The sequence below is a fragment of the Manacus vitellinus genome, unplaced genomic scaffold (genome assembly GCF_001715985.3).
Source record: "Manacus vitellinus isolate BGI_N305 unplaced genomic scaffold, ASM171598v3 scaffold_71_pilon, whole genome shotgun sequence".
Lineage (NCBI taxonomy): Eukaryota > Metazoa > Chordata > Aves > Passeriformes > Pipridae > Manacus > Manacus vitellinus.
The window spans coordinates 397,720-469,808 of NW_021940761.1; the positions used below are offsets into that span (position 1 = coordinate 397,720).

At 40.4% G+C, this 72,089-nt stretch overlaps 1 protein-coding gene across 1 annotated transcript; it reads right to left on the minus strand.

The window, feature by feature from the left end:
* Window positions 1-16,938: 16,938 nt before the first annotated feature.
* Window positions 16,939-54,702, minus strand: ZNF804A (zinc finger protein 804A; the record flags this gene model as incomplete). Its single annotated transcript, XM_029964429.1, has 4 exons — window positions 16,939-21,052; window positions 23,435-23,565; window positions 53,000-53,143; window positions 54,691-54,702. Coding segments are annotated over 4 exons (3,579 nt in total), but the record flags the coding sequence as incomplete, so codon positions are not given.
* Between the last annotated feature and the right edge of the window lie 17,387 nt (window positions 54,703-72,089).

Below are 72,089 nucleotides of genomic sequence, written 5' to 3' on the forward strand. Positions count from 1 at the left end.
GCCCATCTTAGGTATAAGCACAGCTTATCACACCTTTACCCCCTCTTGTTACAGGTGCTGCTCTGTGGTTCTTCACTGAATTGTTTACAAGGAATTGTTCCTTTAATTAAGCTTATAAATTTACAGTTATAAAATTTAACAACTGATATTAAGAACAAGATGTTCTCTTTGCATTAATACGTGCTTTGCCATATATAAAGTTGTATTTATAAAAACATAGCTGTCTTGAGTGATTAAACCACACAAGTACTCATTTCTAGACATAAAAAAACCTAAATCTGCCATTTTAAATTTTTGAAACACATGCATGTTATGCATCAGTCAGAGAATGTACTATCAGTGTGGATACTCCTAAATACTAATCCACTGCAAAGTCATTTTGCTGTAGTAAGCATTTGAAAGCAGAGAAATTAAAGCTGATGTGAAAATAACTCAGCAGGAAGATTAGTACACTAAAGCCAGCATGGAAGACATGATAGTCCATGAAGACATATGGTAAATAATGGTATTCTATATGCCAGATAATCAGTATTTCTGGAAAAAAGTTGCAGAAGGCCCAGCACTGCAGCAGCAAAATGCTTAACACAGGAAATTGGTAGTTTGTGTCCTGGCTGTTACTGATAGAGAGGTTTTATCCTTCTGTGTTGGCCACTGTGTGTGTCTTCAAAGCTCTGTGATTCTGAAAGTCCCCCTCTCTTTCTGGAGTTACATTCACTTCTGGCATTTGGCCTGATTTCAGCCATTTAATATTGGCTCACTTTGCAGCTCTGAGAGGTGTGTTTCCTTCCAGAGCAATGGTTTCTTCTGCCTAAGTTTCCTGGATACTTCGTCATGCCTTTCTTGACTTTAAATTAAAAAAAAAAAGAGTACTCTTTAAACACAACCAACCCTCGTTTTTCTACTCCAACAGTCAGATATGGAAGTGAGCCAAGAGGCCCTCACACCCACCAGCTTCTGTACATCAGAAGCAATGAAATTATTTTCCCTCTTTTCCTGCATCTTACCTCAGTGGCCTCTCTAATGACCATTTTGCTTCAGGTTGTGTCTGAACACCAACCCTTCACCTGTCCATCTCACCACCTCTTTCAACCTGGATAATTTTTCTTAAGCCTGTTCTGGCCAGAGAGAATATATTTAGTGCATAACTATAGACACATCAAAATAAGCCGCCGAAGGTTTCCAAGTTTCTTTCCACAATGCAGACCAACATGCAAGGAGAAAATACTTCATCTTAATCCTTTTAATCATAGAATCACTGAGGTTGGAAAAAAGCTCTAAGATCATTGAGTCCCAGCTATGTTCAGCACTGCACCACGTCCCCAAGTGCCACATCCACAGGCATTGTGCACTTCCAAGGGGAGGATCAGTGGGGAGAGTGAAAGCCTGGAGAGGCTGTCCCACATTTACACAGATATTCTGGCACTTTGCTAGGAGAGGGACAAAGGGGAAACTGCTCTGGGAAACAGAGGGGAGACAGAGCTAATGGATTTTCCAGTAACCTGCACATTTCCTTGATAAGGACCTGTGGGAACCACTGCTCCAGAGGTCTGGAGAGAATCCCATTGCACGCTGCCTGCTCAGCAATCTCTCTCTTAGATATTTGTGCTGCAGAGCAGCATTTGCAAGTTCAGGAAAAAGTCTAAGTGTATTAGTTTGGCACTAAAATGAAAAGGCTGAATACAATTACCTCCTCTAGGAAACTAATAAATGTGCAAACTAAAATAAAAACCAGGAATACATTACTGGGCTAAGATAAATCTGTTAATTCCAGTTTCTTTGCCTACGTTGTTCATCAATGGGAAATGTGAATAACATTGCACGTGTATTCTTTTATTTCTACACAGAAATATTTTTAAAGAGAAATCTGACTGAAAACCACGGAGCTACTGCTCAGACTTAATCTGGGAACAGTACTTTGGAATATATTGTAAGGCTACAAACAAACTGTGTTCTTATGGCTGCTGGCAGAGCAGTCAGTAGATCAATGCCTGGCAAATCAATAAGATAATCTAATGGGACCACGAGAAAAACTTGAAACTTGAGCTGCTGAACCAAAGTGAGAACAGCTCTGCCACTGTAACTGAAATGTGTCTTAAATTACCTGGAGGAACAAAAGGGTTTTGAAAACCTTTGACCCATTCCGTTTGATAGAATACAACTTAACTGTAAAATAATCAATAGAACTAATAATTCCCTTAACATCTACGAGTGAAAAGGTTTCACTTGATGTGGTGAATAAATATGTAGCATAATTGCAGTTTGTCAAAAACAAATCAACTCTTGATGAAATCTACAGGGATTAGAAAATATCACTCGCCAAAAAGGAACTCACACTATTATAAGCAAAGCATAAATAAAAATGGGATCCACCCAAACAGTGCATCCAGAGAAAACTGGATTAAGTTATTGGTAAATACATAAAAAAGTAAAAATTGTCACATTTTATGCCCGGCCATGCACCTTTAGATACAGCCACCTGTCATTCCTCTGCTTCAAAATTTCACAACTGATTTTTTGTACCAGTGGCAAAAGGTGAAGGAAAATGCAAACAGAGTTGCCTAAAACCTTCCTTAATTTGGAAAATAATCTGGGATTTGAACACCACTCCCCAAATCTGGATTTTAATTTTTTTTGTGAGGTTGCAGGACGGGGGTTGGTGCAAATGCTGACTTATCTCTGCTCCAAGCATGAGACTGGGCTGTCCCTTGGAATCCCACTTCTGTTTGGGCTGATTTTTAGCAGTGTGCCTTGACTGAAATCATGAGGATCTGATGGTCTTCCACGCAGGTCAGACATGGCTCTGTCCACCTGAGTCCTCAAAACCTAGAAGGATGGGTGTTCTAACACCTCCCTGGGTAACTTCTCCCACTACCACATGAATTAAAAAAAAACAAACCTTCTCCCAGCCCAGAAAAAAACCCACAAACTCCACAAATCCCAAACCCAAAAACCCAAACAAAAAAACCCCACATCTATATGCAGAGCTTCAAGCTTCAATAGAAGTATTCATTATACATCAATATATTTTTATAACTAAAATTAAAATTAATAGCAAATGTGCTAAATAAAATACATATTTAAAATGACATAACATTTCAAAAAATGGATTTAATCTCCCCTCATGCATGTTTAATTAAGGCTTTAAATTATACCACCCTGCACTGTTGAGAAATGGGTTTTTTACATTATTGAGCAACGGTTTCACATCGTGCCAAAGGTAAAAGCAAGATCGGAGCAGTGGGGCTTTTCTCATTGGTTCTGGAATGTTTGTGTTCATTGATTGATATCCATCATATGATACTTGGTTATAAGAAATATATAGATATAGATATGGTATATTTACCAGTGTTTCTAATACATTCCCAAATCCACTAGAACTATTTTATCAATGTCAAACCTTAACAGTTTATACTGACCCAGTATTAGCTACAGCACATTACAATTCACACCATCACATAGTTCATGACCTGGCTTTTCAACCAACAAAGGGGTTTTTCTCTAATTCTTAATAACAAGACTCTCCATTCAAATAATGTAGAAGAAGGTGGGACATAAGCACAACAAGCCTGAAATCAGTCATCCTGGTTAGTTGGCTTATTCTTCCTAATTGGAAAATGAAATATTACACTACTTTGGATGCTATTATACTAGGAAACAAGTCAGGCATATATGTGCAATTTGCTCTATAGTATTTCATATATATATTCTTCTGAGGCAGTCGTGCTGATTTTAGCTGAAAGTTTTTGTAATTTTTTTTTTCAATGATGACTCTTCAATTGAAAGCGATGTGAAAATGTGGATCTAAATACAAACCCATACACATATTTTATCTGATTTAACATTCCATTATCACCACATAAGTCCAACAGCAGGTAAAGCCCTGTCGTTATAGGTCACCAGATATCTAGAGAGGTCAGTAATTTGACATATAAACTATAAGACATTTACTGCAGATGCCCATCACTGGATGTATTGACAGTGAGCAGCACTAAAATTCAAAAGCAGCTTTGGTGATTTCATGAGAGGATTTTTAAAGTAAAGTGCTGCTTAGACAGAACAGAATTATCACACTGTACAGACCCCAAATATCTCGGGGGACACACAAGAAATGTTGCACAAAATGTTCTTTACTCATATATAAAGTGTACTTACCTGAACAGGCTCGGTACAGAGCTCTGTTATACTGCAGCCATGCCCAGCTCTTTGGCACTGGGTGAATGCACTGTCTGGGTGTTATTTCAGCTGGGAGTTTTTCATCTTTATTCTGCAGCTGGTATTGTCTCTGTACTATGAATTTCACGATGTGAAGCTGAGTTTAAGTGGAGTCATTTAAACGAAGTTGTGCTCCTGGCTACATATTCTTTAAAGGGATGGGATTTCGCCTCATATGCTGCTATGATCAGTGGTTGCTCTCCTGGTGGGTTCTCCATGGCATTGCAGGCATAAAAGAATTGCACACTACTGTAAGTGGAGGGGGGGGAGAATAAAAAATAAACCTCAAAAGTTCAAACAGCAACAAAGACATGAACAGCACACTACTGTAGAAATAAACCCCTGTAGCACATGAAACCTGAACACAGCATCAGCAAGGCTGTAGAAACAACAAGAAGGGAGGGGAGAAATGAGACTATCCACTCCATTCATAGACCAAATGCCATTTTATGGCAAGAGAAAGTGGCCACCTAATCTGCCTCTTTTTGTCAGTACCCATTGATTAGTTAGAGATCACGCACTCGTAAGGTTGGGTTTTTTAAGATACCACATCCTCTATTTCCAGAGCTCACAATTTCAACTGTGAACATCTGAATAATAGGCAATGTGAGTAAATAACAGGGTTAGGATCTACCCTCCAGTAAGAAACATTTCCAGTTAGTGGCTTCTCTATTTGTAATTGAAAACCATTGATTTAAGCATTCGAAATGAAAACGTTTGCTTACAGTGTAGTCTCTTTGCAGATCAGAGTTATATTCACAACAGCTGTGATTATGATCACTCTTCTAAACCCTCAAAAAACAATTAAGGTTGCTGCAAGGGAAAGCATTCACAGCAACAGAGCAGAACTGATGAAGAGCAGAAGGCAATGGGCATGAAAAGCCTGTTCAGATCTCATCAGCTCTGTAGCACACACAGGCTGACAAGGAGCCGTATCTATCCTGTAGAGCAGGTTGTAGCAGAAAAGATAACAATGCCTATCCCCTCTGAGCTACACATCTACACACAGCTGGAAATATACTTGCCTTTTCCCTCCAGGTTTTTTCCCCTCAGGGTTTTATAACTTTTCTGGAGAAAGCTTATTTCCGAATATCTGCCTTGTTGTCCATCAAAGTGACGTCAAAAGATATTTAGTTAGACTCAAATACACTGCTTTCTGTTTATAAGCTTCCTTGTTTCTAGCATTCCTATGGCAACATACTCCATACTGTCACACAACACCCACCTGGGACAGAAAGATAAAGGGAAATTATATATCACACAATGGAGTGTACTTTCACATTCTTTCAATGTGTCCTGATAGAAAGGCATTTACAGTTTTGGTTGTTATTTTTCAGTCTGGAAGAAATCTGTACACAGCAGTGACCTGTCGCACACACACAGAAAATCACTGGTCATCATGCTCACTGTAACAAGAAAGACTTCTTTGAAAATGTGCAATTAATTCAATGACTTTCTTATTTTGTGCTATATCAGAGAACAATTTGAGGGGAAAAAAAATTGTGTGACGTATCAAAACTGAGCACCTGATTATTTGTAAGATCCAGTTGTTTATAAAACCCAAAATATTGCCTGTTCATGAGCAAAATCTAACACGGTATCTCTGAAAAATCTGTTGTCAGCCTGTCCTTTCCTACACAGCACCTACAAAAACACCCACTGAAAATGAGCTATAGGTCACTAACTTCAAGCAACCATAAGCTTAACCATAAATAAATCAAGATTCAAGCCTGTTTATTTCATTATATGCCAGTGAAAGAATCCACTCTGTTTATGAATTCTGCCAGTCTAGTAACAGTAAGGCAGTTCCTCTTGGTTGTTTTGTTGGTTTTTTTTCTCATTGTCTTGCTAATTAGTATTTGGGACAAATGGATAAATTGTCATAATTTGTAATCTCAACAAGCAAAAGCCCAGACGTAAATTAAGAACTGGATTTTACATGTCTGATTTCTCATTAAAATGCAGATACCTATCATATGTACCCAGGGATCTGCTGTTGTTTGATTTCACTGTTTCTTCCAGGTTGTTTTCCCACAACTGTTTTTCTTGATCCTTGTAGAAAAAAAAATTGGCCCGACTGCAAGACATGGTGAGATATCCATATACAGAAAAGAGAGTTATTTATGGGTACTGAGAGTGGAACAGGCTCTTACTTTAAGGAACTGTAAAAAATGGTCTTTAAAGTCTTCAGAATACCTATTAGATCAAAATCAAGCACTTCCTATAATAAGTGCACAGCCAAAATGATGGCTGAATCATTTACACACTAACTGAAACACTAGAGAAATATATGGTCCTGGATTATTCCTCAAGTCCTGGGAAATGAGGAGCACTTTCTCACGTGCATCATTTCCCCTGAACGCACTTTATTACTCAGAGTGAGAGGAAACGAGGACCCAGGTTCCGAAAAATTGATTTAAAGCTGGATTAGTGGCACTGCTGAACGCTGTCACTCCAAACCTCTGCAACGTTTATGGACCCTGGCCAGCGTTTATGGTCTCTTTACAATCTGGGATCAAATGGAGCTGCTGCAGAATGCCTCCCTCTTCCTTCAATTCATGGGGGTGTTCTCTGCATTCCTTTCAGAAATTATTTCAGTTTTAGCGAAAAAATACGCTAAGGATTTACGGAGTAATTTTTTTTTCCTAAAATAATTTCTGAAATGAAAAGAGTGAGTTCGGTAGCATTAAAAATATTGTACCTTTCTCTCTTCCTAGCTGACAACTTCATGAAACTTAGAATAAAACATATTTCATCTGCTGATGAACTGTATTAGAAGATAAGTGTATCCACTACATTAGAAGGCAACTGCAATTGTCCCAGTCTTCTAAACGAAGCAGAGGGAAATTATTTCCAAGTCACACGTCACGTTTGTGACTAAGATAAAAATCACATCCACGACCCTTCCTTTTTGTCTTCAAGTACATTCTGCTCCTCATAAAATAATAAACACTTCAGGATCCTGCATGTGTTCTAGTGTGAATATCCAGGGCTGTCTGACAGTAACAGAAATTCCTTCCCAACCCTAAAACATACACAGAATGCCACAGACAGCAAGCCCCAGATGTATGCCAATGGTGAGCAGGAAAGGTTTCCTTTCTCTTCCTCTGCATTTTGCAATGCAAAACATATCCCCAGAAAGAAAGGTGTGTTTTTAATCTTCCTTTTTGACAGCTCAGGTACCAACCGAGAGCTTTAAAACACATTAATCTGACAAGAAGCATCACAAGACACAGAATTGAGAGGAAACTAGAATTGTGTTTAAACTCTCAAAGAAGCAAAGGTTCTTTTTTTTTTTCTTTCTCCTCAAAAAATACCTATTGGGATAAATAGTCATTTTCTTATTGTATAACAGAGGAAGTATATTAAAATTTCTGGATGACATGAAAGAAAAAATGTATTATTGAATGTAAAATTAATTCCCTTTGACAAATAACAAGAGAAAGCCAGCTCTCAAAATTTTCTCTGCCTGCAAAAGGAGGATGAATGTGCAAATCGTGGCACCGACTTCAAAAGAAAAACAATATAGCCTGCAATTCTAAAATTACCAAATTCAGTTACTCTAAGATGGTATGGTGAACACACTCACTTGGTATGGTGAGATTTTCTGGGAAAATAATTGGATGAGATCCAAACACAATATATACCAAGCAAATATGTTATGCTTGGTACAATAAAACTACAAGGAAGTGACTGAGTCCATGAAGCTGATGATCCACGTGGTAGGTTTTTGGAAAGAGAAAATTCAAAATTACACTTGTACAGGCCCAAAAAGCACACCCAGAACCATTTAATGGCTCCAGAAAGTCCCATAAGACTCAAAATGCTGCCAAACGTAGGCCCAGTTGAATATCCTGATTCAAAATCCAGACCTTGGCTTGAGATTTCTGAGTTAAACTTCACAGAACCAAAAACTTACTGACAGAGACTAGTTCAGGCTAGAAAAACATACTCAGAGCAGCTCAACCAGATACAGATGATGTAACTGAGAATACACAGAGTTCAAGCCAAACCATTACCAACTTATTACTGCTTAAATAGAGCACTGACAAGGTAAATGTGGTTGTTGTACCGAGTCTGCCGTTATTACCCATTCCCAAGCAGGGAATAAATTCCATCTTATATTTGATTTTAAAACACATTAAAATAAGCTCCTTAAATTAGCTAACAGAGGGTACAGACAATTATCTGCATATAGTGAAGGTTGAGTCTGTAAGGTCCTGTGTCTCCCCCTCACTATTTTTCCCACCTCTGCAATGCATCACTGACATCTCCAGTCCCTGTTTTTCCTCAGTGGCAGATCCTGTCCTCTGCTCCCAAATCCCAGAAGCCACTCTGCATCCTGTCACCGAGTATTCCCAGATTCTTTCCCACCTAAAACCCAAGCTCAGATGACTACCACCACAAAACTGAATTCTGCCTCCCTATAAATTGAGGCCAAGATAATAACATTAAAATTCTACTTGACTGCTTACCTGCACCAGGGCCGGTCCTGAAGGCTATTGAGAATTCCTGATAATGTGAGTACTTGGCACTATGGCTTTAGGATAAAATATAGACCTATTTTGCACATTATTTAAATTACCTTACATTTTTTATTTCCACTGTTATTAAACTGTAATGAATTTATTTGTTTATGGAAGTGTGCGCTGCATGTCTAGTACTGTTCTGTAATAGCTGGATTTAAAGCCAGACTCTGATTTCTATCCTAGACATCATTAAACAATTTATTTTCTGTGATAGGGGAATGTGCTCTTGGGCAAGAGCTCTCCATTAATATGAATTATTAACAATATGTATATACATGCATTATGGATTTCAAAGATGAAAAGAAAGCTCACCAGTTATTCTATGGAGCTTTCTCCTTCTGCAAGGCCAGTGAATTTCAAACAGCTGTCTGCTGAACGGCCACAGACAGGGAATCCCTCATGACCACTAGGATTTTGCTCTCCCATCGCTAGAATTATATAAAATGCTTGAGAAAAAAACCCAAAAAATCTCTGGTTGGCAATATCTGCTTATCCCTCCACTCCTTCCCATTGCAAGGTAATGTCGTAAAGCAGCTGACAGCTCCCCAAATACCAATGCTCCCCGGAGAGGGGTCTCAGCACCGTCATCAAAATGCGCGGAGTTTCACTTAAAAATATCTTCCAAAGAAAGATATTTCTGTAACTGCAGCATTTGAGACAAACTGTGGCACATTTAGCTGCTCCTGCTGACGCATCTGCTCGCGATGGATGTGTTGAATTGCATCCATCAGCCGAGAGGGGCTTCACAGCCCTGCATGATAATGAAAAACAACGGGGAGCAGAGGCTTTGGTGCTGCCCATCACACTGCCACACCACAGCAGAGAGGGGCCAAAATCAAATCTCAAACCAAACCTCTCAGACACGCAGCTGCAGTGGTCTCCACTCATGTTTCTCTGCAACTCTGCTCCGTGAAAAACACTCTAATAGTGGTTTTTTTGTTTTGTTTTGTTTTGTTTTGTTGTTTTTTTTTACTTTCCAGGTAATTAGTCCCTGAGCTATTGCAGGATTTTCAGACATCCTGCTGCTCATGCTGTTGCCCCACAGCGCTGGGTCAGGAAATCCCATCGCTTGCTGTCCTGGGGTTAAAAAAGAAGAAGCACCCTGCAAAGAGAACTGGAAAAAAGGAGGTAGGGGGGTTCTAGAGTTAATTATCACTAATCTCCACAGGCTTAAATAGAGTTTATTAAAACTGTCTTTAAAAACCCTTGCAGCAGTGCCCCCCTTCCACCTGGCCTCATATCTCTGCGTTGCTGGCCAGCTCAATGAATATTGCCAGGCTCAGTCCCCCCACCCCCTTTCTTTTCCCTCCAAAAGTACCTGCGTGTTTTCCCCTAAAACCACTTTCTCCTCTTGTTCAAGACATTCTTCAGAGTAGCAATTACTGCTCCCCTTGTGCATTCTGCCCCACATCCTACACAGCACTGCTTCCCCTAACAGCCTGCTGTCCAGAATTCAGCCCCCCGTGACCCAGGACTCATTTGCACCGATGCTGTCTATCTAAGGATATTTTATATTGCATGTAAAATATTATTATTATTATTATTATTATTATTATTATTATTGCTCTTACTCTTCATTATCAGTTTCTTACCTTTGAGCATTCCCTCGTGATGGCTTTGTGATTGACATTCTGCATCTCATCCCAACGCTTAGCTTCTCTTTAATCTGCTTTTTACAACTTTAATAGCATTTTGCCTTTTTTATTAGCCAATAACACATTTATGACCCGCACCACTTTGTGGAAACTAAACCACGAAATACCCTGTTATCCTAGATTAGGCTTCCTCTTATGGCTCCAAGCCAGACCTAGTCCCACCACAGGAACAGAGTCCTGACTGACCTCTGCTATGGGTGGGAAACTGGAGGAAACCCAGCTGGAGACCTGAGTCTTTCTGGTAACTAAACCCAAAGCAGGGGGGCAGCTGCTGGGCATGAGGAGCAATGCACCTGCACCCCACAAGCCATACGAGCTCCCAGACACTGCTGCTGCCCCAGAGGCCTTGTGCCCACCCATGCAGACCCTGCAGAGCAAAAGGAACGTGCTCCACCCTCTTCTACCAAACTGCCTGCTCAAATGGGAATGCAATGATCACCTTCCCCAGGACACAAGTGTAATCCACTTCCTTGCCCACCCAGTCACTGGCTGGTTTTGTATGTGAGCTCTCACTGCCAAAAGCCTGCAATGCAGAGAACTCAGCAGGGTTTGAGCTGATGGGCACCCGGGGAGACAGCAAAGCACCTTGCTTTTTAAATGCCTTATTCACTTAAACCACTTTGCCCTAGTGCCTCTACGCTTCTTTTAGACCAGCTGTAATCCATTCTGAAGCAGAAAAGAACTGAAAAATAAATGCCCAGTGATGTGACACTCTCCACTTACAGGAACACCTCTGCTGGGAAGCACGTGGTTAACCCTCCAACATTTTCCTCTGCACCCAGTTCTTAAACTGGTGGTAATGGAAAAAAGACCTTCCTTTTCATTTCTTCTGCTCCTAGAGAATGACAAGTTAACAGAAGGTGAGCAAACAGTGAAGCTGTAGGTGGTGGCAGGGAGAGCAATGAGCTTATTTTGCACACTGAAGGTTCATTCTAGTGAATAATTTCTCCAGAGAGAAAAGGGACTTTATTAAGAGCAAACTGAATGCAGATCTTCTCTTACTATCTCACCTTTTTTTTTTTTTCTTTGACACTGATGGATTGACAGATCAGCTAGAAAAGGGCGTACCAAGGTAAACAGCACTGGTAATTTCAGTGGTAAAATGATACAAAACAGAATCAGACAATAAAAAGCAGGTGAAGTAAGTTCCTGCAACTTCCCTCCACCCTAGAGAGGAAAAGATGGGTTCATTATACTGTAATCACTTTTTTTCCCCCCTATTATTCTGTGTCAATATTCCTCCCTGGAATGTTTTTTTCCCTTCTGCTACGAACATTTCAAACAAGCTATTCTTACCACGAAATAATGACAGGCACAAAAATCACACCTGGAAAAAGAGAATCCTGAACCAGCACCAGCAGGAGCACACCAGCACACACATGCACACCTGAACACGTACAGACACTAAAATGCAAGTAAACTTCTATTTCCAACTACAATTCCACAAGTAAAATTATTAATTAGGCACTGGCCAATTCAGGTTTCCTCCTTTCAGCACATTACACAGTTGATTGCTCCCTCTTTGTTTCAACAGGCATTACTAACATGAGAAAGGAGACTGGATTTTACTGTCATTTTTGCCAGCACTCCAGTGACACACAAGTCATTTATGGAAGACTCTGTTACACGCCAGAAGGTTTTGGGTCAAATTACCAAGGCTGTTAAATCTAAGCTATGTGGCAAGAAGAAATTTGGACCTGAGTCCAAATTTATTACTTTGGGTTTCACCTTCTCTATATTCACAGTAGTGCAAACATACTAATTTAAATGAATATCTATTTGATTTCTTATGATCCAAAAAGAAGACCTTGACTTTTTGAGGTAGAGCTTCCTATATTTTAGCTTAATTCTTCCTCCGGGTTTCACTGGCCTAAATCAAAGTACGACTGAACTAGAAATGCAAGATGTTTCTTTATAACATGTAGGATTTTGAATGTCCAACACTTACTTCCTGTTTCTCATCCATGAGAAAGGTACACAGATCCTACCTAGCTGACATAAACCCACATATTTTCAGAAGTATTTTCCCGTTTGCCGCTTCTTTTGAGGAAAAAAAATATAATTTCCATTTTAAAATCTCATTCATATCAAACAAACACCACTGCTTATTTAACAGTAACCATCTTTAATTCTCATCGGTAATACTATTATATTCACTGTGGATTCACATTTGAACTTGCTTAATTATTATGGTTTTCTCTACATGGATTTGCACATTTTGATCTTACCCCAGCAAAAATAAAGACTACTGATACATTGTTTTACCTTATATTGTATTAATGTAGTCCTACTCACTGAAACTTCTAAATGAGCATGTACAGGTAGAAAATCCAATATTTTCACTAATTGATTTTTTTTCTTTGGTATCAGAAGAGAAGGCGCAGGTACGTGTTTCCAAACACTGACAATACAGAGCAGAGATTTGAAAGATATACCTTTATGGTCATTAATTACATAAACACCTTTACAACAAAGGAGGTAGACGACTGATTGAAAATGGATTAATTTTTCTTTACTGGATTGTGCTCCTCATCATACCTTATGAAATTATTATTCAACTGAAAGCAGGAAATATTAGGCAGTTTTAATAAATAAAGAGCACTAACACCCCAGGCCAAAATAAATCCTCAGTAATACTAATAGCAAAGCTTCCTTAAACTCCACTGGTTTCAGAAGTGCACTAACAAGTCAAAATTTAGACCCAGGGTAGAAATTCTCCAAATCTTTTATAAAATACATAAAATAAAACAGAAGCTTGAATTAAAAATAGGATGTCTCATAATTCTTAAAGTTGGTTCACTAATTATTGCAGTTGAAAGTAATAAAAAAGCCTGGTTCATTTTCATAAATAGATAAATTCCAATAGACTCTGATAATCTGAGTCACAGAGAAACAGAAAAAGAGAAAACTTTACAGTGTTCCTGAAGTAAAGAGGAGAAGGGGGCACAGAAAATAATATACAAAAATATGCCTGCTGCAAATATTAAATCAAAGTGATCTATAAAATAATATACACATGTAGATAGTAAGCCACATTAATTTAAAAATATTAAATGATCTTTATACAGTACAAATGTCTTTACTTTCAATAAAGAGAGTTATTATAGCACTGTAATATTTTACAACTGGTAGGCATATTGCATAAATATGTGCACTGCTACATATATACAAGCCTTTAGGCAATGTACAGTAAGGGAGACCAGAAAATGAATGTATGGAGTTTGGAACATGCAGACTACAAGCACCATGGCAAAATACCCAGTGGATTAAAATTTACCAGCTCAGTTATAAACAAATAACTGTTTTCAAAATACATTCACATGGTCATAACGTATTGCCTCAGTCTGGAAAAGTTAACAAAACCCTTGGCATTGCAACATGAGCCATTTTCGGGGGGTTACAAACCAATGAGATCCCACCAAAGCCAGAAGCTGTACAGTGATTTACCCTAATGGAGAGTTTGCACAAATATACTTAAAGATGTGTTTTAAATGTAGCAAATAATGTAAACGTTGTCATAATGCCAAACGTGTGCTTGGAGGAAAACGCAGTTACAGAAAATGAACTTGTCAGAAAGATCACAGCCATATGTTGCATAAGCAGCACATTATCATGTACAGTAATATATTAAAGAAAAATGGATGTCCCAGTGGTCCTTTAAAGCCTCGTTTGAATACCACATCCAAATGACTGTTTTACAACGGTAAAAGTTTATGTGCTAATAAAAAGTTAACACTGAAGGTAAAGAAGACTTTGCTTTGTAATGATTTCACTGCTGTTTGACTGTACCAAAAGATAAACACATTCTCACTCCAAAACACTCCATACAACGTGTTTCTTTCACCAAAATTTGCAACTGAAGTAAAGAGGAGAAGGGGGCACAGAAAATAATATACAAAAATATGCCTGCTGCAGATATTAAATCAAAGTGATCTATAAAATAATATACACATGTAGATAGTAAGCCATGTTAATTTAAAATTATGGCAATAGCCCCTTGCTCACTCCTGCAAAACCTGAACTCTGGTGATTTCTCCCCAGCAGCTGACAGCTTGTGTAGATTCCAGCTTAAGAAGGAAATGAAATAATCTGATTCTTTCCATGTATTGGCAGCATTCCAAAAATTCTACGTACTTACAGACAGGAGAGACAGACAAGAGTCCAGTTACTCCAAAGTGCCCAGACCAACGTGATACAGGGACGTTCCTTCACGCCCCAAAGCTCCTCTAGACCATTATTGTTACCTGAGAAATGGAGGGGCCCAGGAAGGTCAGGCTGGGCAGATTGCAACTTTCCAAGGACCAAACTAAAGATACTCTTCTCATCTCAGTGGAACAGGTTAACTTTTCAGGTAATTCTCCGCAGAGCTGGTCCAGGAAATCACTTAACAAAATCTATAACCTCGTTTAGGTTCAGGTCTGAAGGTCTAATTCTTGCCATTTGTGAGCCCAGTAATTCTAAAAATTGGCAAACTGGCCTGGAGCATAGACACCCTAGATCTGTGAAAATTTGTAAATTCAAAATTAAATGTCTTAGATTTAAAACAAGTTTGGTCGAATTTTTCAGAAGGATAAAAATTCAATTATTTAGCATTTGCAATAGTTTTTGCTTATAAATCCGACTACCAATTTATGGAACAAAAATACACAATCTCAAATACCAGATAAAATACATAAAAGAAGAACTATCCTTACATAACTTACTAGAAGTTATATATTTAATAATAAAACAGAAACTCAAAAGAATATTTTATTAGGCAATTTAATTTAGTGTGTTCAATTTTAAACTTTACTTGTGATTTATTTTTATACTGGTTTTGCTTTTACATATGAAGTCACACATACAAACAGTTCTAGCATTAAAGGTAATATCATATTAGAAAATTGTTACATTTTATGGTTATTAGTCTTTTATTTTAAGTAGTTTATACACTATTGAACAGCAATTACAGTAGATAATAAAGAATTGTGAAATGTCTTAAAACTGTTTAACAACTGAATATAGAAAAAAATAATTTATATTGTAAGAAAAAAAAAGTAGAATTCGAAGCTGTTGGAACATTTTGTTGAAAAAATGTGGACCTCCAAGTTAATAGATGGGATTTTTCAGAGAACATTGAAACTGAAAATTTTAAATTGGTGATTTTTTTAATCTCCTGCCAGAACGTGCAATCACATTTGTCCTATGTGGATTCTTTGTTTTAAGGGTACTGCTATAAAATGAGGTGGATTTTGTCTTTGATGGGACACCAGAACCCAGGGGACTGTCTGTGCTGGCTCCCACAGAGGAGGCAGAAATGCAGAAGCCAGCACAAGTCAACCAAAGCAACAGAGAGGGCAGCCAGTACATCCCCTCCCAGAGTTTCCAGCAGAGATTCCCATGCCCAGCACTGCTCAGCATGGGAGGCAGTGGACACACACACGTCATGTAGGCAAACTCTTGAAATAAAGCAGTATAAAGTCACTTATTTCTACATTTTTCAGATACCACATAAATAGAAATGGGCGTTCACCTGAAATTAGAACTAGAGAAAATAGACTTTCTTTATGGCACTGCAGGATGCTCAGCCACACCTCACCCCATGCTGCAGCCTCAGGCAGGGCATCCGAGCTGCTCTCCAGGACCTGACTGCTCTTTCTTACCAACTTTTTGCTTTTTAATGTAATTTAGCCCTTTGCAACTGCACAACATGGAAAACTTGAATAGCTGACTCTTGTGATCTTAGTGGTAAGATGGTTTTTGCTATAGTTTTAATGTAATATTGTGCTAAAACGTGCATTATTGATACAGGTAAGTTCTAAAGCTCTAGATGGAGAAAATATATGTTTTAGGATATAGTATTACTTTCCAAATGGTTAACATCTGTAGCTATTAATATGCAATGTATATTAATAATACTTTGAATTTACTATTCCTTCAGTTCAGCTTTACATGATTTTATTACACTATATAAAAAGGTGAAAAGAAGTAATTTATTGGGAGGCCCTTTTGTTATGGAGGGCCTACTACTAGCACTAACCATCATGCTGCAAATCCTTAGGTTCACTCACATGGTAACACTTCATTTTAACTCAAAGAGATGACTCTACCTCCGAATGACTCCTGCTTTTATTCCTGACCATCACAGGCGTAGGTCTGATATATCTCATGCCAAAGCAAATGAGAAGATTTCACTGGCTAAAGCTGGGTGGGGTTCAACAGCAATAAAAAGGCTGCAGAGGTAGGGAGAAGTCTCTGTAGTACAGTTAGAAATACTGGCAGTATATTATTACTTTAATTAGTCTCTACTCTGTGTTATTCTATTTCTTTAGCGAAATGCTGCAGGAGAGAGAGGGGCGAAGTGAGGTAAGAATTTATATCAAACCCTGGTGGGTTTCCCATACAAAGCTCTTCCTGGTCCCTCCTCCACACACTGCACAGGCAGCAAGGCCCTCCCTGGCACAGATCCACCCCCGAGGGCCATGTGCCATCACACAGAGCACCTGGGTGCAACCAACACCTCCCCTCCTTGCTGCTACAAGCAACGTCCTCTTGAAGTCAAACTGACATCAATATCACCCTTTTTATTTTCCCCCTTCCGCTACCCATGTTACATTTGTTACATCGTCTGTTTGTGGTTTAGTATAAAAGGGATTAGCTCCACCAGTCAGCAATCTGTGCACATACCACAAGTAGGCAAAATTTGTCATGGTGACATCAAACCACTAACACAAACACATCTATTACCCTTTCTCTGGCTCGGTAAGACAGCTGCCCTCAAGGTACTGGCCTCTGAACCTCCCTGATAAATCACTGACGTGTGGGAAACCTGATTATCCCAACATAACAGGGGTAAAAGATGCCATTCAGCTGCAGAAGGACATGGAAGAACAACATCCATGAGGCTTGTAATGAAAGATTTTTGATATACTTAAGTAGTTAACAAAAATTTATTGCAAGAGATAGTTTGTCACTAGATTTACAGTTTCAGAGAACATAGTACAAAACATAGTGCATCAGCTTTGTCTAAACATTAAATAGGTGCAAATACACAAAGATAAAAAACGAAAGGTGAATACTTTACAACATAAGTTATAGAACTATAAATATATTTTATATACATTATACATATTCTAAGACATGATTTTCACTTATATATATATATATATAGTTCATAATTAGTATCAGACTATTCAGTGCTTTAGTTATAGTACAGGTCTGAACTTGCCATGAATGTTTGCATCATAATACTTACAGTAAATGCTTCCCAAGGAACGAGGCATTTTAACCAGTTTAGTTCACAGAACCGTTTTGCAAAGCTGAGGGGACCGTGGAAACATCGGGACCGTTTAGCCGAAGGGTCCTTCCCCCATCCCATCCCTGTCCTAAAAGAGAGGCTGGAGGGGGATGACAGCCGGGTGCGGGGACAGCAGGGATGGGAAGACGGTGTGTGGCAGCGGGGGGAACGCCAGCTGGGTGGGGTGCAGGACCGAGGGCGGCAGCAGCGGCAAGTGCGGCGGGGCCACGAAGGCAGCGTGGCCGCCCGGGCAAAGCCGCGGTCCCACCGGCAGATGAGGTAAAGGCGCTCTGGAAAGAGCCGGGACCTGCGAGAGGAACTGCTGGTGGGGCTGGAGAACCTTGAGCGTGCCGGCGGCGGCGTGCTGCTGCAGGATGGTGTGGTGGATGGTGGTGACCGAGGTAGAACACAGCGGCGGCTGCAGGGGCAGGGGCTGCAGCGGGGAGCTCGGGGGCTGCATCGCCGCGGGGGGGAAGGCGAACTTCACTTTGTTGGCCAGCACGCCCTGTGGCACGATCTGCTGATACGCCTCGGACGGCAGCTCTTTGAATTTTTCGTGGTTGTCGGGAGGGAATATCAGTGTCTGATCGGGCAGGGGGAAGGGGGCTATTAACTGCTCCGTAGTCAAAAAGGTATGACTGTTCACATGTGCTTCTTTGAATGGCAAGGGTGGCGGGCTGCTAAATATGCCAGGATTACACTGTACCCATTCACTGGTCACCTCACCCATTTTCTCGTGCGGTAGAGACTCGGCCAACTCATAATGGCAAAGATAGGATTTAGGAGGAGCCGGTTCCAAATGTCTGCTGGAGAGGGGAACTTTGTAACGAGCTTGGTTTTCGTGACTGGTGATGTTTTCTTTTTTCTTTTCATCTTGCAGAACATCCTGTGTGCCAGCAGCTGCCGGAGCACTGTGCTCAGGAACAGAAGCAGCAGAGCCCGTGATGACATCAGAAAATGTATCCGGCGTGCTCTCCATCGCTGCACTCGCCGTCAGTTTATCGTTTTCCAGCACGTGTGAACCATCACCTTCTACAGGTGACTTGCTTTCCTCCAGCTCCATTGTTTCATCTGTATCTTTTGCACCATCAGCTTTGGGATCTGCGTTAGTTTCCTCTAGATTGTCTTGAGCCAATAAGTCCCCCAAAATATTTAACGTAGAACTTGCAGAAGTTTCTTTGGCAGGTCCAGAGGTCTCGCTTCTCGCATTCCTGTCAAGGAAAACATGATGGATTCTAGTTTTCCTTCTCTTGTGTTTCCCTTTCGCTTTGTGATATGTAACTAAAGTAGACATTTGCCTTAGATATTCCTCTGCTGATAATGCCTGTCCACAGGAGCTCTCATCTGATGAAGAGGAGTAGGTGTGCTGCCTCCGCTTGCGGTGGCACTTTTCAGGTTCCTCGGTCAGAACACTGTAACCTCGCTTTACGGACTGGTTTTGACTCGGACCCTTCTCCCCACAGCATTGTCCTGAACATTTATGCTCTGGGCTACAGCTTGACCTCCTGACTTTCCAGCTACAACATGTTTTAGAGTGCCTCAGGCTGTGCTTCCTGGAACTTGGAGCCAGCTGCTTTGCCTGCCTCCGAGAGCTTGCTCTGCTCTTTCTGTGCAGCCGTTTACAACCATGGTGTTGGCCACTGTTTTTTGCACTCCAAAAGTCACACCAGCCTCTGTCCCAGTGTACGTGATCTGATGCAGACACGACTCTCTTATGCCCATTTTCAATGCCAAGTTTTGGATGTGACTGCTGTATCTCACCTGTAGCCAACCAGATATTCCCTGCATCGTGTCTGCACTTCTCTGCATTATTCTGGAGGTGCTGATATTTATTTTCATCTCTGTAAGTAATTTCTTTCTCAGGTACTGGAGACATCTCCATTTCTGCTGCTGTTGTGTCCCCACAGTGATGATGATGACAACGACATAATTTTCTTCTCCTTTTCCTTTTTCTGCTTTTGTGAAGCCATTTTTCATGGCTTTCTTTAATCCAGACTTTGTTATATTTCTCATCCATCACAGTGTTTTGTCGTAAGTGGTTTTTAGATATGTGATACTTTTCTATTTTTCTAATTCTGAATGAGTCATCCAAGGACACTTTGTTTTGATTTTTTGCAAGGTCACAATTTCTGAAAAGGGAAACATCATTTATAAGGGGTATTGTATAGTTGCACACATTTTTATTCACTTCTGCTTCATAATCACCACACTCTGAAGTAGGTTTATTTGTAAAATCCGAGACTAAGATATGGTCAGATTCAGTTTTATGGTGCAAATGAGGTATGTTTGGTTGATGTTTGAGCTTTTCTTGACTGTCACTTGCTCTGGATGACTTAAAATCAAAATATAAAGGATTACAGCTGTAAGAAATCGATGGGTCTGTACTTGTGTAAATTAACATTTCTGATGGCCACTGAAGAATATTTGATCCATATTTGCTAAGAACAGGAACAAAGGGTTGACATGGTCTCTTGTGCACGTCTGGTTTGGGTTTTGGGGCTCCACTACCACCTTCTTCAGATGGTGATGAAACTACTGCATCTGCCCCCGGATCCTTTATTTCCGTTTCAGCTGCGGATGGATCGCTCTTCCCGTCTTTGTCGTTTTCCTCCACAATGTCCTGCAGAGATAAACAATCCTCCACACCCTCCTGCACAAGAGGCCTGTTTGCCTGCAGCTCAGACCCACTGCTGTCCAGGGGCAGGACCTGAGCGCTGTCCACAGCCTCGGGCAGAGTTTGCTCCGGTAAGTCAGCTCCAATTACATCCATAGCACAGCCCCCCGGGTCTGAGGACACAGGCTGCTTGGAGTGGGACAGAGCAGGAGCTAAGGAGGGACTCTCCAGCACCCTGCTCTCCTCACTGGCCAGCTCTTTTGCATCCTGAGCTTCAGGAGCTTCTGCTGTGTCTGTGCACTTTTCCACCAGTGGGTGAAAACAGTTTTGTTTCTCCTCAGGGCATACGACTATTTCTGCTGCTGAAGGAGGCTGAAGGTTACATGTTCCTGGGATAAACCTACTCCTCCTGCTAAATCCGTGCTCCATAGAAGTTTCGTCATTATATTCATAGAAAACAGCAGCTGAAGACTCCAGTTTCACTGCTGCTTTCTTAGGAAAAGCAAAGGAGAACCCGACTCTGTGTCCTTGAGCTCCTTGAACCTGATCTCCACATTTGCTGGCATCGGATTTATTACCACACACATCCCCAGGAGTGGAAGGAACAACAGAAGCAACGTCTTTACAGTTCTGTGCATCGTGCATTAATGTACAGCTGGAATCCTGCTGGTTGGCAGAATCCATGGCAGCACTTTTTGGGATATCACTGCAGTCATCTTGCACAGTCACTGTAGTGGATTTGAACATAGGGCCGCTTCCAGGAGCACTAGGAAGGAAAACAAAACTCTTTTGAGTCAAAACCTTTCAGAGAACTGCTGACAGAAACGTGGTATTACACTGGTATCTAAGAGAGTTTTTTAAGGAAAGACAAGGAATCTGTGGATATGTGGATTTAGAATGTTTGAAAAAAACACCATCTTTTATAATAAGATCAGTTGACCAGTATTAGAGGGGGGGGAAAAAAAAAGAGTAAATATTATGCTCCCAGCTCCCTCATGTGTTACCAGCTGAAGGACTCATATTCCTACGAAGTAGTTAACTTTTCCTAGACACACTGGCTGGCCAAATAAGAGACTGCATATCTCCCAAGAAATCTTGCTTCTCCTCCCAGTAGACCAGCATGGTTACAACACTATTACTACAAATAGTGGAGGTTTTACATTCCTTAGTGCTACAAAATATATTAAAACAGAGAGCACCTCATGGAGCACTTTCCTCTTAGTCATCATTCCAGTGACTGCTGCTCTGCCCACAGGCAATCCCCCAGCAGCTCCCATCCTATTTGTGTTCACAGACCAAACCATCGCCATCTCAGCAATTTCTTTGATGGAAAAATAAAACTGGGGAGAGTATTTCAGCTGACAGGAGTGAATTAAGTGATTCATCCCTCTTGAGAAAAAATTTATCACTGTCTGCTTCTGTTCTCCATTTCTTTTCCTCTTCCCATCTGTTCTATTTGACTTAATAGGAAGGAAAGAGGAAAGCAAAAAATGTTTAACTGCCAGTTTTCCAGGATCCACAGGAACTGCTAAACACTAGGAGTAATGGACCTATGTTAAAACAATTTGTTTGTTAGAACCAAATTATTCTGTGTTACAGTGCAGAGCAATATTAGATGATGAGTCACTGGGAAAATCCTGCAAGTGTCATTTAGGACCCCAAAAAGTGCTGAGATAAAGAATTATGACCCAACTGGGTCTAGAAAGTAAAGCAGAAGTTTTACAAGAGATGAATTCCTCATGAGAATTCCTGCCTTGCCCAGTTCTTCATAAATTTAAAATATATATTAAAAACTCCACACAAACCCTTCCTTTAAAAGAATAAAATGGTGACTTCTACAAAACCAACCTAGAAAATACCAGCTTAAAAAAAAATCTTCTGTGTCTGTCTGTATCACACTTCTAAGGATGCAAAGCAGTAGTAAACAGCAATTATTAGGTAGAAAAATAAAGCTCAGACAGAAGTTCTCCTTCAGGAACTAGAAAAAAGATATTTAAAAAAAAAAAAATCCAGAAACAACAAAAGTTTGCAAAATCTGTGCTTCACTAGCATGGAAAAAGGGAAACAGTAAGGTTTTTTTTCCTCTTTCTCCTGAAATATGCTAAATTCAGATTCTGGAGCGTGTTTAAGGGGAATAATATCTAATATACTCAAGTATTAAATTTGGACAGTTAAAATACTGATAGAGGAGGAAGAGTCTCTCCATGAGCTATCATAAAAAGATTAAAACATTATGCGTCACGCTGCTCGTGCCAAATAGACCTCACAACGTTCACATCCTCTCCACCTGCTCAGACAGACTCTGTTCCAGCAGGCTGCCCACCATCCAAACTAGGGGGAAAGAGGCTATTTCTGAACAAGAGTTGCAACTTGGTTGGACTTCTCTGTTGGTTCGTCTGGTGGGACGAGGACTGAATAAAAAGAAAACATTTTCACTTGAACATCTACCTTTTTTTTAATCCTTTTTTTCCCCCAGAGAGATTACACTGTGATGAGTACATGTATTTTCAGTGGCTTATCGGTGTCAGAACTGTGTCCTATTTGAGCATTCAGTCACAACCAGCAAGCTCAATATTCATTTCTACAGCATGTTTGGATGCAACAGTAAAATGTATGAGTAGCAAGGAGTCACTTTTGCAGAGGGAGGTAAACACTCTGTTGAGCTGGGGAAAAAAGGAGCACTTACCTTTTAATATATAAAATCCAGTTATTGAAATTTAAAGCTACATTTCTGGATGCTTTCCCCGGCAAGCATTTTGAAACCTAAATCATAGAGATCTGTTACATCCTAGAGAGACAGACTGTGTTCCTCACCTCATCAATGAAGTAGTGCCAGCCTGCAAATGCATGACCTAGTTCACTCAGCTTTCAACCAATGTGCCTGGTTTTATGAAATATATATGAAACACGTCTTTTTTTGAACTAAAAATACGTGTCATTTCAGCTCAGCTGAAAAAGCAACGTTAAACATTCATTTCTGCATATAGTGTGAACCAAATACTGTACACATACAGCTTCCAAAATGCCATAAAAACACATGTGTGGGGCTGCAGCCAAGGGACTCCAACACCCTGCATCCCACAGCACCAGCTAACGGTGGAGGGCTTATTTGAAAATATTTTTTATGTTTCAGCTGCTGTGCACTTACCACGTTCTCTCTTTCCTTAGCTCAGCCAGCTTGTGCAAGCGTTGAAGGGCTTTCTCCTGTTTCCTTTCATCTTTTCGTGACTTAGATGCTACATTTCGTGCAAACTCCCTGTGTTTCAGTTCCTTCAGTCTCTGCAAGAAACAGTCACATAATGCATGTAAAAACCCCAGGCATGAGAAACATTTACACTGACAGTTACTCGCTGGTGAGCGCTCATGGCACCAATTATTTTTGAACCTAACCAAAGTGACCCGTTCAGTAAGTTTAAGCATTTCAAGGGAGTAACCAAAATACACGGAGGTGCTAGAGACAGGTTAGCTAGGTTAGAAACAATCCAGGAAATTTTACTGCAGCTTTTGTGATGATGTGGACCATCCTCAGTAGGATGTGGCAATGCTCATCCAGAATTGTGCTCATGACTTTTCCCTAAAACCTTCCTCGCAGCTTAATTGCTTTTTGAGGTATCAATAAAAAATGAGACCACATCAGGAACTTTTCTGCAAAACTGCTCTGTAGCCTGTTGAACCCCCAGATTGTATTAAATCATGAATTTTTCTGCCCAAGGTGATGGCACTACATTTGTCACTGTAGGAGGTCCCTGTCAGCCCTTTTCTCCAGCTTGCCAAGGTCCCTCTGGACCTGCCCTGCCATGTTCTCAGCAAGCTAACATCTGCAAAGCTCCTGAGAGTGTGCTGTCCTGCCATCGGGGTCATTATTAAAGATGCTAAAGGGTCCTGTCCCAGCAGGGATCCCCAAGGGATGTAATGGTCAGAGAAATCTTGTATTTTGAAATGAGAAGACTGTCCCTTTGAAGAAGCTTCTGTTTCCTGCTCACGCTGGAGTCTGACACAGCAGTTAAGCAGATACTGAGGATCAACTCAGTATCTCATTTGATTTTATGTCCAGCCTTTTTCTTTGGAGGGAAATGAAAGTGCACAGCTCTGATTCTCCACATGAAAAGGAAATATCATTTTCTTCATATCACAGAGAGACAGTACACAGAGACCTCCCTAATTCTTCCTGTCATATTTGGTCCAGTAGGTCCCACACCCCATCAGTGTGTCCCAATTATGGCTCACAGTCAGATGACATCGACTTAGGAGATGGTAATCCCGTGATTCTGGGAGGAATCCAGCAACCTGCCCCTGTTTTAGTGTCCATGACTGGTCATGGACGGGGCCACACTGATTTGTAAAAGCAGTAACTCCAAACTTCTCTTCTTGCTGGTGGCACATCATAAATGCACACAGACTAGAGCTTGCAGAACTCTACCAGCACTGTTCTCCTACTCCTTCTCAATTTTTTTGATTCTACCCCTTTTGTGAATTTTTATTTTCCCTATTCACAGAAAAATGCCCCTCACATATTGTCATTCACTTCTTCACTGAGAGGGTGGTCAGTCACTGGAACAGACCTCCCTGCCAAGTGGGCACAGCAGCAAGCCTGGCAACAGCTGACAGAGTTGGTCCCATGGTTTAGTTTTAGGTGGTTCTGCAAGGGGCAGGGAGCTGGACTCAATAATCCTTACGGGTCCCATCCAACTTGAGATACTCTGTGATTCGTTTACACACTGAATTCATCTTTGCCATTTTGGGTGATGCTCATACAACCCTGGCAGTCCATTTAATGGCAGGAAATAAATATGGAGAAATGTGCTGAGAAAGAAAACTCGAAGAAAAAATAAATAATACTCTCTATTTTCAATTTTTGCATTATTTTCCAAATAACTGGATATCCTCGATAGAGAGAAATAATCTGAAATGTAATCACTTCTTCCTCCACTTGTATTTTCTAGATAGAGTTATAGAAATTTGCTTTATTCTGCTAACACATTATAAGGCTATAAATACACTCAAAACTAGATGTATGATAACATTTTTTTCCCCAGAAAAAGAATACTTGAAATGTGAAGTGCCTTTACAGAACACTTCTTACCGCTGTGCACTCCTGTTTTCCTGAAGATAGCACGATACTGACCCTGCTCCCCACTAGCCACTTATGAAACCCCAAGTACTTCATTTCATAGGCAACTTCTGAGTACTCAGAACATGAGAGAAGGGATGAAGTTTGCTCCTTCCCCTCCCCACCTCCAGCCCTTGGCACTCAGAGAGAAGATTTCAGCGCATTTTGTGAAGCTCAGTAATTTTTCAGGGTTTTTTTTTTCCCCTCCAACGCCCAAGGAAAGAAGTAGGTGATCAAGAGAAGAAAAGGAAGATAATAGAGTGCTTTCTCAGAAGGTTAAAAAGGAGCAGCTGAGGTGTATACAAATCCATAACCACCTCCCAGCAGCAGTACTTTTCTATAATTACCAGGACGATTATAAGAAGTGATTTGATTCTGACCAGATTCTGACCCCTTTTAGTCCTCCTGCTGATGAAAGTTAGGAAGACTCCACGCCCTCAGGAGTGCTGAAGTTAACACAGCTCCATGTTTCAGGGTGTGAATAGAGTCTTGCTCACAGTGAACAGGGATGGTGTTGGCAAAAGTATCTCATGTGATCTTGGAGGAAGGGGAGATGCATTTCTTGCCTAGAATTGCTAAGCAACCATCATTCCACTGATCTGAGCCCCTCATCTCCTCGACCAGTCGTTATCAGCTTAGCACATAACAGACCTGGTAGGGGGGAACCATTCACAATTTTTAGGTAATTAAATTGTTCTCCTTGGGTGGCTCTAAGTAGGTGTCAATGTTAAGACAGAGGAGTCTGGCAGGAGTTTTGTGTGTGCACAGCCTTCATGTCAGACTGCCTGCTCTCCTTTTCTGGAGAACTGCTCGTTCCGGAGCTCCCCTTCTGTTAGACCTCCTGTCAGATACACCAACCCTTTCCTGTATGGAAAACTGGCCCTTTGCAGATAAACTACTTAACAATGTGCTTTGGTTTTGGGGTTTTTTTTCCCTTACAACTGGTATCTCAATCTTTTTCATGGAGAGCTTTAACGATCTGCAAGGATTACACCTTGGTTACTCCCAAGGACTTTATTCTGCAAGTGCATGTGTCTAAGTGGAACTTTTCTTAGTTCTAAACCACAAAACATGCACCCGGCGCAAGCTGGTTTGAGGTTTCAAAAAAATTCCATTTCCTATAAATAAAAGGTCACCTAAATGAGCAAATGCCTCCCCTTCTATTTTTTTTTTTTTAATATTGTAGTTATTTTCCACTTGTTTTTATTTAATCATCTGATAAACTTTCCCCACCTGCATTCTCTTACTGCACTTGGTCACGCTAGGGATTGCTGGCACTGCATTTATGCTGCCCTTATTTGCAATTTGTTGGTTTCACTTGAATTATGCAAAGGAAAATAAGATACTACCCAATTATACATAAAACACCATTAGTCCGTGCATTCTGAGCTTCAGAAGGACTCCCCAAAAGTTGTTCAAAGTAAATAGCTGAGATAAAAACGAAGCGCAACTTATTCCTACAAAACATCTTTTTCTTAAAAGTTTTTCTGCCTTTCCACGTGGCAGAGCCATTCTCTAATGCTAACTTCAATACCTAGTTTAATGCCTGTTATGTCTGGGTTTTTTCCATGGATCAGTAAGCAAATAATTAGCAGGCAGACATAGAGCACTGGATTCCCTCCTGTATTTTGCTCTGCTTACAAACCAGCTCAAAACATGTGAGACCCAGCAAGCGAGAGTTCAACAAACAGCTCACAGTGAATAATTAACTGCCATTTCTCCAGGAGACCCTACATGCCTTCATCATTATCCTGGTACACCGTGTTGCCACTCTGAAGGTGCAGAGCACAGACCAACCGTGATTTTGCAAATGACTTCGCCCGGCTCGCAGCGACGGGGAGCCCGACCCCGATTCTCCAGCCTTGCAACGTGATCCTGCCACTGGGCTGCTTTCTCTGGGCCACAAGCTGGATTATTTTAACCAATCTAACCGTAGCACCGGGCCTGAAGCAGAAATATTCCCCCTCTTTTTAACAAAACTCAGCCGCGGCACACCCAGTACGTCGTGCTGAGCTGAGGTTTGCGAGTCCAGATGAAAAGGAAGATTTACAGGATGAAATTATACATGAGGCGGCCACGTGAGGTCCAAACTCAGGTGTGGCTGCATTTCACTCAGAGGCATAATGCTGTGGTGTTCCCAGACTCATTGTGGAAGATAACCATCACAAAAATCAAAGGAATCCCAAGTGGATTCCAAGAGGACCCCATTTTTGGTCACTTCACCTTTGTCCTCATTTCCCCATTTACCACATGAGACAGTTCACTTCATCATGGTGCTTTTCAAAAAGTTTCCTAACTCTCTCTTGTATTATATAATATAAGAACCACAAGACCAGATCCTGCTACGAGAGCCAGGTGCCTGAAAAACCTCCCTGGGTCAAAGCCTCTCAAAAACAAAGACACATTATGGCATTAATGTACTTCTTACATCACTATTACAAGCCTTTTGCCACCTTGCTAAGTGGCTGTTGGATTTGGTTTTTTGTTTGTTTTTTTTTTTTAATAACTCAAGATTTAACCACTGGTAACAATAGTACCTAAAACTAACAGGCTTTCAAAACACAGAGAAGACATTAATTAATAAATATACCCAGGACAGCAAAAGCACATTAAGGCCAAACAGTGAAACACAATGTACCCAAATACGATAAATACTATGAGGAGGGGAAAAAAAACCCCAGCCTCAAATAATTTTATATCTTTGAACGTATAACTTAATGTTGTCAGAATGGACTCTGAAGAAAAGCAGTGAAATTTCTAACAAAGTTTGTGAAAACAAAGGGGAGATCATAACAAGCATCAGGATTGATACAGGCTCGATAGAGGCTCTCTCTGTAGCCTTAATATCTCACATAAAAACCAGCCCCACCCATGACAATGGCATCATCTAAGGACTGCTTATTCAGAGAGGCTTCTCACACACTACCCTTGCAAAGCTTATCTAGGAACAACTTTAATAGGGTCGAGAACTAATGGGAACAGTTTTATAATAGCAGGAGTCAGAAAGATGCCTATCAGGGGATTTCAGGGCAGTGCAGTTCAGGTATTATTATGCTAATTCACTTTTGACCTTAGATTAACAATTAAATTACGCAGACTTTTACAATGCTGAAAATACGGAGACCATAAATCCATTTTCTGATCGATGGAAGTATAAAATTACAGAATTTAACAGCCATGACATCAAATTTTGCTGCTTTATTGTCTTTTTATTTCATCAGGAAAAATGACTGTATTCCCAGTAGTCACTAAATCATTAATTTATGTGACTGTTAGCTTTTGAAGATAACTCATCAAAATAAAACTTCCTTTTCTTGCTACCTAACTATGAGATACTCAAAGCTGCTGAGTTTGGTGACCAACCTGCCAGAGCAGAGCAAGGCACAAACCTGCTCCTGCTTCACCTGCCCTGCCAGTGACAGCTGGGACCATGAAGACATGGGATATTCAGTCCTACATGTGTGTAACTATGAGATACTCAAAGCTGCTGAGTTTGGTGACCAACCTGCCAGAGCAGAGCAAGGCACAAACCTGCTCCTGCTTCACCTGCCCTGCCAGTGACAGCTGGGACCATGAAGACATGGGATATTCAGTCCTACATGTGTGTCCCAAGGCCAGGAGGAGCTTCCCCAGCTCCTGTGCTTTCTGTAACTCCATTTACACCCTGAAAGGAGCTGGAAGTCCATCCCAGCTCCTTCCTGCCCTTCAAAAATTTGTTAATTAACTAAACATGGGCAACATGGGTTGGTAGTCCAGTGCTGTCATGGAAGTGGCACAAAATTAGCCTCTGGATTTATTTAAAACAAATTAAATATTTTTTCCCTCTAAATCTGTATATGACATAAAACATGCTTTTAATAAAGCAATTTTGTGCCTTTTTTTTTTAAATCTGTACGATATGTAATGAGTATTAATATTTCTTAGCTGCCAGTGATTATTCTAGAAGGTGTGCATATTCCCCTGTCTCTGAATACTGCATGAGTGCTGTGGATATAACTCCCTGTTAACTGAGATGGTTTATTGCTTCTTTATGTGAATTATGGTATGACAAACACAGCGACAACACACTCATTAGATAAGCACTTGTCACACCAAACCAGATTAGGATCTTTCACAAGAAGCTTAATCAATTATAAATAATAACTGAACAGATCACAGCTCCTGTAACACCTGGAAATGCTCAAATGGGCAACTGCAACATGCCATTTAAAGCAGAAAACATTGCTTATCCAAGATGTAAAATGTTCCTGCTGTCTTTGGTGGTTTGTTGGGCATGTACATATTTTACTGTTCTGCATCTGGAGACCCCTCCACTTCACACAGTACAACGGGGCAGCATCTCCTCACTCGTGCTCTGGTCTGCAATTCTACCCACTTTTCATATGACAGGATCTTTCATATTATTATTAAAAAAAAAATTCTCCCCTTGTAAAGATTATAGAAAAAATTAAAGCTTCCAGAAAAAGATAACAGCATAAGGACTTCCCCTGTTAGTGCTACAGGCCTTCCCTAGCAGAAGCTATGCAAGACAAGTTATTTCCACAGAAAGGAGAAATGTTAGCATTTCTCAATGAAATTAGCATTTCAAGCACCCAAATAAGCAGGCTAAGGAAGAAATTAATAGGCTTTTTTGCCTTTTTTTTCATGCTGCCACCGTGGACTTAATTGCTATAATATGTTCCTGAAAGAGAAGACTCACAGGGGGGTAATTTTAACAGCAGCCTGCTATCACTTGATGGGGAGCTGCTGACTAGTGCCAGGGAAAGCCTCCTGCTGGGGTGATATGGCACCAGAACACCTCACCAAGAGGGGGCTGAGGAATCTCCAGCCCTGCAGAAATTCAAGAACTGAATACCAAAAAAACCCATTTTACTCGATCTCGGCGACCGAGAAGCCAACAGCTCCTTCCAACCGTTCTAAGATCTTTGTGTTTTAAGATTTCCATCTTTTGCAGTGAGTTACCTCCTCACTTATCAGCCTATGGACCACACTGGCCACTCACTTTGGTTTTATTTATGAAATAACATGGATCTATTGCTGGCTTATCAATAACTTCCAGTTTGTTGCAAGTTATGAGCTGTTTCTAACTAACTCCGCCTCCAGCTGCACTTTAAGCTGCAGCATTTAAACCTTTTCTTAAATACCAAGAGCTCCACAAATTAGCAACAGAACCACATTGTGTATGATGAGATATTAAGCCCTCCAGATGACAAGGAACATGCAGGCTGTGAATAATCCTTTTCCTCTCCTATTTCTACCACAAACTGCAGCCATACCCTCCTGATGGTCTTTTAATAACACAGAGATATATGCAGGATTTTAAAATAGCAAGTCTTTGGAGCCCAGAAAATTGCTGAATAGGTAGATTCAGTAGAAGTGAAACTGCTCTTTTTCTAGCACTGTCATGAGCATCATCCCAGACGGGGAAGAAAGTGGGGATTAATTAAGAGGAAAGGAAGGTTGGGATTGCTTTGCCTGCCCATCATGGGCCCAAAGGGAGGCAGGTGATGAGAAGATGAGATTCTTCATGATTTGGAAGATTTTTTTATTAACTTTAAATGAATTGATACGATGCAAATCTTCACAAACAACTGTAACTTGCTCATGAGCACACTTGAACAATACTCAGTAGTACAGTTTGTTGTGCAGTCTGCAAAAAAGGGCTGTTGAGGCAGCTTTTACATTTAGAGCACACCAATATATATTAAATATATGTGTTATGTTCTGCAACTGAAAATTCACACTGGTATTTTCTTATTTGGTAATATAAAAGCTGAAATTATTTTTCATGATACACAATTAGTTTTTGAGACTAAATACTTGTGTCTATAAAGAATCTTGTAAAGTGTCCTGAGTTTAGTTAGGTTTTCCTATATAAGTTCATGGGGAGAAAAATAAATTAAACTTGAGCTTAAAATGAAACCCAAAACCAATACAAAAAATTGTTCTCAAAATCATGAGGAAAACCAGAACATTAAGCATTTTGCACACTTGCACCTGTAAGATACATGAAAGCTAGTTATCTTTGATGAATATCTTACTAATTACTCTTGAGGGGGAAAAAAGGAGGACAAAGAAATTTCTTAGCTTTCTATTCCTCTTCACGCTTTTCTTTCAGAAGTTATCTGCCAGGAACAAACCCATACTTCATTATGTGATGATTAATGCTCTTCTCACACTTCATTTGACACCATCCTGTGCATTGGTGCCCCCCTCCAGTATCCCCTGCTGCAGGATTCAGATAGCACCAGCCTTACACAGGAACAAGGCTCCACGACTTTGACAAATAACAGCTTGTGGAGCATAAATTAAGACTTCTGTTGCTTTTGTTTTAAGATAACTGTGCTTTCTCAAGTAGACTAAATGTCACAATGGCAGTGCAGCCATTGTGCAAAAACATTGTTTTAAGCCTGCAGAATTGCTGAGTGCTGCACACTGAATATTTCACTGTGATAGCTACTGTCCACGTGTGTAACAGCCTGATCTTATTGCAAGCTGGAGGATTTTTTTTGTTAGCTTCAGCAAAAATCAGCTGAATACTCCATAAATATTAAGGACAAGACCAAAGGAAACAACACAGAAATACAGAATTAGCATCTCACCTATTAAATTACCTTTACCAGATAATGAAAGGAACATGAAGCTGACACAGGCTTCTAAATCTGGAAAGTGGTTACATATGCTAGACTCTAGTTTAATGGAATTTATTTTAATAATTCTAGGCCTAATTCTACTTTTCTTAAATTCAATGGGGAAACTCTTGGTGAGCTCGGGGAGAGAAGAGGTTTCAAATTCACCATGAAATTTTTCAGCAATGCCTAAGGAAGCTCCTTCAGTCACAAAGATTAAAGACAAGATTGGTACACACTGCTTCTTCAAGGATCACTACACCTTTATACCCACTCCTGCACCATTTAGGATTAGGATTAAAAAACCCAAACCCACGTGCCATGTTTTAAATTCTGTCAAGAAATGGTCTATTCCCAGCACTGTTAGAGAAAAGGGCTTAACTCCACCCCTCTGGAAAGACTCAAGTGGCTGGAAGTGTGGGGCTGCCCTCAGCTGCCACGGATCCTCTTCCCTGCTCTGGAGGGACAACCCAGCACAGATTGTTTAAGACATCCTGTGCCATTCCCTGGTCCCACAGCACTGTCCACCACTATTCCTTTCACTCCAACAAGTGAAGTTTATACATCCAGAATAATCTTCCTGAGCATCACATACACAACATTTACAAGCTTGACTGTTCTGCTGCAACCAAAACACTGATATTGGCACTGCCTCCTGTGATCTTTTCAGGCACCGAATGAGAAATGTTGATTTGTGCTTTATTTTCTGGCCAGTTACAAGTTCCCATGCATAAATAAGGAGAGCTCCACGACATCCCATCTCAAGTCCACCCAGAGAGCTCTAAGCTAATGGAAAAATTCCTGTTTGTGTAACGTTCATATTCCATAAACCATTTCTCAGGAGCAACAACTTCCTCACCAAAAACTCTCACAGAAAGGTCACCTCTACAACTTTTTTGGAGAGGAAAAATTGATTTCCCTTTAGAATGGCTTTCCAGTGGGAGATGATTAAGCCACAAAATAGATAGCACACACAAGCATTGGATGGCTCAGATGTTAAAGCTGGGGGTTTTTTGCTCATTTTGGAGACTGTTTTGCTGTTTTCTGCATGAATAACATATGGGGCACCTCTGAGTTCTCTGAGACTCTTCACCCCAGTAACCTCCAACACCAACCAGTGTCCATTGTCATTTACCAGCTTTTCACTGTGGTCAAGATGATTCACTTGGTGTCCAGCACTGCAGCTCTCTGTAGGATCCTGCTGCTATTCTGATTCTTCCTCCTTCCTTACTGAAGGAGGACACAACACCCTTTCTACAAGCAAATTAAAAATTGCAAGCAGACACTGTTAGTCTATATTTTTTGGTTTCAGCCTCTTTGGTCACTGACATTTTAGGAAAGACTGCCACAGAGACTGAAATGAACCTACCAAATCTTTCTAATCTCTGCAATGTGCACAGAGACTTCAAATCAGGAACTAATATTTACAGTCAGGTCCTCTAAAGGTTATTTGCCATAACCCTTGAAGGATACACTAATGGCTATGATTGGTTAAAGGAGAGACATGAATTTCCTCAAAGCAAGCTCTTTATTTTAGTTCCTTATGTCAGAATTAAATCAAAATCTGTTTCTCATATCAGTTTTAGATTGGATCACTGAGCAGTTCAAAGCCTCTGCTCACAAATTGCTTCTCATCAGCAGGCTCTGGTCCTTGCCAGTGATTATCTCAGGACCATGACAAGCTACTTCAAAGAGCATAAATTTCACCAATGAAAACCGGTACAAGAATGAGCCTTTGCAAATTTTGAGACGTATCTCACAGCCACAGCTAACTGGCACAGACAAAATCTTTGTTATCCCTAAGCCAATTTTGTTGCTATACATGCAGACTCCTTGGAGAAAAACATATATGGCAAATTTGACTGCAATATTGTGAACCACTGAAGAAAAAGAAAGTAAATGGAGCACATATTTGTCCCAGTAAACACATAAAAATGTCCCCAAGTAGACCTCAGAGTGAGGAAAAAGACACTGTTGACACTAACTTCGCCTTCTGCCTGGCAAAAGGTGGAGGAAACCACGGATATCAACATCATACTCCTCCACATGAAAAACTCATGGTGCTGACAACTTGTAATGACACCTCCCTTTTCTTCTTCAGGAGGATCATGACACCAGAAAATAATCAGACACCAGAAAGCTTATTAGATCTGTATTGTTATCAGGAATGAGCTCTTACAATTAAATAATCTGGACTGTAAGTGCCATTAGGCCATTATAATTGGCCTATTAATAATTCTTTCAGTGGGCTGTTAGAGGACTTTAGTTCAAGCTAAACCAACAACAAATCCTTGGCTCTGCACTTGGGGTGTGTTTCCTTCTCCCATGTCACTGCAGAAGGTGTTTGGCCAGGTACCCTGGTCTCAAGGACTGGCTGAACACACAACAGAGCTGATGGTGGGTACAGCAGGTCCAGTTTTCTGTTTTAATATCACCCAGAAGCAATTTATGGCAACGTTCCTTTCCCTCAGTCAGATATGAACCTACCAGGAGATAATTTGCCCCTGATTAAGAATCACCAGGAAATTGAGAAAAACAATAATTAACTAATAATGTAAAGCTCATTAGGGAGCAGAAATGTACCCAAATCTCAGTCCACATTCTTAAAGGCAGAAAGAAGTTCCCAAGGAACACTGACATCCTGGTTTACCTTTTCTTACTGATAATAACAGCAAGGACAGGACTACATCCACTTCCATGACAGAGGTTTGATAGAGGTGAGCATTGCACAAGGAAGACAGCCCAGAGCACCACCTACAGCACTGAACTCTGAAACCTGAACTGCCACAAGCTCAAGCTTTGATGAAAAGAAGAAAAAGCAGCCCATAAAAAGCTATTTATCTGGCACATAAATAACAGGGGCAATTAAGTAGGTGGACCTTCTGTGTATCTCAGCAGAAGACTGATTTAAAATGTCCCCACTCCATGTGAAGGCATTTTTGGATAAAACACTGCCACAGAAAATGGAAAACAAGAGCAGAAGCTTTATCATCTCAAGGTCAAGGTAACTGTACGTTTGCAGAAGTTTAAGAAGTGCTTTACTGTCTTCACAGCAAACTCAAAGAAACAAACAAAAGTGCTCAGCAACTAAGAACTGGTGATGAGAGCTGTGAAACCCTTGCCTGCTCTTCTTACAAAGACCAGAAAAAAACCCAAAGAATCTTATTCTCAGAATTGCCAGCCCTGAAAACAAACCCCTTACCTCAAGCACCACACAAGCACTGCTATAGCACTCCACAACTAATAAGTATTTGTAGACCAGATTCTCTACTTTTGCACAAGATTTACACTATTGAACAGGTATCTTTGTTGGTGTTTAATTTGGTAGGAGAACTCTGTGAGTGATCAGTCTTTTTTCTGGCTCTGATTCATCAGATTAGTTGGGTTTTTATTTTTGTCTAAACAAATCTTTTTCTTTCTACAAAATCTTGTGGGCATTTTTAATGAAAAAAAAGTGAAAACCAGAGGAAAACCTTTCCACAAATTTGGGTTCAGATTTCTTTATATACTTCTTTTCCTATGGATAGCTATAAAAATAGAGAGGCTAAGGATGACACTTCCTTCTACCCTACTAAAAATTTGGCTGTTTCCTCCACACGTTATCTCCCATGGAAACACAGATGTTTCAGGTACCTGCTCTCAGTCTTCACAACATTCCTTAAAGTAGGCTGGTCTCAAAATTTTCCTTCTGACTTAAGGTTCACACATTCCTGCTCCAAGGTTCCTCACTAGTATGCTGCAGTGCCCTCAGCACTGGGATTGGAAAAAAACCCAAGCTCATAAGACACTTGTTTTTCCCTGCAACATCCTCACCCATTTTCTGCAAAACTGCCACAGGTGATGCTTAGAAGAACACCACTTTAGAAGGTTAGAAGAACACCACTTTTCTCTCTCCATACATCTTGGATTTACTGTTGGAATTCTCTCTCTTAATGGCATCAAAGTGACTCATCCTTTATGAAAGTCCCAAATTCATTCATCAAACTGTCATCCCCCAAAACCATTATGTGTCTGCTTGTGCAGGATGCAACTGCATAGTCACAGAAAGACTCAAAAAGGGTTAGAAAACTTCTAAAGCTCCAAAGCTTAGAAAGTTTCTGAACAAAACTTGGAGTCTTATCTCTAATACAAATGTATACACATTAAAATGTCTTCCAGTTACAGATAGGCTTCAAACAAAGACAATCAGGAGACCCATACACCATTTCTGGCTCTGACTCACATTTATTGTATGGCCTCAGTTGCAAAACAAAATAGCCTGTCCCTCAAACTCTGCCTGTAAAATCGAGTCAGTGTGAAGCAGCTCCAAGAAAACATCACACAGGACCAACATCTGATCTGATTTCTGATTTGAGACTACTTAGAATGGGCTGCAATCCACACGACCCATTTCATGTTGTCCTGTCCAAACAGAGGCACAGAGATCAGCAAAGTCATGGATCGCCCCCAGCATAAGGCAGGAGAACAGTTCAGCTTCATCACTCAAAATATTTCTTCAGATGGAGTGGCAGACAAACATGGGACTTATTTTAGGACCATTTCCCATTTCACCATTCAGCAAAGGCAGCACCAGAGCTTGGTTTGTGCAGCAAAACCTGCACCTGGACTCAATAGGAGCTTCCCAAATTTTGAGGAACCAGGTCCCTAAGTGAGCTGCTGGCAGACAACTAAAGCTCTTTCTTGATCCCACTGCCCAAATTAGAACAACTTGTATTAAAAGAAATAACTTGCTAGAAGATCACTGAAGATGGAACTAAAGTAATACCTACTTAGTTTTAATAAGTTGGTTATAAGTTATACACTGTTTTCTATTCTCATCAAATCTTATTAATGTATAGCACTTCACCCCATAAACTGAATGTTGCTATGCCTTGAATCTATATCTTACTCTAGGGTTTCAGCACTTCTTTTCTCTCTAAAATTTAAGAAGGGGAATCAGGTAGTGAGTGAAAAATTTCTTTGTGAAGGAAAACCATCCTTTATACCCACACAAAATATAAAGACTTCTTAAGTAATTTTGCAACATTTAAAGTACATCTTACATTAAAATATCACTATTTTGCAGTGTTAAATCTTCAAGCTTTCATTCAATCAGCAAAGATGAAGGGTAAGAACAAAGTCCCTTGAAAACCTAAATTTGGATACTTGGCTTCCCAGCAGAAATTCCACCCTGAGATGCTGCACAGAAACAGCTGCACCTGACACGAGCACAGGGTGGGTCTATTCATCAAACACATGCACATTTAAGCAATGCAAGACCCCAGTACTCTCACTACTGAAACCAGATCTGGCACTTGCCAATAGGCAATAAAGGGTCTGCTCCAATCACAGGTAACAGTTTCACACCCTCACAAGCAGATACATCAGCAGAGCTTTGACTTGCTTTCTTCTTTTAACAGATGTTGTGGAACCAATCTCCTGTGCCTGCGAGGAGGACACCTCACTTTGATGCTGTGAACTCTCCCTTCTGCCTGGGGCAGTATCACTAACAATAAATCATTCTGTTTGAAATTCCTACTGACCCTCAAGACACCAGCTGGCGTCCTGTACACAGCACATCTGCAATCTGTGTCCACATTCCTGCTTAGTGCCAGGGAAAGCATCACCTCTCCCTCTTCCACCCTGGAGGAATTCTCCAGCCAGTCACGCAGTATACAAGAGTCTAACTATTCTCCAGCAGCAAATAAATGACCAGTGGGGCAGAAGATTTAGGAAAGACTCAGGAATGTTACTTGTAATGCCCACCCACATTTGAAGGGGTTGATCCCTCCCCTCTTGTACAGTTCCTCAGCTGTTTCTGGTCCTCTGAATTGGGTTTATGATGAAAGAGTCTTTCATTTTCTCACTCTTAATCCTACAGGTAATAGGAAAACCAGGGCTGACCATCATATTTTGTAAGAATCAGTCTTTCTAGTCCCAGTCTAGGCTTTCTGGGGAGACAGAGGTGGCAGATTGGTTTTCCAGGCTCAGTCCAACTGGAACATGTAAGTGAAACTCTGATTACTACCAACTTTCATAGTTTTACCTTTCACTTTTGAAGATCCTGAACATAGTGAAACCATTAATTACACCATCTTAACAGAGGTTATTTTCCATCAGAGTCAAGGGCTTGAAGAGGAACAATTTATCAGCCTCTCCCAGTTACTATAAGTTCCCTACATTAACATAACTCCACCATCTTCCAGGCCAGAGGGAGAAAAACTTAGATTCTAGAGCATGTCAGAGTAGTCATCAGAAAAAAAACAACAAAAGCCTACACCACAACACATCAAGCTCTCACAAAGAATATTCTGCTACTGCACTTTGAGCAAGTGGAAGCAAAAGCAACCCCTTTAACCTGAGTTCTCTTCCATGTGATCTGATTAGTGCTGTTCATCTGCTGACAGGTAACTTAAAATGCAGAAACCAGTGATTTCTGGTGGTTCGAGTGCTCAAGCACAGGGAGCAGTATTTTTCCTTACCCAGAACCTGTAATTCTGATAATCATCAATTCTGCAGCGTTACAATGGCTCTTCCAGGTGCTGGGGTTGAGGGGTACACCTGCACCACGTTGCTCAGCAGTGGGACACAACCTCCCCTGGCTTAGACAGTGGCAGATGTGTGGCAGTGCACATCAATCACACCAGACCTCGAGGACGGGAGGAAGAGAAGCCACTGCCATCAGCTGAACCTGCAGGGGGGATCAATGTAACAGAATCTAAATATCCCCCTGGATTTTGGCCAGTGCACAACTGCAGCTACTACCCTTGCTCCTAAGAAAGCAGCCTGGGAACTTCAATTATCGTGGTGGTCAAGGTCTTGGTTTTATATCTCTAAGGCAGCAGCTCCAGCAACACAATTATATTGCTCCAACGCCGACTCGAAGGAAAAACTGCCACCCGTTGAAGCACCATCATGTTCTGTAGCACATAAATGTTAATTAGAGGTCTTTTTTTAGAAATTATGAGATGCTCCAGTCCTGCACAGTGTGAGATTTGATGAGATGAGAGCACTGGGTGGTACAGCTAGTAAATCAGTTTACTGTACAATCTCATTTCTTTAATGAAGAGCAAATAAGTGAGCCTTAGTAAAGCAAGAGTCCCAGGCGTACACTTGCTAACCAAAATGCTGGATTTAACTTTTTTTTTTGTGTTTCTCCAAAACAGGGAGTGCTGACCTACTGCTAGTCATTAGAGAATGTTCTCCTGTCAGGGGGTCAAAGCTAAGCGTAAACTTTGATGTCAGAATTAAAAAACACAGAAGAGATGAGTGGCAAGGCCATGATGGGAGAATAACTAGTGCAGTTTTCATAAGGGAATAACTTTTAAAAGCTGACAAGAGCTGTCAAGGTGTCAGGCCTGGAGAAGAGCCAGCACAATTAACATATCCTAGGCTTCAATCTACCAGGAGGGGAAAAAGAAGGATTTATTTTGGACAATTACAAATTAATAAATGGAAGTGTCAGTTCCTCTGTAGAGCGCCCATTAAAGCATTCTACAGGTCAAAACCTCTTACAGTTTCTGTCATGGTAGGCAACACACTAACATTATTTAATATTTCAAGCAATTTTATTGTCAATGACAGCAGTTGCAGAGGTACAAGAAAATATTTCCCTTAGCAGTATATCAAGCAGTTTACCCCACAGAAATCATCTCCCATAAGTGACTAATATTTTAGACTTCTGTTATGAGCTCTGTGGGGTTTATTTATCTATTTATTTTACTTTCAGAACTGCACACCTATGAATGAGAGCGTGAAGTGAAGCACTCAGGAGGACACACCACACCACTCCCTTACATCCTCCAGCCACACGCAGTCCCTGCCCATAGAGTGACAGGCACCTGCTCAGGGCAGTTGTTGCTGTAGAGCCAAACAGCCTCCCACACCCTACAGCTCCTTCCTGCAGGCAGACAAGCTCTCCCCTCCATAAAAATTAGGACAGGCAGGGACTGCTCCCTCCCTGACCTCACTGGCTGCCCTTGTTTCCCTCACTCTGACCCCCCATCAAATTCAGACCTTGCACAGCAAGCAGAGCCATTAACTTCCTTGTGTGAGGCTCACACCAAGCTCAGAAATTGCTTCTGCTGTCCTTTACTTCTACTTGAAAAAAAAAAAAAAATCAGAACAAGAACTGGGTTTGCTTGACCTGCAGAATAACTACCCTCTGCAGCAGACCAAGGAAAGACAGGCGCACTACTTGAACCCTGTTATTCTCAGTTGCCTTCTCAATGATAAATTGGAGATCAAATATCTCCACATCAGGCAGCAACTTGAGGTATTTGCAAAGGAGCCCATCCTCTCTGTGCATACCCATATAGGAAGGCACAGAAGCCCCTCTGCAGTGGTGGATCCCCAAAATATGGTGAGCAGCCAGTGAAGCTGTACCCAAACAGGAACATAAACCTGGAATTTTACACTTTTCCTACGCTGATGCAATAAGAAGCTTCTGAAGCCAGCACTTTATGAATACACAATCTTTTCTTCTCACTATTGCTTAAGGAAAATGATAGAACGCTATTTTTGCCTCGTTGATCTTCCTGTTAACGGAGGCAGAGAGATGAGTCATTAGCTACTCCAGCTTCCCTTTGTTCACAGCCAGGCAGGTGTGCAGAGCCAAAGCAAAATACCCAAACAGCACTTGAAAAGAAAATCCGACACCCGCAGAGACATTTGCAAAAGACTGGCTATCATCTGAGATATTATCTACCATCATTTAAGTAAAGTAACCCCCCACCTCATCATCATAACTGGAGGTTATGCAACACCTACCATTTCAAGGTTGCCCAGCTCCCACCACTGCAAGTCCTATTACTCTGCTGTAATGAGAGTTTGCTTGGACAGTCACTCCTCCTCCCTCTGATTTTTTTTTTGTTTTGTTTTGGGGTTTTTTGAGTTTAGGAAAAAAGAAAAAGGATCCTAAAATAGGCTTGGTTACAGCACACGCCTTGCAGCAATTTTGGCATGGGGTGTCTGGACATCTGCTTCTGGCTTGACCTATTTCTAAGCATCTGAACACAAAAATCTCCTTGTAAATATTCCCCGTGGAGTACTTTTTTTAGCTTTTAATCCCCCAGTGATTTCACCTGTCCTTCAGAAACCTTCTGAGCTGAACTCAGGTATACTGGGTCTGGCCACTTGAAGATGCTGGCAGTGTTGGCCATGAAGGAGTAACTCAGACTAGAGCTTCAACTGTGCCAAGCAAATATCAAGTGCTCCATGACAAGGTTACAGCCTCTGTAGGCAAAGCAGACCTCAGATAGGTTAAGACTCATGTAACACTCACAGGCAGACTACAATTATTTATCTTAGATGATATTTTTATATATATTTCTCATTATACAATCCATAATTTTTAACCAACACTTATAGCAGGCTGATGCCAGGAAAAGCGTACTAAGTGGGTATTCCTTAGAAATGCAAATCATGTAACCATGGGTAGAAAGGAGGGAAGAAAATGAAGCAAACCACATCAGCAGCATGCCTTGTACTCGCATCCAAACAAAGGAAAAACAAAGGGTTCATTAAGCAAGAAATGAGTCTTGAGATGGCACAGAAGAAAAGTCTCCTGCTGGGGCAGAGAAGTGGGACTGCAAAGCAGGAGGAGAGAGGAGGAGAGGTGGCAGCAGCCTCTGTCTCACAAAACAGAAGAAAGAACCATTCCTGTTAAGCTTAATGCTTGCTTAGCAAAAGAGAATGAAAACAACTAAGGGTGAGTTTGATAAGCATCATTTTAATGCTTTGTTTGCTTATTTGATTTTTCTAATTTGTCCTATTTGTGTGTTCCTTTTCACAGCAATATAACCTTCCATTTTTTTATCATACCCAGTGGCAGGAATGTCTCATACCACACCTTTTGTCCATGAGACAAATACTACTGATAACATTAAGTATCCTTGAACAATGCTGGATGTAACCTGTGTGCCTCTGTAGCACCCAGTTGCTTCTCCGACAGCCAGGAGAGGAACAACAATAACAGTGAGGGAGGAAGATGCAGAGAGGTGAGAAGGAGATCTGATCCTTAAGGGAGTCTCCAATAATGATCCCTAACTTCTGGTACTGTCAGAACCCTTCTCTTCCACACTACTGCTGGGAGTCCCTTGCTTTGTTTCTTGCTCTCACTACAAGCAACTTGTAAGCAGATATGTCTCTCTGTAGTTATAAATCATGTAACACAATGAGATCCTGCAGCAGATGTGCCATACAGATGCCAGCACAAGCAAGCACTTAACAGCTATTAAAAAAATACAAAAACAGAAAAAAAAAGTAGTTTAAAATAAATTTTAAAAAATCAGCATTAAAAAAGGTGGTCGGGTTTTTTTTTTCTTAATTTTGTTGAACGCTAGAAAAGGGAAGGTGGGGTCCAGGTGCAGGGCTTACTTTTGTCTTCTCTTGTTATCATTATGTATATCAAGACTGCACACCAAGACAACAGCATTAAGTCCTATCAGAGATGCCAGGCATTAGTCACATTAATCATGAATGAACTTGAATTCATATAATTTATAATTTACATTACAGTATACCACAAATCTCTTGCTGGGTCTAATTTAAGAAAAGATACAACATGCTGCTGGAAGAGACAATTCAAGTGCTTGTATTTATATTGTTTGCTGCAGGTTGAATGTCTTAAAAAAATAAAAAACAATCATTCAGTCAAAAGACATCAACGCTTTCAACCGTGTGATGCTGAACCTCTACTCTTCTGCCACACATGGAGACTTTGGAAGAAACTGGAAGGTCCTTTACAGAATCCTTCAGGTTTGTCACAAGGATGTCATGAACAAGCATGGTGAAAGCACAGTGAGAGACTAGGAGGTATGACTGGAGCGACAGTGTTTGGTGTCCTTTAGATGCAGGAAAAGGCTCAGCAGATCCAAAATACAAACAGGACTGAAGGCAGGGGCACATTTCTACCTTTCCTTTTCACTGACTCTCGAAATGTGCTCAAACGAGGACTGTCTGCCTGTCTGCCAACAGAGGTCAAACTGCCCCATTCCTGCTCGCCTCATCTGTCCTTTCAAATGCTCACGGAGCCCTCATTTATGTCTTTCTTATTGCAGTCCTTTGCATTGTTAGGGTGGGGAAAGCTTAAATTTGGGAGCCACTCATACCCTTCATTGTACAGATGTAGTTGTAGCACTAATTAAAAAACCAAACTGAAACAAGAGCTAACCAGCAGAGGCTCTGCAGCCAAGACTGCACTGACTGCATGTGGAAAAGGAAAAGAAAACCCCAAGTTGACATTTTTGCCTCCACTGAACACTCCTGGAGTGGTTTAGGAACTTGAAGACATTTCTGTGTAAGCTGCAATTAAAGTACCCAGAACAAGAGCAATTATTGTTTCTGCCTAAAGAAACCCCAGCACTAGTGTCTGCCCAAGGTATGAGAAATAAAAATATGGTTTTTATATATACAGGCATATCACGAAGTTGTAAGATATCCAAGTTCCAAAAACTGAACTTGAGCATCAGGGTCATTTTCAGCCGGATAAGGGAAACTTGAAAGTTCTTAAAAATTAAAATCTTTTGGGGCCATTTTGTACACAGGGGTTCCTTTTTCTCTTTAGGCTAAGAACAAAGGAAGATCCATCATCTTTGACAGGGGATGCCTTGCAACCAGTTGGGATAAAGGGAAAGCCCCTTTTCAGAGAAAAGAAACCTTTTTAGGCAAAAATGAATATATTGAACTTATGTGAAAAAGGGTGGGATTTTGTGAAACTAAAATGTAAAAGATGTAAGCCCAAGGGGTCTTTTTCCCCAGAAACTGGTGCACTGAACAAATTCTTCCTTGTTTCTTTGTTCTCTGAGTTTATGCCATCTTTCTAAATTTAAAAGAGGGATATTTCCCACACAAGGCATCCAGCCTTTCCTGATATGGACTGTGAGAAGTTCACCTCTGGCTCCAGAGAGGTCCCAGCGTCCTGTTGCCCACAGAGCGCAGAACGAGCCGGGGTCACCACTTGTGGGAAACCCACTCTCACTTCCATGAAGTTTGTTTGTCTTGTCACATCTCCTCACAAAAGGCAGTGCTGATTGCAAGGCTACGTTTCATCAACAGGTCAGAGCTCCCACTAAAAAAAGAACAAGCTTTTCCTGAGCTGAATGGAGCATTGATTTTGCAATAATTACCCTAAGACTTAGCGGGGTTTGTACCGAAAAGGTTGTGCAGTTCTTCCCAATGAAGAATAAACTCTCATATGTAAACCAGCGTGCACAAACCTCAGGGCATGAAGTAGAATTCCAGCAGAGCTCCCAGGGGAAAAAAAAAAAAATATCCTGAAACTTTTTTTTGGTAGCAAATAGTAAACTACGAGGTGGCTTTTGCAGGACCAGGCATGGAGTACTGACCACTCACATGCAGCACTTAATTGTTTCAGCAAATTAGATCATGTTGTAAGAAATTATTCACCTTGAGAGGTCAGAACTTAATATGTTACTAGCAATGTGTTAGTTTTTCCTTCACTTTCTCTGTGACAGCTCAAAACCATGGAGGAACAAAATGCTTCTCATGTTATTCATCACTTCCAGGTAATCTATAATCTGCTTGATTGCTTTCAGGACAGCAATGGAACTGCATTTGGAATTCCTGAAAACTGCAGAAAAGGTATTCTGTTGATTGGTTTGAACTTTGCAGTGATAATGATGCTTAAATTAACTTTGGGAGACTGACTCTGAAGCATGACTGAAAATAAGAAGTAATATTCTTCTGGCAGGTAATTGCTTAGCTAATCTATAGCCTAATACAACAAAGCAAGTGATGGGCAAACCACCATCTGATCTCCAAGCTTGTATTACACAAATTTTTAAACATTGCTCCCCTCAAAAACACTGTATGTCAAAAGATGCATTACAATATGCACAATGCCTCAGGAATTATGAACTAAAAACTGCTATTTTTTCCCTATCTTCAAGTCCTAATTATTGTGCCCATTCTTATCATAGGGCTGAATGGAAAAAAAGTATTTTCTTTTGCAACAGTGTTGGCCAAACAGCAAAAACCTGATAGATGCTGATATGGTAAAGCAAACTTAAAATTAGCCTCAAGTTCAGCTAACTTTGCTGTAGAAAGTTTCTTGAACTGATTTAAAAAGACAAACTTGAACTGAAATATAGAAGTAGAATTTTAAACAAAAGAGTGAGCCACAGAGCAGTAGAAATGCATGTCAGGGAGAAAAACATGCAGGATGTATGGAACAAACTGTGGTTCCTCCTGTCCCTTAGTCCTCCCTCCCTCTTTGTGTTGGTCCTGTAATTTTTTTCCCCCTCACTTTAGTAACGTGCTCAATCTAGATTTTTAAAACAGTAATAAATAAGCAATGTGTGGTTGAAAAAATCTGTAATTTCCTTTTTTTTTAATGGAAATTTAACATTAGTGATTTATCAGGTTCGGTATCTGGATACTGAAAAGGACAGAAATCGGAAGGCTGCAATAATTCAAAACTAGAAAGAAAATAAAGAACTGAGGATAAACACTAAGTTTCTAAACTGAGAAAGGGTTTCAGCTGGGTGAGGCTTCTCCTGCCTTAAGGGAGGGGCTTCTCGTGGAATTGGTAGTGCCAGTGCACGGGCTAATGCTCTGTTTGCAGGCTATTAGTGGGACAGAAAGGGTATATACGCCTCTACTGTAACTGTGTTTGCTCTGAAACCACTTTTTCAGAAAAAAAAGACTATTAATTAATGAAACATTATTACAGAATCAGATTTCCCAAACATGGAAAACAGAAAAAGTTACACAGTATCTTTTCTGTTATTAATTACTAAGGCAGGAGCACAGTGATATGTCTTTTCTTTGGTAATGAGAAAACAGAATGTTTGTTGGGAACAAAATTGGATTTCGCAGGATTAATATTTTATGCAGAAATATCCTCATCTAACCCGTCAGTACAAGTTTAGAGCTAAAAAGTGCCTAAATACTCTGTTATGCTGATACCCATCAAGAAGACAATTTCTGGGATTAAAATTCATAGGCAAAATAAAAAACTGGAAGGGAAACAAATTCTTTTCTTTCACCCAGGAAACAGTGTGAAGTTTCTCCCTACATAGGCTGAAAAATTCATAAAGAACAAAACTTATCTGTTTAATTTTAAAATACATTCTGTAAAGCAGAATAAAGCGTACCACTGGCAGTCTTCCACCGCAGACCAGGAAAACTCTTTCCAAGTGGCTTTGTGCCCTAACACAATGGGACTGTATTTCCTCTTTTCCTGAAGCCTTCCAGTTCCTGCTAATTTTCTCCCTGCACTTCAGGGTCACACCAAACCTGACTCCAAACCACCCACAGGTGGTGGCAGGGGTGACCCTCCTCTTGGCAACCCACCATCCCAAAACAAGGCTCCCCCTTGAACTGCCTCGCTGGCATTTGCTCTGGACATATCCTTACACCCCGAAGGAGTGGAGCTCCTCAGCCTGCCTCCCTCCTCCACAGCCCAGTGTGCTCCTGCCATGTTGGCAATTCTGCCTTTCTCTTCAGAGGAACAGAACAGGTTTTCTATTTAAAGAAGCTGAGAAAGGAAGCATCAAGTCTATTGCAAGACTCTGCTCCAACGCTCCCAGCAGTGCTGAGCTAGAATTAATAGACCTGGCAATGACCCTTATTAGCATTACTGCCAGTACAAGTGCTTAAAACTTAAAAGGAAGCTTTTCGCTAATAAAATCCCCAACAAAGAAACCCCACTCCAACCACAAAAGACCATTAAATAACACAGTCTTCATGGGTAAAAAAACCCAAACCCAACCTGAAATACAGTGACAGAGCAGCCTGTATTTGGGAGAGGAGGGGGTCATTTTGTGGTTGTATGTGCATTGCAAATACACATATGAACATGAATGCACAGTTGAACCTTCACTTGTGTTCCCTTAATATTTAAAAAGGCTACAAAGATGAGCATGTTTTCCTGAGGGGAAAAAAAGAAATATAGGAAGACATGCCAAAATACATTCTGGGAAAGCAATAAAAACAGTAAGAAAGGGCCACATAAGATTGATTCAAACAAAACTGTTTAAATCCTCATCTGTGCTCACTTAACGCTCGGCAAGTTCAGACTGCCTGCCCATGAGGACACACCAAGATGTGGCTCTCTTCTAACAGGAGACACGAGCTAAAGTAAGACAAGGAATATAAAATTACTTCATTCCAGAAAATTCAGCTGCTGGAACCCCGACTGTCTTATATTAAAAATGATTTAAAAAGAAGAGAAAAATACAACGAAAAAGAGAAACGCTGAAATGCATTGCAAAGAATCATTTTCACTGACAAGGAATGGGGAAAAAAATGACACTGGAAGTGCATCCCTGTGTCCCAGAAGCTCCATCCAATGGCATGTGCCGGGCTCACACTCTCCCTAGGAGGGATGAAGCAGCTGGCATTGCACCTGCATCCTGCTGCCCTTCCTCACTCTCCCTGCAGAAATACAGCCACCCTCAGTCTTTCAAGGCACCATGGGCTTGGCACTTTCCTGATCCTAGACCAGCAGAGTCGGTGCTTAAAGGAGTGATTTATCACTTTCAGGGATTGTCACGGCCATAAATTTTCACGGTGGCCTTCTTGTCTTATTTGTCATCTCAAACATCCCTCGTGGCTGGGCTCAGCGTGCAGCAAGGACCAGCAAAATGCCATTTCAGGCTGCTTCCAGCTGTGCTGGGGCTGCCAACTGCTGGAAGGGGACAGGACCCAGCCAAGAGCAGCTGCCCTCACCCTCTGCCTCTCATGGACGTGTGTCCAGCAAAAGCGGATACGCGTCATGAAACAAGCACTGTCCTGCTCTGCACCTCTCCTGGTGATCCCCTTTACCATCACCCTATCAGGTAACAACTCCAGCTTTTCCAGTGGAGCTTAAAAACTTTTTTTAAAGCTGGAGAAACAGAAGTTTTAATATTCTTATTTTATGAAATCTCTTATTAGAGAACGTCCCCAGTATCTGAGTTACCATATGTCACGTTTGTTTTGCTTAGGAAGCAAATCTTCAGAAAATTCTGAAACACTTTAGTTTTTATCCTGTACTTCACCAAAGCTCTAGACACACTGCTCTAGAAGATAGCACTATTTTTGAGAATCATTATTTCTGCATTTCAAAGATTGCACACAACGTGTTGCCTCTGGCTCAGTCTGATTCCAGTAGCTCCAGGGGAAACCCAACCTGCAAAAAGCAGGCCTGAAAAATACAGCAAAAAATCCTGTTGGCTCCCAGCAAGCAGTTAAGTTCTTTCACTTCATGATTCTCCCAGTACATGTGCTATTTCCCTTCAAACAGACACAAACTCTTGGGCTATGCCAGAAGCTGCAGATGCACTGCAGTGCTCGCTCTGCAAGTGCCAACCAAGGAGAAGATGTGGGTGTTTTTCTTTTTCAGAGGGAATAACTCTACAATGAGAGGTTTTTTTAAAAGAGCTGTAATGATGACTACAAGGATTTGTTGCTTTGTTTTTAAATTGCAGGCTCAAACAACTGCTTACATCCAATTATGTTTGCTGGGAATACTGGCATCCCAAATGTGCTACACCACTCCTTATCCACTTTGTACCTGGTAGGAGGTACAGCTTTAGTTAAATGATGAGGCTTTTATATTATTGTTATGCCTAACCACACCCTTCCACTTCCAAATTTCATGTTCTCCACACGTATGGCACGAAACATTTATTCAAACACATAAAGATGAGTTAAGTTTGGACTTCTGACTGACTACAGATCGATATTCTCTAGCTTATTAGCCATTGATCTCAAAAAAATTGCAAAGAAAAACATGTAAGAAGTGGAGAAAAACACAGAAGAAATCTGTGTCTGGAATAGGGAAAAGGGACAAGTACTCATTTAGTCTTTCTGCATAATTTGTCCATTATTACCTCCATACAATTTTAAATACATTTCTAGAGCACAGAGATAATTTTCATCCAGGGAGAAACAGTTTGAGAAATGACCTCTGATTCTGTGGGGAAAATTTCCTACTTATAATTTACTTAATTGATTGTATTTTCATATGTAGATGCAAATACATTAGGGCTATTTATTTTTCATCACAGCTTTCACTGTTATTGTTGCTTGATATTTGGAAAAGTCCTCCTGGGAGACGAAACAGCACCAAGCTCTCGAGTGTGCTGCCGTGATATTAGGTGATTAATCAGAAGTTCTGGGATGAAGAGGAAGACTTTCATAAGCAGAAATAATACCTCTTTATTCCTGTAGTGGCAGAAGTCTCTTGAGGAATGGTTGATGCAGGGGACTGAGCTGTGGGACCCAGCCTTCTTTACCAAGCAGACAAGCACAACTCACCCGCTCCGAGCAGCTCTAAGGTCATTCAGAGCCTCAGATTTAATGTTCAGCCACATTTATCAAACCCACAGCATTTCGAGGACTTTTTTTCCACCCTGCATGAATAAAGCAGTTCAGAGAGCTCCTCGTGCACTTCCAGAAATGCTGAATAAAATCATAGAGATGTTTTTAAAGTCCTGGCACCGGTCTTAAAATCTGCATCCCGGGATTTTAGACCATCATCATCATCAAATAGTAATTCTTGTAGGATTCAAAAATGTAATAGCTGCAGAGAGGGATTTGAGCAGTCTCTGCAAAAAGCCATGAACTGTGAAAGCTGGGGAAAAACCCTTTTCAATGACCTCATCACTGTGGATATTTCCTGCCTTCTCCAGCAGAATGGAAGAGGCTCTTTGCATGATGTTATCACATGTCCTGCCCCAGCCAGAGAATCCACATCCTGATCTCATCAGACCTTTGCATATAACCCAATACCTGTTCCCCCCTGTAAAATCCCCCCAGATAAAGTGGGTTTTCCCCTATGATGTAAGTGCTAAGACCCAAAGGTTTGTAATTTAGAATTTCCCCTTTACCTCATCCCTGGAAAGTCCCCAGTTGTAACAGAATGAATATGCAACCCCCCTGTTGAATATGTAGGTCCTAAACCCTTTATATATGAACTTGTGAGTCCAAATAAACTATTCCAGCTTCTCACCTCCCTGGGATCATGTTAGTTTATTGACCTCCACAAATTCTCTCATTACTATATTAAATAGCAGCAATTCTGCCTTTGTTACATTTCTCCCTGTATTGAGCTCATATTGAGAACATTTTTGTTTTAAAGTACACCTGCATTTTACTTTGGTTTTCTTTTTTTTCTTTGTCTAGGCTTTCAAAGCAAAGCAGAGAGTTCATTTCTGCCTATTACCTCTGACTGCTTGCAAGCTGCTTTTCCAGGAGTACTTCATAAAGGCTCCAGCTATTGCTCTCCAAACCATATTGTCAAAGCTGACAATAAGAACACACTAACAGAGGCAGTGAAGCTCTTGAGACAGTGAACTCCTTCAGCTCCTAGGAAATAAAATTAGTTTTTTGCCCTACTCCTATGCTTCCTTTCTGGACTGCTCAGAAGGACCTCACTCTGTCTCAAAGTGGGTGTTCAGAGCTGTAAGACACAACCAACACCTGACAGCACAAGGCCCCCCATCCAAAGGAGGAAAAATTAAAATTTAAAAATCTTCTGGTTTAAATCCTGTGAATTTTCTTTTAAATCTATGGAAAGAAAAAGATAATCTCCTACAACAGAATTGAGGTACAGGAGCTGTTAGGAATGTTTTCTCTGATAAACCCTCCCATGGCTTAGGTGGTGTGACAACAGAAAGCACAATTAGGATTAAATGTGGCTTTTCAGAAAAGCTGGGATGAACTCAGGTTTAGGCAGAGCTTTCATTCATTTGATCATATAGGAACCACTCTCAGGTGCTGGGATCCCTGAAACCAAACTGGCTGCACATGCTTACAACTGTCCTTCAATCGTGGGAAACTTTTTCTAGCAAGTACTTCCCCATCCATCATTACAGAAAGGTTTCACTGAAGGGAAAAAGAGAAAAAATACGAAGCAAAACCCAAAGACGGATTATTAGTTCCTCTCACCCCTGCTGAACTGCTGGAAAACAACTGAGGTAGGAAGTCTGGAGACAAAATCAGAGCATTCAACAGTACCACCTGCAAATGGCTCCATCAGGATTATTAAGTTAGGTTACTCAAAAAAAAAGCACTTAGTATGAAGTTCCTTGAAAGCAGAGCAAATCAGAGCGAGCCTGTGCTGCAGCATGTGCTGCCTGCCAGCTTTTACACCCAAAAGACAGGAGGAGGAATCTGTTTCTTTCATAACACCAGTAGAAGCCACCACAAAAAAATACTCATGGAGAGTTAAACTTGATTTAACATTTTAATCTCAGGAATCAGTAGTCTTATTTGCAGGTAATATGACTGAGAAGCACCCATGCAATTTTTTCTACTGGAAAACCAAAAACTTTTCTCTGATTTCCTACCAAGGAGATTAAAGTTGTGAAGACCTTACAGAGGAAGAGGATGACTTCTTGTGCTTCCCCAAACACATCCACAAAGCCACCTGCAAACACACACAGACCCCTTACACAAAAAACAGAGGGGCAGGATCTGCTGTGCTCTGTCAGATGCTGGTGCAGGGCCCACCATCTCCTGTCTACAGCCACCAGAAAACACTGCAAGCAAGCCCCTGTTCAGTCCCACACCTGACCTCTGCTTCAAAATCAGTTTTTCATCCATCCTGAATGGAGGGATGAGGACTGCAACCCTCAGGTTCTCATTATTTCCAAGTGCTTCAGAGCACTTATAAATTAATAAATAAAAATCCTAAGTGAGGTCAAGTGGGGAAGACTCTGCCCATCACTTCTTTTTTTCCTGCCATCCATTAAGGACCTGCTGCTGTGTGAACATAACACCTGAAGAATCAGTTCCAGCTCTGTTTTAACTAAAACTCATAATAAGCAGCTGCAGGATGCAATGAAGCTACCTGCTAATTTCTTATCTAACATATATATCTTTCCCTCCAGCTTCTCATGGATTGCTATTGCTGCTGGGGTCCACATCTCCATAGTTCTCAAACCTAAATCTAACACTCGTGCTGACAGTGTAAATTGTGGGCTAAATAAAAACACCAGTGAGAGAGGGAGGGAAGTGTTTCAGGAAGATGGGCTGACAGAAAGAAAAGCAAATTATCTTATATAACACAGATATAAAACATGTGTAGCAACTCGTCTACATTCACCCTGAGCAGAATTACAAGACAAAGGGAGATTCAATTAGAATGGAAAGCAATCAATCCAGATACACAACCATATGATTTCACCAGATTAGAAAAAAAAAAAAAAAGGATACAGAATAATTACCAGCTAAGTGGCCTAAGTAGAAATTTCCTGTACAGCTATTACATATCTTTACATTATCATTACATATCTCTTCAGTGGAGTCAAGATGCATTGTCTTTCCCTCTGAATTTCATAGACTTGACCCCTCTACAGACCAGGATGTTGCTCTGGGATGCATTGTCTTTCTCACCATGTGGAAGCACTGCTTTTATCTTACCAAAGTAGGGCACACAACTTGGAAGTGCAGTGATAAAATGAGGTGGTAAAAATGTAAATAATAATGTCTTAAAGCTAACACATATCTTATTGTGATCTTAGCCAGAATCTTTTCGTTACCACAGCTGGTTTTTGATTTTTTTTATGCAATGCATTTAAGTAAAATCCTAGCTCATTTCAGAACTGTATCTGCACAAATTTAAGTAAATCACAGCCTATTTCAGAACTGCATCTGCACTACAGGAAAGTTTACCAAAGTGTATGTCAAGTTTCTTGTGCACATCTGTTGCAACAAACATTTCCCAGTAAGTTATGTCTTAGTTATACCCCAGTATTTATGTGCAAAATTAAACTGATAAGGAAATTATAGATTTACACTTTTCATCACATTATTCATCATTCCCTATTCCTCTTCACAGTTAAACTATTCAAATTTCTCTTTCTTCCCATCTCAGAATCTCTGACTGTAGAATCTCCACGATAAGATTTGTTTCTAAGGAAATGCTTTATTTTGCTTCCCAGAACCTGAAACTGGGGACAACACAACTGTGATTGCCTGCAGGACATCTTATTTCATTATTCTACATGAAACTAAGTTGAAATAGCAAGCAGATTCCTCTTACCTGTTTGTGAGCATGATCATAAGAGTTAATGTGATTGTCAAACTCCTGGTGTTTATAGTACTGCTTGTCACAGAGTTCACAGTAGAAGTTGGCTTTAAGATCTTCCAGAGCTTTTGCTATCGTGTTTTTCTTTTCAGCATAATCCTGGAGGGGGGCGGGAAAAAGTAATTTTAGTTTTGTCTTTGATGCTGCAAATGGATTTTGTGCTCTGCAGTTAATCATATTTGTAAACATTTACACACCTCCGTAACTAAAAGCCTTCCCGTATTTGCTGTGTTACACTGCACATATTTGCTGGATCTGCAGCAAGGTTGAAGATTTGCACACTTTAATTTGCTCTAGAGTTGCCAGCTCCCCTTTGGGGCTCTGTCAGAGGCCAGAAGGATTTCCCCGGGCTCTGTCTAAATACAAATATTTATCACACTGAAGGCTATTTTCAAGTGAATTTCCATCCAAGCCTCGCTGCTCAGTAAGATACCCAAGCAGAATAAGCATGAAGATACAAATGGCAATAATTTAGTTATCGGGCTTTTACAAGAAAGTCTGCTTACTAAAAAAGAAAACAAAAATTAAAAAAACCCCTGCTGGGTCCCCTTGAATGCCCACACACATGAAACACGGGGAACACTCTCACAGCTGAGATGGAATGAGTGTTTTCCTCACTTTGTATTTGTCAGCCCATACTAGAAGGACATGTCTCTGCTTACCAGACATCAGCAAAAGCATCACACACAACCTTGCTTATCATTTATGAGCAAATTATAGACAAGTAATATTTATTAATTTCCTAAATAGCATGGCCTGTTCTGAAAGAGCATGGAAATGGTCTGTCATCTCGGATTAGTTTAGTACCAGTTAAACACTGAACATGTATGACCTCAGTGCAATGACTCCTGCTTTTGACAAGACTGTCTGGGATAGAATCTCAGCCCCAAATCCCCAAACACATCAAATATTGTTTAAGAAAATATTTGCTTCTCAAAGTTTCATCACTCTGAGCTCTTTGGAAGTGACCCTAAATTCCCCTTCTTACTCCTTGTTCAGTTAGATGAAGATAAAAGTTGATATTGTGATCAGAGCACCCAAAACTGAGTTAATCTGGGGGAGAAGTCCCTTACTGCTATCAGTTTTCACAGCTGACAACTCACAATTTCAGTATATTTTGGGGACTTTAAAATGGAAAATTTATGGTTATTAGATTAGAATATTTTCATAACAGTGATGTTTATTAAAAAAAAAAACGAGAGGACTAGTAGTCATATAATTATATCCACAAAGTACTTATTATTTAAAATAGTACTTTAACTATAATTCAGCATGATTGGACTGCTAGCAAACACTCTTCATTCATACCCAAACTGGGGTATTCCCTCACCAAAACTGTGCCCATTAAAAGAATCACAAAAGTCATTTCAGAGTGGTGTTTTGAATACTGGCTGACTAATGAGGAATTCACACATTCCTAACACTTTTCTAAAATTATGTTTCAGAAAGTATGTTTGGTTTAAAGCCAAAATGGGTTAGCATTTTATTTCAAGATACAGCAGTATTTTACACTTGGAAATACATTTATGCAGCATTGAAACTTACCCTGGAAACTCTGCACTTAGTTCTTGGTATTAACTCATAAAAACTACAGGTTTGAAACCACTTCAACTGTCACCAAGAGATGCCTGTGGTCACAGACTCACAGAATATGCTGAGTTGGAAGGGACCCACAAGGATCATAAAATCCAACCCTCAGCCCTGCCCAGGACCAGCCCCAAGAGTCACACCCTGTGCCTGAGAGTGTCATCCAAATGCTTCTTGAGCTCTGTCAGCCTTGGTGCTGTGCCCACTGCCCTGGGGAGCCTGGTCAGTGCCCAACCACCCTCTGGGGGAAGAACCTCTTTCCAATATCCAACCTAACCCTGCCCTGACACAACTTCAGGCCCCATTCCCCTCATCGTCCTTCCCTGGTCCCCCCAGAGAAGCTCAGTCCCTGCCCCTCTTCTGCCGCTCACGAGGAAGTTGTAACTGAGTGGAGGTCTCCCTATCAGTCCTCCCTCTTCTCGCAGCTGCACAGCACTCAACGTGCCCCTCAGCCACTCCTCACACGGCTTCCCCTCAAGGCCCATCACCATCTTCATTGCCCTCCTTTGGATGCTCTTTAATGGCTTAACATCTTTCTTACATTTCAGTGCCCAAAAGTGCCACAATATTCCAGGTGAGGCTGCCCCAGGTCAGAGCAGAGCAGGACAATCCCCTCCCTTGCCCGGCTGGCGATGCTTTGCCTGATGCCCCCCAGGACATGGTTTGCCCTCCTGGCTGCCGGGGCACTGCTGACTCAGATTCGACTTCCTTGTAGTCCACAAAGGGATGATTCCTAATTTTGCCTTTTTAAACCATGAAAAAGAAAAATCTGAATTTGCAGGAATTATCAGAACTCTGAAATATTACATATATGACGTCTGTGAAGGACAAGAGGCAACATGATGGGTTCTAAGACAAGAACAGTAAATAAATAATAATTTTTTATAAAGATCTCACATCATGCTGTTGATTAACCTTTGAACAAACTTTTGCAAGACTTACTAATGTTGCATAATACCTTACATAACTTCATTGGTGGTGTTCTTGATATAAAGCACCCTTTTTAAAACAATATACTCATTATATAGTGAAATCTCACCTAAATGCAAATAAATTTGACATGCCAATGCACCCTAATGAAGCAGAGACACTGGAACCCCATGAACAACTTTACTGCAAAGTAACAAAATCTCTTCAGGATCTTGGGGTTTCTATCCCTAAATTACTTCAGCTAGGGTTCTTTTGGGAAACAGGGCTAAATTTACATTACAATATTACCTCACAGTTTCAAAGGCAAGCAAAGAATGGCAACACATCATCTAAATCAGATGTAAGCAGATGGAAAAGATTAATGGAGTTCAATCATGTATGGAGAAGGAGAAAGGTGGGACTTTTAAATGACAAGAACCAAAAACATTTGGCAACATGTGAATGGCTGCATTGGATCAGGTCAATCTTTTAAACCCGTGTAAGATTTTATTCTTACAAGGAAAGTGACTCTTAACTAAGCACAATTCCCTTGGCTCTGAAGGTGCATTCTGCTAGTTACAGTTGGTAAATATTGGAAAAGGTCATAAACACTCATTTTTTACTCCCTTTGACTAGGTTACTCCTAAACATATACATCCCCTACCACACTGTCTCTCAGGTATTGTTCTCTGAATGACACAGTTCTACTTTATTCAGTCATTCCTTATATCAGGGCCACTCATCACCTCTGCTTGTTCTTGTCACAGCCTCCAAAAAAGACACGAGAACATGCTACACCATGTTGCCATGCAGGACTATATTAATAGTCTCTATTTTCTACCCTCCTCCTTTTTGAATTTTTTCAGAATCATGACAGAGCACTAAACCAACACATTTATACAACTCCTTCATCGCCCACATCCTTTGCTGCTGTACAATACTTTGCTGGCAGGAGATGTTTCTATCCAGCTGCTAAACTTCACCTGACTCCAGAAAATTCCCATTTCTCCAAGGGTAGCACTGGCCATTAACAAACCTCAAGGCTTCAGCTTATGCATTTCACATGTACACACAAGAATTTCCTTAAGACACCCCTTAATGGAGGGTGTTCAGGAGATTCTCTGTGGCCATGGGATCCCCTGGGCTGTGTCAGGACTGAGTCAACTGTGTCAACTGTTCCTGCTACTGGTTGGCTTTGGGAGCCAAGGCAAGTCCAATTTCAAGGATGAATGGAGGATGGAAACAGGAGAATACAGGCTGCTGGTTCTCTGCCTGCTCTGTTATTTCTATTGATTTTGCAAGGAGTGCTGCCTTGGCAGAGGAGGCTTTTCTCCAGCTCTGTCAATTTTGATGAGGGATAACTGCCCAAAAACTGACAGGAAAAAAAATTACAGTCCCTGGACCTTGAGAGCAGCAGGCAATGGACTGCAGACAGAAATAACCTGGAAACTTATCGGAAAGAAATATTCCTGGAGTAAAGTAGCAGCCAAAAAAACTCACTTAAATTGGTTAAATACGATCAAGCTTAGTTTCATTTTCATCAAGATTTGCAAACGGTCCTGGAAGTTTTAAAAGAACTTTGAATTATGATTCAGCCTGGTAATGAGACTAAGAACTGAGTGTCACTTAGTTTCATTATTTTTTTCCTGAAAGGCTTATTATCTGAAAGCCTACAGCTATAATTCACTGTAGCTATTTTTCATAATTTATATGAAAGATGTCTAATAAGTGATCCCATCTATCAGCTGGCTTTATTTCTCTAAATCCATCTTCTCCATCCTCCAAAGCCTTAAGCCTGGACAAATGCTACTGCAAACATCTGATAAATTGGATTAAGAGCGGGCTCCATCCGCAGAGGGGCTACCTGTCACTAACCAGACTGGATTTTCTACTCCCATTATAGGAGAGAGAAAGAAAGAAGGAACATTAAACTCTTTACACAGATTACTTTGGAGAGCTGACTGGATGCCTCAGTCTAGGGGATATTTTTATGGAGTGCACTTCAGGCTCATACTTCTACTGTCTGCAGAAAGGTCAGCTAGACACAAAAAAAAAAGGAAGAATGTGAAATTATAATACATTATCTACTCCATGGTGATTGCTAGTGTGAATATTCTTACTTTACAATAAAAGTGAGCTCCTTTTATTGCAGTAAGCTATTCTGCATTTACCGTAGACTTAAAAGGGTCAGGCCTGCAGTCACTGCAAAGCAAAATGTATTACAGAAATAAACCCCTTCTTCAGGATAATTTACTGGTATAGTCATCCCAGAGAGGATTAGACTGCTCTGGTCTGATCCTCTTGATTAGAGCCCATTATACCTGACAGATGTTCCAGTGTAACCTTGTTTCACAAAAAATAGTTAAAGCATTTCTTTTCTGCCCCAATAACCGAAATGAAAAAGCAAAATTGTATTTTGAATATTGTAAAAAAAAAATATCCAGCTAATACTCTCAATTTGGCAAAACAATATATATTAGCTATATTAATATGAAAGAACCAGCCTAAAAAAAAAAAAAAAGAAAAGAAAAAAATCATCCACAACTTAAGAGCACGCTTCCCTATAGTCAATTAACTGTGATATCCATGGGCACAATTAACAACAGATTCCTTAATTTCTGGTATATTCACATGATATTATAAAGACAGTACAAAGAAGCAGATTTTGTGGAATAAAATGTACAACTTAGTACCACCTCCTCTGCTATCAATCTTGGTATTACTTGGTATATATAATGTTTTTAATATCTTTGCATAGCACTTTTTCTTCCCATGTAAGCAGTCTATACATCATCCACTGATGCACTTGAAGGAATAAATAAAAAATAGAATACATTAATAATATCAATGTGGTGTAGTAACAAATCTAATTATTTATAAGTTTCCTGTCCTTATCAAGGCAGGGAGACCAAAGCAAAAGGCAATTAGATACACTGATCATTCATTTCCATAGCAAGTGCCAGTTTCATAGCAAGGAGACTGATGACTGACTGGGAAAATAAATACCCAGAACATTGTCAGGTTTTTTTGTCTCCCTTACCCAAAACTTTCCTGTTAGCTGTGAGATGTGATACCAAACTACAGCTCATGAGGCCATGAACATCACATGCTGTTTTCCTGATCCCTTCTGACATTCTTCTCTTGGGCAAAGGTCCTTCCACCAGCAGTGCCCCTGCTGTTTCTCCACACTGGATGAGGATGGGGCCAAGGAAGGAGGGGTACCCTGAAGATCCCCACATTAACTGAACATCAGAGGCTGAAAAACCTCACCTTGCTTTTATTTTCTCTTCAGGATTACCTGCAGACACCCAGCTTCAACTACAACACTTCCTACATACAAGAGAGCTAATCAGTATTCTCTTGAAAATGCCTACTTGAAAATGCTATTGAAGACGTGCAAATTATTATAAAACTGGCTTCTCAACTCCTCAATAAACTCTCGCAGACAGTATTTCATGTTTAGATAAACACCCTAGCATTAGGATAAATAATATGGTGAAATTAGAATGAAACAGCAAAATTTATTCCCATCAGTGCTGTTTGCTTCCTCAAGTCATCCTGAATTTTTCTGCAACACCAGATTTGCTACCCATACACCTACTAATGCAAACAGCTGAATCCCACACCCCCTGCACTAAATGGAGCGAGACAGATGCTAACAGGGCCAAAGCTGGACTCAGTGGAGAACAAAGCAATGCAGAACAGTGCCCTGCAATGGAGAGACTGAATTAACTTGAAAGGAAGCTTATGATGAGCTAGCAATTCGTTATCAGATTTGTCTGTCTCATTAACTCACTTAAAGCACTTATACTGTATAATTACTTTTAACTGGGACTCATAAAATCACTTGATTGGTTTTTTTTTTTGCCATTAAAACTGTTGGGCATTGGTCTGTAGAATTATTTATTTATTCTAATGCCTTAAAAAAAAACCTGCTTGCAGGCAGAGCATGCACTTAAAAAGGTGAGCATGCTGGCCACAAATTTTTGCTTGGATGTTGTATTAAGAAGGAGCTCTTTATCAGTGCTCATAAGAAAGCACAGGTCTAGTTATGTCAGAGAAAAATTTATCAACCCCATCTCTACCACTAATCTTTTGACATACAGACAAAGCAGAACTGAAGAAAGCTTTGCTGGAGAAAAGAAAGAAGGTTTAGCTCTAGATAATATCTTCTTCACTGAATGTTCATCACTGCCTAATGATAAGCAAGGGAAGAAGGAGCCTGGTATTAATCTCCTTTATTCCCCTACGTTAAGTAGTCCAGTCACATACTTTAATTAGAGCAGAATTTTGATTTTAAAACATCCTGGGGTTTAAACCATTTTGGCTTTTAATTTCCTTACAGCAGGCTTGTAAACATCTAAAGATTTTCATAGCTACTTAATGTAATTCCATTGACAGGTAAGTGTCTAACGCAATTAGACTCTTCAGAAAAATCAAGTTTTTTTCTGCTTGATCCTTCCAGCGACACGGGGAACTAAATGAAGTGCCTTTTAACCCTGCAGAACTCACGGCCCTGGAGATGGACTCAAAGTCCCTCTCGAGCATGAACACTGAGCACTGGAACAGATGTCAGCGTTCGTGCCTGGCAGATCTCAGTCCCGGGGTCACGACCACGGCTCTCAGGAGCATTTCAGCACCCGAGGAAGGGCAAAGGACGGGCTGAGGGCGAGTTGTTTATTTATTTCACCGCGGGTTAACTGACTGCCAATCGACTGGCTGCTATTAATTTGTATTAGAAAGTTCCCCCAGAGCTCCTGAAGCTTTAATGTGTTGGCGAAGTCAGTTGTTGGTCTAATAAAAATTGCCAGTAAAGTTGGCCGTGGCATCGGGGACAGGGGAAAATTGGACCTCATCTTATTAAACAGATTTAATTTTGAGCATATGATTTATCTAGGGGGCAACTTCCACATGAAATTTTGCATATCTGCGTTTTCAGGATGAGAGTTTTTGTTGATTACTGTGTTCAGTTTTCCTAGCCTTGGCTTCTCTACTTGGCTATTATAATTTTCTTTCCTGCAAGATTTTAACATGATCCTCTATAGCGATTTTCTTTTCTTTTAACTAAGCTTTCAAACCAGGTTTTCTTGTATTGTCTCTATTCCGCTTTTGCTTATATTTTTTTTTAAGATTTTTTTTTTTAAGGATAGCCCAAAGGAATATAATAATATTCAATTAAGAATATAATAATATTCAATAAAGATGTTTCTATCCCGTTTTGTTCCTTTCAAAAACACAACTTCTCCACGACCAGTTAAAACCACAATCGGTTCTACTTTTTAGAAAATCAGAAATATTGTTATTTAAACATAAATCAACGTCTCAAAAAAGGAAGCCTTAGATTTGCCCTACTGAGGAAGTTTCAAGCTGTATTTTAAAATCAAGAGGGGTTGATCACGTTTTCACAGCCAGTGTGTTTGTCAGGAGGCACTGAAGGGCACACGGTGCCCACTGGAGTCAGTGCTCCTGGAAATCCCCACAGCAGGCTCAGGGATTGTTCTTAACGGACCCTTTCACTGATTCCATTCTACTACAGCTTTTCCAGACCATTAAATCTTTTCATGCAAATCCCACTATCCTTTTATAGCTTCGGGGACCCATCATGACCAGCCTTACATTATGTGCTTTGAAGTTATGTGCCAGGAGCACTTAACCACCCAGCCATTGAGAGAGAGACCTGAGATCTGCAACTCCCCAAGGCAGGTTTGTGTGTCTGCCCAACAAGTCCTGGACACAGACAGGAAACAATTCCAGCTGCAAACCAGAGGGACAGTCTATTCTAGCATATAGCTGATGGTCTGTATCCGTTTATCCCACTGGAAAGGAGTATGTCCTATGCAGACACCTGGTTATTAAATGAACACGTTGTTTAGGGCTGATACTTTAATTTTAGTTAAAAAAATCCCCCTATTGTGACATCAAACCCCAAAAGCCACTAGGAATTACTCTCCTGAGCTCCTGCAGCTGTCTAATTGTGAATATGCATGAGCTTAAGAATTGCATTATGATGCAATATGACACAGTAAATATTTATTTGCCTAAAATTAATCTTCCGTGTTATCACAGGCAGAGAAAGACTTCACCTGAAGGGGAGAAAAAAGAAAAAAAGGTGGGAAAAATGCATTTCATTTGGCATCCTTAAATAATGCAAATAAATCGGCTCAGAAGCCCCGAGGAAAAAGTTTGTCCTAGTGAGAAATGGGATTAAGTTTAATTTGCCATAGAGACCACCCCTTGCAAAAAAAGGGAATAACAAAGAAACGAGAAGAAGATTTTGGGTTTGGTAACCAACAAAGGTTTTTTGGTAAGTTGGGCTGAGTTGCTAGGAACGTTTTCCCCTGTAGCAACCAGCTTACTGTGTTTTTAAATATCTTTTTCTCATGATGCACCCTGATGTTTCCCTCCTAAGCCTGGTTGGTGGGAGGGGTAAGGGTAGTCTGGGATATGTGTATTTTATTTTGAGTTATATGTTGCTATTAAGCAAGCAAAGACTCTTTGAAGTGCTGCACCTCGCCAAAGAAGAATGCTGTCCCTGGATGGGAGTGAGGGAAGTGTGCCAACCTTTGCAACAGATAGACTGAGTTCCTGAACTCTTTCCCTGTGTGCTGGTTTCCTGCACTTTTGGGACTCACAGGGTGGGATGTGGTGATTTGTATGGAGCTGAGTTAGAATAATGATTTAACTCCTGTTTTTTCACTTATTGATATAACAATTGCCCACCGTGTGCTTTTCTCTGTCTTCTGTACTTTTTTTTTCTTCTGTCAGCCAGGTTCTACAAGAAGAGAGTCAGAACCCTCGGGGTGGCACGTGAGAGACCAGATTCATATGCCACTAGATTTCTTAATTATTGTGTCAGATCAACCATCTTGTCAGGGAGGGCATAACTATTTTTCTCTCTTCTCTTTCCCTTTTCACTTCTTTCTTCTCTTAATCTCTCTTCTCTTCCCTTAGTCTTTCTGTTGTGGGTAACTTAAAAACCAGTGGGTTGTATTTCACTAAATTGGTGTTTGGTGTTTGCTGGGCACTCTTGTGGAACCCTCTCCTTGGCTGTATTTCACTCCTGTAAAAACCTTTTGCCAAAACACCTATTTCCTCACTAAATTAAAAGAAGTTCTCTCAGGTAAAAGTGCATAACTTTTTCTCTTTACACGATTCAAGGCATGAAACAACTAAGACTGCAAAGTTTTGTGTGGGCAAACTATTGAGGGTCTAAATATAAGCAACAACCCAGTGTGCTACACTGCCAGACAATAAGAAGAGCCCTGTAGGGGTCCTGATTTATCCTGGTGGATCTAATTTGGAGTGACCTTATTGCAGTCTTAAAACCCAGACACAGCATCTTTGAGATGAGATGGGCCTGCTCTTCATTCTCTCTGAAAAACGTAATAAAAAATAACTGCAAAAATTTGAATGGTCCTACGTTAAAAAAAAAAAAGAAAGAAAGAAAGAAAGAAAGAAAAAGATATTGGAGTAAGTGCAGGTAGTCAGAAATACTAAATACAGTAGCCAAGGACTCGTGGCAAATATCTTTTTCCCAATGACTTTTAGTGAGGGGTTTTTTTTTACTTTTTATCTGTGTGAGGAACAAATGGCAGAGGGAGCATTTATCATTGCTGTGACACTCACCTGTGTAAAAAGTGATTGGAATAGATGCAACTCATGAGAATAGCTACTTTAGGTGAATGATAATACTTAAGTTTTGAAGACTTCAGGCCATAAAATTGGATAGTTGATAGTCAATAGGTTCAATAAAAGGGAAAGACAGCAGAAGCTTAGGAGAAAATGACACTTTAAGGTTCCTAAGTGCCTAAAAGCCAGAAGTTAACTCCACCTCCTGGCCAAAGGGGAGAAGGAAAGCTTTTGGTTGATTTGGTACTTTTCACTCTTGTGTTCAAAAATGAGGAGAAAATAAAGTACTGTGGTGCAGCCACGTGTCAAGATACATGGCTGGGCAAACATTTCCAAAGCTGACAGTGTGAGATATAGAAAAGGCATGAGAAAGCACTCTTATTGATCTGTTTGCTGTCTGCCTAACCAGGCAAGCGTTCCACAACAGCCAGCCCTGCAAGGAGGATAGCCAAACTCGAACGTCTGATGGCTGGTCTCTGCACAGGAGCTGATGGAAAATACCTCAAAATGACTGGCCATTACCACCAAAATGACATTTCCAAGGACTCTCCTAGAACTGCAGCAGGACTGTGGCCGTGCTGCTCACTGAGAGATGAGCACACACGAGATGAAGCATCATCCAGCTCTGCCCACAGTCATTAACTGCATCCTGAGAGATGCAGAGAAAATGAGCCACAGCCACAAAATAGTCAAAAGCTTCCTCAAAAAATATCGGGCTCAAGCTCAAACGTTAGCATAAATGATAGATTCAGGCTCACCCCTAGTCACATTATTCCATTTTCTGTTCCTGTTTTCTGCACAGAACGCCAGCAAAAATCCCTGAAGTTGAGAAAAAAAATCCAGGGAATGACAACTTGTCATACTGTCAGCTAAAGAAATTGGGTTTTAAATGCATTTTCAATATACACTGACAAAAGCTCAGGACTGGACTAGAGCCTGAGATGTGACTGAAGTTTAAGTCAGGGGCTATTTCTGCCAATCTGTCACACACTGCAGTGCTCAGAACAGCCATCAGAGAGGGAGACACTAAGCCACAAACCCTGTGTGAGCAGAGCTAATACACTTGTCTCAACTTTTCCTGCTAACAGGGACACTGCAAAATCCATCAGGTCCACTTTGAAACTCCAGCCTGAAAAGGATTCTGTATATCTTACTGACCATTTCTATTAGAGAAGTGCCTATAGGTTCCAATCGCTTTAGGGACTCTGAACAGAGCAGAAAAGACAGTTTTAGAGTCCCCAGAAGTTGAAGTGGTACTTTACTCCTCAATGCCCTGCTACCCCTCATCAGTGCCAGCACACTTGTTTGCAGGAGCATGCATTTATTTGGACCAACACGTTGATTTAGGTTAAAAATACTTCTGCAGGAGGGAAGAAATATGTTTACTTAAAACCTGAGTCAGTTCACATGTGCAGTTAAGCTCCACCATGCCAGAACAAACAACAGGGAGGTTGCATGAGATACAGAACAACTGACAGAGATGTCCAAGGGTGACCAGCTTGATTACAAAGCCAACAGCAAAAGCTAAGGTCCAAAAGACAGCAGTGCAATGACCAAAACTAAAATTGAAGCCTCTTAATATCATTTGCTCTGTCTGGATAAAACCTGCACTTTTAGGTTCTCATAAAACTACAGATCCAAAGATCTTAATTTAGTCTTTCTGAAGTTGTTGCTAAATGGTTGTGAACTGCTCACCAGTTACAGAAGAAGAATGACATCGAGCCTCGAGGATCCACTGATACAACTGGAAGGGAAAAATAATGGCAGAACACACTAGACAGAAATGTATATTGAGGAGATGCCAGCATTAGTGGTGAGCTCAAGGCATTCAGTAACAGAAAAAAAATTTTTTGCCTACAAATGCTTCACATTCATGGATTATTCAGTTCCTGCTTAGCCCTGAGCAATCCCTGCCCAGCCCAAAGTTTACCCTTTTTAGTTGAAAGAAACTCCAGCTGCCTTTAAGACACTAACAGGAGACAAATGCTGCACACCATGGTAACTGCTGGATGCACAACAGGCTTTCCAGCAGGAATCATCAGTGGAACGTATGCAAAATTAGCATTTCTGAACCTGCTAATCGTTTTTGTTACAAAGCAAGAGTATCTGCAATATTGCTGATAAAGGACTCAGATGAGCAGGACTCCAGCCTAGCTGCAGTTAGTAGTAAACTAACAAAATTTTATGTCAACGAAATACAGCTACTTACAAAAGAAACAAAACACTGACAGTCTGGATGCAGGGCTTAGCAAGGCCTACTTAAAAAACTGATCATAAGTAGCAGTGAGCAGACAAAAAGATATGTATTCCCAGACCAAAAAATCCAGAGGTCTTTGGATCTTGGACTTTGTTTGTCAACAAAGCAGACCTCAGCCAGCAACTGCAGCAGGGAGCTGATCTCCTCTGGGCTCAAGTTTTAGGTGTGGATCCTACCACATTTATGAACAGTATCCTCACACTGTGGTCCATTTTCCACTTCCTTTAGACTCTCCATCACTGAGATATACATAAACTCTTGAGCTCTTTGCTTCTCTATGAATTTGGACTGACACGGGTTTGCCATCTCATGTACACTTGTGAACTAACACCTACACATACAGAGTGTGTCAGCACACACCAAAGTTTGGAAACCAGGCTTGAGATATGTTACCTAAAGTGCATACCTGTAATAAACAAAATGGATTTGGGAAACTTATCAGTCCAGGTTCAATTTTACAAAGGAATGACCCAAAAAAACAACCAAAATTTGGCAAAAACAGTGTTACCACAGACCCTTAGCCTTAAGTCTAAACTCAAGGAGGTTTTAATCTTGACCTTACCAGAAAGAAGTGTCAGGACTGTCTTTTCTGCTTTTGGTTTTTTTTGGGTGGCAAAAAGAGCACAGAAGTGGTGAGAGCTGGAGGTGGTAATGCTGGTACCAGCACACCCAGTGCTCTGCTCCCCCACCAGTACTCAGCTCTCACAGTGAAGGCACAGACAGCTCTTCTGGGTCAATATTCCTGTGGTATTTTAAAACACATTAATCTAGCACAGGTTTATCAAACAGAAACCTACATACTAACATCTCACTTCTTAAAATTGCGCTAACAATTAGAAGGAATTCTACTAATTATTATTTTTACGTATTTATTATAGGTACTGTGAATATCCAGTGAAAAAATAACACAAACTGAATTCCATCACATGGTAAAATAATGTTGGATTCCAAAATTTGGATATGAGAAAAAGAAAACTGCCAGGTTTGAACAAAAGCCTTGGGCTGACAGATACTGGGAAAGAACCTCCATCTAGAGCCCAGACAAGGATCCATTGATGTCACAGGTTTGGAATGTCCTGCCCAAGCCTGGAGAAACCATGCCCTGATCTCATCAAGCCAATGAAGAAGACTTATTGTGGTTTATCTCTCCCTTTGTGTTACCTGTTCCCCCCATGTAATCCCCCTAAGACAAGATGGGTTTTCCCCTACGATTTAAGTGCTAAGACCCAAAAGTTTGTAATGTAGGATTTCCCATTTACCTCATCCCTGTAAAGCCCCTAATTGTAATAGCTCTGCCCCCCGATGAATATGTAAACCCTCTGTTGAATATGTAGACCTAAACCCTTTAAATATGAACTTGTGAGTCCAATAAAGCATTCCAGTGTCTGCCTCCAAACTGGGATCGTGTTAGCTTTATTGACCTCTGCAAAATACTTCATGAAGATTAAGTGAGATTAAAGCATTTTAACTACTCCAGACAAGCAATTTATTTCTCCCAAACAGGGTGGAAAGGTACTCTGGCAGAGGATGCTCACATTGAAGTTTCGTGTCAAGTTGCTGCCAGGAGGTGTTAAATGAAGACAAAGCACTTGGGGTTTTTGTTCCAGTTTCATCCACAACAACACAAATGAAGCTTTTACGGATGCACGCTTCAAGCATGGCTTTATCAAAGTTTTTGCTGTGTAGTTTGATCCCTTCTCACGTCAGATTTCGCAAGGAAAAGCCTAAACCGATACATTCAAACACCCACATCCACGTGTACGAAAATAAAATAGATGGCAAGTGTGTTTATCATCACGAACCTCGTTTTTATAAGCGGCTTTTCAAACAGCTGGATCTACAGGAGCGCATTAAAGTCAGTAATGCCCGTGCCCCTGCACACAATCAGGCTGTGCTTTCAGAATATGCTTTCAGAATATGAGTCAGCAACTGCTCTGTGATATCTTTAATTTGGTACAAGCTAAATCCTCCTAAGAGCGCCCGCTGGAATCCGAAAGGTCAGACGGGAAAGTGGCAGAAAATCAATACTGACAGTTCTGTCACCCTCCACCATCTAGGGAGCTCCTTCTAAGCCAAATTGCTTCTTTCTAATCTTTCGAATATTTGGCTGCTCGAGTCTTGCTTATGTAACATTAAAATAAAATAAAAGGAAAAAAAATAAAATAATTACTTTCCCGAAGAGAAAGTGGTAATTTTTAGCATCAAAAATCAGCTGGGGTTTGTACAGGTATCACTGTGATCAAAGCTGCATTTTCATATAGAGACTGTCCAAAGCCACAGCAAAATGACTGACTGCACTCCTGTACCAGCCACAACACTATTGAGGTGGGTTAGCTCAAAATTTTAAAGGCATATTTATACTCATTTGACTTTCTTAGAGTTCTTCAGAAAGTACAGTTCCCCTATTTCCATGTTAATATCAAAAGGCAGTGAAATAAAAATGCCAGAAGGCTTTAGGTCAAGTTTTAAAAATGGTTTCCTTGCCTACTGTATTTTGATTATGAATAAATACCAGCACTAATAATCAATACATGCAACACAGAGAAAAAACATTAATTTTTCAAGGAAAGGATTTCAATATAAAGCAAAGAAAAGGTCATTCTAATCTAAACCAGAATAAAAGTAAAATAAATTATCATCCCTTTAATGTTGACATGAAAATTTACCAGGTGCTGCAGCTGATAGCAGTTTTCTCTTATAAAAAATGCCTTAACAACAATAATAGTAGAAACCCACAGATTTTAGCAGGCAGGGAATAACAATTTGTGTCCTCAAAAAAAGGCTGAACACCCATAGAAAAGAATCAATGCTCAGCAGTATCCTCCTTTTATGTGGAGTCTTTCCTTAAGAATGTGAGACACAGCTGTTGGACTACAATAATTTTCTCTGCATCCTGAATTTGTGTTTTTCAAACATTCTTTCAGGGTTGTGTCCCCATCACCTTAAAATTGGGCTTTACCACTCAGTAACCACAAGTGAGCAAGTGATGACAACAGAGAAGTGGTGGTGGCCCATTGCTTTGGAGTTTTAAAATAATTCTGTTGAATCTTTTTTGGTTTTGTAGCAAGTAAAAGTTTTCACTCCTTTCTCTTTCTGGGGCCCAAGTGTTCAACTTCTGCTTCAAATGTTAATTCAGCCACTGAGCACATGGTTTTTAATGTTCACCTTGCACGCTTAATTTTAAAGGCATCGAGAATACAACAATTTAATGGAAATTCATTGACCTTTTAAAAAGCTTCCCTGCACCATTTTCTCTCATAAATTGGCAAGATATTTACTGGCATGGAGCTTTTACTTTTTCCATTAACAAACACTTTTCCCCCTGCCTTCTTGATTCTAATCACAGTGTTCTTTCTGTCACGCAAATAAGTATGAAATAAAACTTTTTTAAGTAGCATTTAAAAGTAATAGAGTTACAAAGAGAAGTAGTAGGCAAAATGGTTCAGCAGTTCACTTTACATGCAAGTAAAAATGCTAATTCTTAATATATAAATGTCTGTTTGCATAGTCTCAGAGTGGTGCTAGTATTAGTTGCTTCAGTCTTTATTTTGGGCAGCTGATCCCTTCAGAAGGACAGACAGAGAGGAGGTCAGAGAAGAGCTGATTCCCAGCAGGTGCCTAGTAATGTTCCTGAAAAAAAGACTTTATAACACTTGCTATCCAACAAAACCTGGCATTTCCTTCCTCAGTTCAAAAACTTTCTTATATTGAAAAGTTTCTTTTCTGTTTTTTTGTTTGTTTTGTTTTTTGGTTTGGGTTCCTATCTCTGGAACATTAAAATATTTTTTTTCCAAAAAATCTCTAATTATATAACTAAAAATATGGTTATTACGATGAAATTTTAGACTTTCAAGTCTTGGTCTTTCTCCAAGAAATGACACACATATAGAGGATTTAATATTTGTACTTTTGGTTTTTTATTTTATTGATTCTCAGCTTTCCCACACTGAAAATAACTTTGGGGAACAACTTTTGAACAGAGGATCACAGATTATATGCTGGCATTTATTAATGCCAGAACTTTCCTGCAGCCCTCACACACATTAACCACCAGCACAGCAGCTCTGCTGTTGAACAGGAGGACCAGAAGGCAAAGCTATGCTATTGTACTTATTTTTTCCACCTAGAGGGGAGTAGCTCTTTATCTTTGGCTGAAGATATTGACTTTACATGAACAGAAAGGTGACACCAGTATCATCACTGGGTGAGATCAATGGAAAAGGCGAAGAAGTCAAACAATCCCACCTAAATACAAGAGGACCACATTAAAGCCACTGTAAAATCAGATAACACTGATTTGATTGAACAGCAAGGGAGAGAAAATGTGACCTGATGGGCTAACACTTCATTAACCAATTTAAACCTGTGCTTTTCAGATTTGATTATCCACATAACTAGCTGGAAACGAGATGCCATCCCAGAAAGAGGTGTGCAGGATCTCTCCAGTGCTATGTAATTAAAAGCAAATGTCAATCACTTGATGTAAAAGCCAACACCTCTGTGAAATACAACTTTACTGAACAATAAATTCAGTTGCAAATTTGCTTATTATTTTAAGATTAAAGCACCTTGCATTACACACACAGAGCTACAGACTGGAGGCAAGCAGAAAGTATTTATTACAAAAGCAGTCATGCTTCAGTGACAGCAATTATCATCTTGCACTTGGTAAATGCCACACAAAAGGAGACTTGCTTTGGATGGTTTTATTTCAGCTCACCTGACCTGAATCAAACTAATAATGTATTGCAACAGCCAACACCACCAGTTGATTACCATGTGGTCTTTTCATGGGTTTTAGTACAAAAACAGCAGCATGAGAATACAAACAGCAACTTGGATTTTACCTTTCTTTAAAAAAGAAATCACCCATGCCCGCATTTATCACAGAAAAGCAGTTTTAGAGATCTCATTTCAACTGATGCAGCTTAGCATCATTTTAAAGACTGTCTCAGATTGGACTTACTCTGGGTTTATAATACTGAATTAAAGATATTAGCAAGAGTTGATTATAAGATTTCCTTATTTGAAGTATGTAAAGACCAAGAGTAACAGTACCTAGAAAAATGGTTTGAACCTGTGTGTGTTTAAGGGCACTCCTGTGTGTGTTTAAGGGCACTCCTGTGTGTGTTTAAGCCTCCAGTACTCACGCTGAAGCAATGGCTCTCAGCAGATCTTTGCCCCCTGATTCAGCTGTTTAGGTTACATGTTGCAAAAAGCCTTTCCCTAAAACAGGGTAGGAGAGTCAGAGGATTGCCATGCTCAGGAAGTCTGCCACTTTTGCTGACAAGGTTTTAAAAGAGTCCCAAGCTGCAGCTCTCTTACAGAATGACAAGAGAAAACAAACCTGTGAATGAAAAGCTGAGTAGCTGCCAAAACCCACTTGCAAAACAGTATTTACTTTTCCACTAATTAAAAGCACAAAACCTTCCTGGGGCTTGTACATGGCTGGGCTCTCAGGTAGCTTTTCTGCAACACTAACCAAAGGAAGGAAGGAGTTTTCCAGGCAATTTTTCTTCCCTCATTTCACACTTGATTCTGAAGTCCATTGAAGCTGATTCTCCCTTGACATTTATAGCCAGGTAATAGGGGAGAACTGAGGGCTATTCTCTCAGCTGCCTCCTATTTCTGAGCACAGATTCAGTCCATTTGGAATAGCAAAGAAAAGCTTCTCAACAGAAGAGAACAGGCTGAGTTGGGAAAGGAAAGCACTGATGAACGACAGACAGTGACAAAACTTTCTTTAGCATATAATAGCAGATTTGATCAAGACTGATAACATCTGTAATATTTAAAAGCAGAAAAAACCTCTAACCTCTACATCAGCATTTTCTTCTCAGCCCTCTATGTATGAAATTCTGTTTAGGAGTTCATATAGCATTGATGTTGGGAAGCAAATGTTTTCTAAATTACATAATCTAACCTAGAGAACCAGTCTCTCAGGTAAAGTTTAGATGTTAAGAGTTAATTAGTAAAGATGTGAAAGTTTAGTCTCAGGTAAATATGTATTATATCCCCATTTTCAAGTACAATTTGTGGCTCGCTTCTTAGTCTATATATGAAGGAAACACCTGGAGCAAAACATTAAATTTCTAAAAGACTGGCCAGCCCTTAACATGCAAACAGCTTTTTGGCCAATACTACTCCCCTCAACATGATGCCCCAAAAAAAATAATTTAGTTTTCTGAAAGCAACCTTTAGACCCAATATGCAGCCCCTTTTGTTGCTTAAAATGTGATATTACATATTTGGGACAATAGTTGCAGTTTTGGGAGCCTTAAGATTACATACAAATATGGCATCAGGCTATACTCAGTCAGAAGTAGCAACTGATCTTGTTCAGCAGATTTCTGTGTGGGGAGCTCCCACAGGATCAGGGAACCTTCTCAGCAGTCTATTTTAAAAGATGTGACTGTGTTGAAATGCTGATATGTTTCTGAAATATTTTTGAAAAGGCATTTTGTGTTTCCATAAAAGCACTGAATGCTTGTATTACATCACCAACATTTTTTTTTCACGAAACTTGTTCAATTTACTCTATTCTAAACCAGTAAATTCAGTCAATAAATGGCAGAGCTTTGCAATCCATGCCACACAGCTCTCCTCAGTCTGCAAGTTCAGATCAATAATCAGCTGGCTGAAAACTTAACTCCTCCCCATTTT